This window comes from Pelophylax lessonae (assembly GCF_965119305.1).
Source record: "Pelophylax lessonae genome assembly, chromosome: 2".
Classification (NCBI taxonomy): Eukaryota; Metazoa; Chordata; class Amphibia; order Anura; family Ranidae; genus Pelophylax; species Pelophylax lessonae.
This window is the reverse complement of record NC_138769.1, coordinates 12,326,884-12,398,972: the sequence shown is the minus strand read 5'-3', so window position 1 is coordinate 12,398,972 and position 72,089 is coordinate 12,326,884. Positions and strand designations below refer to the sequence as shown.

The 72,089-nt window shown below is 45.4% G+C and overlaps 1 protein-coding gene across 1 annotated transcript; it reads left to right on the top strand.

The window, feature by feature from the left end:
• Nucleotides 1-26,829: 26,829 nt before the first annotated feature.
• On the top strand, nucleotides 26,830-71,591 carry VTCN1 (V-set domain containing T cell activation inhibitor 1; the record flags this gene model as incomplete). Its single annotated transcript, XM_082246324.1, has 5 exons — nucleotides 26,830-26,861; nucleotides 51,239-51,303; nucleotides 52,568-52,915; nucleotides 57,950-58,228; nucleotides 71,476-71,591. 5 exons carry the CDS (start codon nucleotides 26,830-26,832, stop codon nucleotides 71,589-71,591), a joined length of 840 nt encoding a protein of 279 aa, XP_082102450.1.
• Between the last annotated feature and the right edge of the window lie 498 nt (nucleotides 71,592-72,089).

Genomic DNA, 72,089 nt, shown 5'->3' with positions numbered 1-72,089 from the left:
TACACTGTGGCTGCAAAAAAACAAAAAACAAAAAAAAAGGCACATACATGTGTCAATTCCCCTTCGTGATCGTTACCTTGTCGTGGTGAAGGGGCTTGCGTATCACAATGAAGCGATCACCTCTAGGATTGTGTTGGCACACCCCAGATGATAAGGTCGTTGCTTCATTGTGTACAGACCAAAAGCGATCCGCAGGATAATTTTTCATAAAAAAAAACATTCATTTTCTTTCATTCTTTCTGCGGAGCTGGGTATTTTTTGGCCGCGTTACTGAATGCTCATGAACAATGGCTGTAGGCTCATGCGTCCTTTTGCGGAGATGACAACCCTGGTGGTCAGTCGAACCCAAGGCAACATCATCGACCTCATCCCATATGCGTTTTTTCTGGAGCGTGCCCTGCGAAGAGTACTGGATCAGGCTGTAGATGAGCATGAAGAGGAAGAGTTGTGGTCCTCATCACCACCAGAAGCAGCCTTGTCGTTGTCAATTGCTGGACCTGTGGCAACGCAGAGAGAGGAGTCTGAAGAAGAGAAGTCAGAGGAGGAAGGTGGCTTTGAGGAGGTGGAATACCAGCCACAGCAGGCGTCCCAGGGGGCTTGTTCTCACCTTTCGGGGACCCTTGGTGTTGTATGTGGCTGGGTGGAGGAAGAGACCTTCAATGATGTCAGTGAGGACAAGGAACGGGACATGGCTAGCTTGGTATCCAACCTTGTGCAAATTGGGAGTTTGCGGTTGTGCAAATGGACTGACTGACTGTTAAATGGGGAGTTTGGTCTGTCAGAGTTTGGTCTGTCACTGTGAAGCGGGCAACGGGCGTAACCCTTACACTACTTGACCGATAAAACATCATACCTGATCGTATTCACACACTGGATGTTTTAGTGCTGGTTTACACTGCCGCTACCACTAAAGTAGCGTCGCTTCCAGTGCGACTTTGGCGCGACTTAGCGCGACTTTGGCGCGACCTCATCGCGAGGTGACTTTTTATTTGGCCAATCACAATATCATGTTTTGTTACCGTCACCTAATTTCCTTTTCCTGTTTTTTGTTTTACATATTTCCCCATGTGTGCAGTGTTGTCTGTGTCATAGCTCAACTGATAGGCATGTTTGCCTTGGCATATCATATTTCAGCTTGCCAGAAAGAAAAAAAGACAGCTGGAAAGACACTGCATTAGTTTTCTACTAAAAATCATAAGAAAAATGCTGTTTTTTTTGGGTTGTGGACATACTACAGAGCTGAAACTTGACAGGTACACTTTTTAGACCCCCCAGACACTAAATACAAAAAATGACATGCCTGCCTAAAAAAATGCCCGATAAATGCCTGCAAGAGAAAAAGACAGCCGCAGAGAAGCCGTATTCCTGAAAATATAAGAAAAATGCTGTTTTTTAGGGGTTCTGGACATGCTACAGATCTGAAACTTGACAGGTACACTTTTGTGACCCCCCAGACACTAAATACAAAAAATGACATGCCTGCCTAAAAAAATGCCCGATAAATGCCTGCAAGAGAAAAAGACAGCCGCAGAGAAGCCGTATTCCTGAAAATATAAGAAAAATGCTGTTTTTTAGGGGTTCTGGACATGCTACAGATCTGAAACTTGACAGGTACACTTTTGTGACCCCCCAGACACTAAATACAAAAAATGACATGCCTGCCTAAAAAAATGCCCGATAAATGCCTGCAAGAGAAAAAGACAGCCGCAGAGAAGCCGTATTCCTGAAAATATAAGAAAAATGCTGTTTTTTAGGGGTTCTGGACATGCTACAGAGCTGAAACTTGACAGGTACACTTTTTAGACCCCCCCAGACACTAAATACAAAAAATGACATGCCTGCCTAAAAAAATGCCCGCTAAATGCCTGCAAGAGAAAAAGCCAGCCGCAGAGAAGCCATATTCCTGAAAATATAAGAAAAATGCTGTTTTTTAGGGGTTCTGGACATGCTACAGAGCTGAAACTTCACAGGTACACTTTTTAGACCCCCCAGATGCTAAATCCAAAGAAATTTTTTATTTTTATTTTTTTTTAATTTTTCCAATAATTGGCTCTCTATCAAAAAATTATAATTTTTAAGAACTTTTTTTTGCGTGATCCCTCTCCGGCATGCCACAGTCCAGGTGTTAGTCCCCTTGAAACAACTTTTCCATCACTATTGTGGCCAGAAAGAGTCCCTGTGTGTTTTAAAATTCGCCTGCCTATCGAAGTCTATGGCGGTTCGCCCGGTTCGCCGGTTCGCGAACATTTGCCGATGTTCGCGTTCGCCGTTCGCGAACCGCGAATTTTAGGTTCGCGACATCACTAAACAGAGGTTGTACGGCAATTTTCATCTCGGCATAACAGAGGAAGTACGGCAATTTTCATCCCGGCATAACAGAGGAAGTACGGCAATTTTCATCCCGGCATAACAGAGGTAGTACGGCAATTTTCATCCCGGCATAACAGAGGAAGTATGGCAATTTTCATTCCGGCATAACAGAGGAAGTACGGCAATTTTCATCCCGGCATAACAGAGGTAGTACGGCAATTTTCATCCCGGCATAACAGAGGTAGTACGGCAATTTTCATCCCGGCATAACAGAGGAAGTACGGCAATTTTCATCCCGTCATAACAGAGGAAGTACGGAAATTTTCATCCCGTCATAACAGAGGAAGTACGGCAATTTTCATCCCGGCATAACAGAGGTAGTACGGCAATTTTCATCCCGGCATAACAGAGGAAATACGGCAATTTTCATCCCGGCAGAACAGAGGAAGTACGGCAATTTTCATCCCGGCAGAACAGAGGAAGTACGGCAATTTTCATCCCGGCATAACAGAGGAAGTACGGCAATTTTCATACCGGCAGAACAGAGGAAGTACGGCAATTTTCATCCCGGCATAACAGAGGAAGTACGGCAATTTTCATCCTGTCATAACTGAGGAAGTACGGCAATTTTCATCCCGTCATAACAGAGGAAGTACGGCAATTTTCATCCCGGCATAACAGAGGAAGTACGTCAATTTTCATCCCGGCATAACAGAGGTAGTACGGCAATTTTCATCCCGTCATAACAGAGGAAGTACGGCAATTTTCATCCTGGTTGCCAAATCTGCACAGTGAATGTTTTATACATAGACCCTCAGGTCTCTTCTGAAATAAAAAAAAAAACATTGTTTTCAATTTTATTTATTATTATTATTATTATTATTATTATATTTTTTATTTATTTTATTATTATATTTATTTTGTATTATTATTTATTTTTATATTATTAAATATTTAATCTTATTTGTTTTCAATTTTTGTTCCATATTGAGCATCCCTAAGCTTCATAACAATCCATTATAGTGAGTTACCGTGTGTCTCGCGTGCTAATGTACATTGCATCTAGGCAGCCCATTCATTTAGAATAACCACTTTACCACCGGAGGATTTTGCTGTCTTACGTCCAGGCCACTTTTTGCGAATCGGCACTGTGCGAATTTAACTGACAATTGCACGGTCATGCAACGCCTTACCCAAACAAAATTTACGTCCTTTTATTTCCCCACAAACAGAGCTTTCTTTTGGTGGTATTTGATCACCTCTGCGCTTTTTATTTTTTGCGATATTAATAAAAAAAATTCGACTTTGACAGTTAAAAAATATTCAATATATTCAATTTTTGTCATATATTTAGGCCAAAATGTATTTAGCTACATGTCTTTGACAAAAAAATTCTCAATGAGTGTATTTTTAACCGCTTTAAGACCGGAAGATTTTACCCCCTTTTACCCCCTTCCTGACCAGGCCATATTTTGCGATTCGGCACTGCGTTACTTTAACGGACAATTGTGCGGTCGTGCGACGCTGTACCCAAATTAAATTTATGTCCTTTTTTCCCCCACAAATAGAGCTTTCTTTTGGTGGTATTTGATCACCTGTGCGATATTTACTTTTTGCGCTATATACAAAAAAAGAGCGACAATTTTGAAAAAATAACAATATTTTTCAAATTTTTTTTATATGAAATTCTCCCCCCCCCCCAAAAAAAATGTAAAAATCTAAATTTTTTAACTTTTTTTGCCAATTTGTTTTCTGCTACATATTTTTGGTAAAAAAAAAATCGCAAAAAGCGTATTTTGATTGGTTTGCGCAAAAGTTTTTGCAGCTACTAACTACGGGAAATTTATGTCTTTTTTAACTAGTAATGGCGGCGATCTGCGTTTTTTTTTGTGGGACTGCGACATTGCGGAGGACAGATCGGACCCTTGACTGACATTTTTGACACTTTTGGGGGTACCAGTGACATTTCTACAGTAATCAGTGCTATAAATATGCACTGTTACTGTAAAAATGACACTGGCAGGGAAGGGGTTAATTTTTATTGGTGATCAAGGGGTTAATGTATGCCTGGTGCTTACTAACGTGTGTGGGGGGAGGGGACTGTGTGACACAGGGACAGATCGCAGGTTCAGCTATGATGAATCCTGCAATCTGTCACTGCCTGTCACTTAGGAGATCCGCCCGCTTTGTTTACAGTAGCGGGCGGATCTCCACACTCGATCCCCGACGATCGGGGAAGAGCGGCGGTGATCACCGTTGCTCCCGCCCTGGCCCGACTCCCGCTGTAACTGAACACAGCGGGAGCGAGCCTCCGGCGGCGCGCGCGTGCCGCCCACAAGGGGAGGAGTCCAGCGACGTAGTACTACGTCGCTGGACGATAACGAGCCACTTTGCCGCAGTAGCAGCAATGTGAGCGGACGGAAAGTGGTTAATAATATTATTTAATATTTAATTTAAATTATTATTATTTATTATGTATTATTATTTATTTTTATATCATTAATTTTTTTTTATATTATTAAATATTTAATCTTATTTGTTTTCAATTTTTGACAAAGTTCCATATTTAGGATCCCTAAGCTTCATAAAAATCCATTATAGTGCGTTAACGTGTGTCTCACGTGCTAATGTACATTCCATCTAGGCAGCCCATTCATTTAGATTAAACTGCTCATGTCTAACAATAGAAATAAAAACATAAAAAAACATAAAAGAAAACATAAAAAAACATAAAAAAAAACATAAAAGAAAACATAAAAAAACATAAAAGAAAACATAAAAAAACATAAAAGAAAACATAAAAGAAAACATAAAAAAACATAAAAGAAAACATAAAAAAACATAAAAAAATAAAAGAAAACATAAAAAAAAACAAGAGAAAGGCGCACTGAACTAGTGCAATATCATAAGACATTTATTGTAAAGTAAGTGAAAATGCCATACTTATACTCACAAAGGTATGCTGATGAATATGTACATATAAAAACTCATATTACAGTCAGGAGACCTCCAGGACTGGGATACTTTTCAGTACTGCAGGAGGACTGGAAGGCGTCCGTACTGATGTGGCTGACGCGTTTCAAGGGAGGGGGCCCATTATAAATAAATTAAATTTACCCCGGCGTGTAGATCTGAAGCCAGTCTAGGCTTTGGGTGGAGGATGGTAGAGTTAGAAGAAACTGTGTCAGGTATGTGTCCCTACAGGTAAGGTTCACCTAGAGCAGTGGTCTTCAAACTGTGGCCCTTTTCTTGCCTTCTATCTGGCCCTTGAGGCATTATTTATCACACTGATGCCAATGATTGGGCACCATTTCTCCCAATGACACCAACAATGGGGCACCATTCCTCCCAATGACACCAACAATGGGGCACCATTCCTCTCAATGACACGAACAATGGGGCACCATTCATCCCAATGACACAAAACATTGGAGCACCATTCCTCCCAATGACACCAACAATGGGGCACCATTCCTCTCAATGACACCAACAATGGGGCACCATTCCTCCCAATGACACCAACAATGGGGCACCATTCCTCTCAATGACACCAACAATGGGGCACCATTCCTCTCAATGACATCAACAATGGGGCACCATTCCTCTCAAAGACACCAACAATGGTGCACCATTCCTCCCAATGACACCGACAATGGGGCACCATTCCTCTCAAAGACACCAACAATGGTGCACCATTCCTCCCAATGACACGAACAATGGGGCACCATTCCTCTCAATGACACCAACAATGGGGCACCATTCCTCTCAATTACATCAACAATGGGGCACCATTCCTCTCAATGACACCAACAATGGGGCACTATTTCGGCCACTGACACTAGCAGTGGGGCACAATTCCTCCCAATAACACCAACAATGGGGCACCATTCCTCCCAATGACACGAACAATGGGGCACCATTCCTCTCAATGACACCAACATTGGGGCACCATTCCAGTCAATGACACCAACAATGGGGCACCATTCCTCTCAATGACACCAACAATGGGGCACCATTCCTCTCAATGACACCAACAATGGGGCACCATTCCTCTCAATGACACGAACAATGGGGCACCATTCATCCCAATGACACAAAACATTGGGGCACCATTCCTCCCAATGACACCAACAATGGGGCACTATTTCGGCCACTGACACTAGCAATGGGGCACCATTCCTCCCAACGACACCAACAATGGGGCACCATTCCTCCCAACGACACCAACAATGGGGCACCATTCCTCTCAATGACACGAACAATGGGGCACCATTCCTCCCAATGACACGAACAATGGGGCACCATTCCATTCCACCATTCCTCCCAAAATATTTTTCAAAATTTGTGTATTCAAGAGTGCCTTTAAAGTCCCACCAATAGGGGATTTCTTTTTTTGACACCATTCCTCCCAATGACACCAACAATGGGGCACCATTCCTCTCAATGACACCAACAATGGGGCACTATTTCGGCCACTGACACGAACAATGGGGCACCATTCCTCCCAATGACACCAACAATGGGGCACCATTCCTCTCAATGATCCCAACAATGGGGCACTATTTCGGCCACTGACACTAGCAATGGGGCACTATTTTCCCCCATTAAAACCAATGATGGGCAATTACTTACTCCCATTGACGGCATGACATTTTCTACTCCCACCAGCCACAGTCCCACCAGCCACAGAAATCCATACCTATATGGTGAAATTATCAATCCTAGGGGTCAGGTTTCCCATACACACCTTCTATACTCTATTCTATAGATAGTGACCTGCGTTTTGGTTCCTTTTGTCCCCAAGGTCTTGCCCATGTGTGTTTGGAGGAGAATGTATATGGTCCTGATGAAGCTTACCTCGAAACGCGTTGACCTTTGAAACTTATTTTCATATCCACGTAACTCTGATATGTATTATATTCCTACTGTCTATTTGTCTTACATTCAGAAGTTATGTTCTTCTGTATGCAATCTTGATGAGCTGGACCCCCTTTTTGGTCAGCCTCATCATTTTAGCTTGTTATTGATTTTAATCTGGAACCAATAACTGGTTATTTTATTATTTTGTCTATGGTTACCTTTCTCATGATGTGCCCATAAAGTCCACACATAGGGACAGTTGCCTTCTGCAACTGTTGTTTCCTTTGTGTCAGGTATGTGTCTCCACAGGTAAGGTTCACCTTGAGCAGTGGTCTTCAAACTGTGGCCCTGGGGCCAGATGCGGCCCTTTGCTTGCCTTTATCTGGCCATTGGGCCACTATTTATCACACTGATGCCAATGATGGGGCACCATTCTTCCCAATGACACCAACAATGGGGCGCTATTTAAGCCACTGACGGTAGCAATGGGGTACTATCCCCCCCCATTTAAACCAATGATTACTATTATTACAATGATTACTTACTCCCATTGACGGCATGGCATTTTCTACTCCCACCAGCCACAGTCCGGCCCCCCTAAAACCTGAAGGACAGTAAACTGGTCCTTTGTTTAGAAAGCTTGAAGACCCCTGGCCTAGATCCCAGGACAAACATGTCAAATTCCACCCACCCAAGATGTTTGAGCATTATGTGTCAGCAAAACTCCCCCCCCCCCCAAAAAAAAAATAGAACGCTAATCTGTAAGCTTAGCTCAAATCCTCTCATTCCACATTTTTCCCCAACACAACTCCCCCCCCCCCGAAAAAAAATTCCCCTATCACAAATCTTCTCCTCTCACCCCCAATCCTCCCTCCCAGCACAAATCCCCCCCTCCCCCAATCCCCCATCCTAACACAAATCCCCACCAAATTTCCCCTCCTAGCATAAATGCCCCCCAATCATCCCTCCTAGTAGAGGTAATGGTGTAGCGCTTGTATTAATATAAAAATGAACCCCACAGTCCATATATAGATATACAATCCTTGGATGAAAAACCAGGAGGAGCCTGCGGCACGCCACGCTGGGACACACGAGGGGACGCGGCGGCCATTTTCTTGGTTGGAAACCAGGTCCCGAAGGCGATATTGGAGAGAGATATGCTGTTTGACTTGCTACAAAATGTGAGTTGCCAATTTTTATGCTAGTGCATCAATAAATCCATTCACTACTGTACTTCACTATGGGAGTTGTTCCCTCTTTTTACACATGCACCGTCACCTATGCCTATACCGAGCGGAGTTGATGTGGTCATCACAACCAGCCGGGTACTGTCTGCAAGGGTTCCATTGATGTGTGCTACGAGCCGGATTTGATCTCTGTAGTGGGGATCTATACATTGCGGTAAGGGGGCCATCTTTTCTCTTGGTGGTGGTCTCTATGCACTGATCTATTGGAGTGTGAAGTATTTGGCAATTCTTTTGGGAGCACGTTTTTCTGGAAAGACTTCTGGATTGTATATCTGCATATGGACTGTGGAGTTCATTTTTATATCAATACAAGCGCTGCACCATTACCTCTACTATTTTCCCATGATCTGTATTTTCTAATGTAAGATCAGGTGTTGGCAGCTGTACTCAGACCTTTGAGCTTTTATCTGATGTGAATTGTATATGTATGGTATAATACTTTTTACTGATATAACGTTTTAGCGCAGCAATACCCCCATTTTATATCATCCCTCCTAGTACAAATCCCCCTCCCAAAAAAAAACTATCCTCCTAGCACAACCCCACCCCCCCCCCACCATATTACCTTTTATAGCACAAATCCCCCAACCTAATATAAATCCTCTTCACCCATCTCCCCTCTTAACACCCCCCCCCCCCCTGCGGCTCGCTCTGTGATCAGCAAGTCCATGAGACTCGGCCGCTTACCACATGATAAGCTGTCAGCCAATGACAGCTGATCACGTGATGTAAACAGCAGCCGGTGATCAGCTTTTTTTTATCAGCGTGAGGAGAAAAAAAAGTGGATCGCCGCTGCTGTCAGAGGGACATCGGTCCTCAAGAGGAGAAGAGCATCTGTGCCCACCAGTGCCACCTACAAGTGCAGGTCAGTGCCACCTATCAGTGCCCACCAGTGCCACCTATCACTGGCCCATCATCAGTGCTGCCTATCACCAGCTTATCATCAGTGCTGCCTATCAGTGTCACCTACCAGTGCCTATCATTGCCCATCAGTGCCACCTATTAGTGCCCATGAGTGCCACCTATCTGTGCCACCGATCAGTGCCACCTATTAGTGCCCTTGAGTGCCGCCCATCAGTGCCCATCGGTGCCACTTATCAGTGCCCACCAGTGCTGCCTTATCAGTGCCCATCAGTGCAGCCTTTTAGTGCCCATCAGTGCAGCCTATCAGTGCCTATCAGCATCTGTGCCCACCAGTGCCACCTACAAGTGCAGGTCAGTGCCACCTATCAGTGCCCACCAGTTCCACCTATCACTGCCCTCCAGTGCCACCTATCACTGCCCCATCATCAGTGATGCCTATCAGTGTCACCTACCAGTGCCTATCATTGCCCATCAGTGCCACCTATTAGTGCCCATGAGTGCCACCTATCTGTGCCACTGATCAGTGCCACCTATTAGTGCCCTTCAGTGCCACCTACCACTGCCCTTGAGTGCTGCCCATCAGTGCCCATCAGTGCCACCCATCAGTGCTACCTATCAGTGCCCACCAGTGCTGCCTTATCAGTGCCCATCAGTGCAGCCTTTCAGTGCCTATCAGTGCAGCCTATCAGTGCCTATCAGCATCTGTGCCCAACAGCTCCACCTACCAGTGCAGGTCAGTGCCACCTATCAGTGCCCACCAGTGCCACCTATCAGTGCCAATCAGTGCCACCTACCAGTGCCTATCATTGCCCATCAGTGCCACCTATTAGTGCCCATGAGTGCCACCTATCTGTGCCACCGATCAGTGCCACCTATTAGTGCCCTTCAGTGCCACCTACCACTGCTCTTGAGTGCCGCCCATCAGTGCCCATCGGTGCCACTTATCAGTGCCCACCAGTGCTGCCTTATCAGTGCCCATCAGTGCAGCCTTTCAGTGCCCATCAGTGCAGCCTATCAGTGCCTATCAGCATCTGTGCCCACCAGTGCCACCTATCAGTGCCCACCAGTGCCACCTATCACTGCCCCATCATCAGTGATGCCTATCAGTGTCACCTACCAGTGCCTATCATTTCCCATCAGTGCCACCTATTAGTGCCCATGAGTGCCACCTATCTGTGCCACCGATCAGTGCCACCTATTAGTGCCCTTCAGTGCCACCTACCACTGCCCTTGAGTGCCGCCCATCAGTGCCCATCGGTGCCACCCATCAGTGCTACCTATCAGTGCCCACCAGTGCTGCCTTATCAGTGCCCATCAGTGCAGCCTTTCAATGCCCATCAGTGCAGCCTATCAGTGCATATCAGCATCTGTGCCCACCAGTGCCACCTACCAGTGCCCACCAGGGCCACCTATCAGTGCCAGTTAATGCCACCTATCAGTGCCAATCAGTGCCACCTATCAGTGCCAATCAGTGCCCCATCATAAGTGCTGCCTATCAGTGTCACCTACCAGTGCTCATTATTGCCCATCAGTGCCACCTATTAATGGCCATCAGTGTCACCTGTCTGTGCCACCCATCAGTGCCACCTATAAGTGCCCACCAGTGCAGCCTTATCAGTGCCCATCAGTGCCGCCTCATCAGCGCACATCAATGAAGGAGCAAAATTACCCGTTTGCAAAATTTTATAACAAACTATAAAAACAGTTTTTTTTTTTTTTTAATTTTCGGTCTTTTTTTTTGTTTGTTCAGTAAAAGATAAAAACCTCAGTAGTGATTAAATATCGTCCAAAAGAAATCTTTATTTGTTTTTAAAAAATGATAAAAATGTCATTTGGGTACAGCGTTGCATCCGCGCAATTGTCATTCAAAGTGCGACATCGCTGAAAGCTGAGAACTGGCCTGGGCAGGAGGGGGGTTTAGGTGCCCGGTAGGCAAGTGGTCAAAATAACTGAAATCTAATGAATGAAAGGGGCGGGGCCACGGACAGTAGGGTTGGGCAGGAAAACACTGGCTAATGCTCCAGCCAGCAAAGGAGGCGGGGCTCTGTCTGACTTGCTGCAGCTTCTAATGCACATTGTGGGAAGCTCACAGTGTGCGGTGAAATCAGAGGAAGCCGTTTCAGTCCATGAGAGCAGTCGGAACACCTGGTGGATGGAGGTCAGATTTCGGAACATATCCTATACTTTCCCTTTATTCATTTCCTAGCTCTCTCCCCTCCCCCCATCTGTGACACGATGGGAAGAAAAATTCTCAGAATTCGATGAATCCGGGGATCGGCTCCAATATTGTCAGAGTACACATGTTACTCTTTTCCCTGCCAGGCAGCCACTGACGGAAGCTGTCACCTTCTTCTCCAGCCTGAGCCGACGCCAACGTCTCATCCAGGCAACTTCACATAAACGGCATTCAACCCTTCAGTGCCCGGAGGGTATTTTGTGACCATGATAAGTGTGCTCAGGGCAGTGGCGTAGCGTGGGTTGTCAGCGCCCGGGGCAAGGCAAGCAATATGCGCCCCCTAACCTGTGGACTTTTAGCACTCCCTGAGTCTCTTCCTACAATAGTACTGACCAGCCTTATTCCTATACTGACCACTACACTAACCTACCTGATTCCTACACTGACCACTACACTAACCTACCTGATTCTTACACTGACCACTACACTAACCTACCTGATTCTTACACTGACCACTACACTAACCTACCTGATTCCTACACTGACCTACCTGTCCACTTCACTAACCTACCGGATTCCTATACTGGCAACTGGACTGACCTCTACACTGACTGACCTACCTGATTTCTACACTGTCCACTACACTGACCACTGCACTGACCTACCTGATTCCTAAACTGACCACAACAGGAACCTACCTGATACCTAAACTGACCACTAAACTGACCTACCTGTCCACTACACTACACCGTCCAGGCTGGTCAGTGTAGTGCAGTGGTCAGTGTAGTGTAATGGTCTGTGTAGTGTAGTGTAGTGGTCAGTGTAGTGCAGTGGTCAGTGTAGTGTAATGGTCAGTGTAGTGTAGTGTAGTGTAGTGGTCAGTGTAGTGTAGTGTAGTGGTCAGTGTAGTAGTACACTACACTGAGCACTACACTGTCCACTACACTACACTGCCCACTACACTATACTGTCCACTACACTATACTGTCCACTACACTACACTACACTGACCACTACACTACACTGTCCACTACACTACACTGACCACTACACTACACTGTCCACTACACTATACTGTCCACTACACTAAACTGACCACTACACTACACTACCCACTACACTACACTGTCCACTACACTACCCACTACACTATACTGTCCACTACACTACACTATACTGTCCACTACACTACACTACCTTCTACACTACACTGTCCACTACACTACCCACTGCACTATACTGTCCACTACACTACACTACACTGTCCACTACACTACCCACTGCACTATATTGTCCACTTCTCTACACTACCCACTACACTACACTGTCCACTGCACTATACTGTCCACTACACTACCCACTACACTACACTGTCCACTACACTACACTGTCCACTACACTACCCACTGCACTATACTGTCCACTACACTACCCACTGCACTATACTGTCCACTACACTACCCACTACACTACACTACCCACTACACTATACTGTCCATTACACTACACTACCCACTACACTATACTGTCCACTGCACTGCACTACACTACCCAGTACACTACACTACCCACTGCACTATACTGTCCACTACACTGTCCACTACACTACACTGACCACTACACTACACTACCCACTACACTACACTGTCCACTACACTACACTGTCCACTACACTACCCACTGCACTATACTGTCCTCTACACTACACTACCCACTACACTACACTGTCCACTGCACTACACTACACTACACTGTCCACTACACTACACTACCCACTACACTACACTGTCCACTACACTACACTACCCACTACACTATACTGTCCACTACACTACACTACCCAGTATACTACACTACCCACTACACTATACTGTCCACTACACTACACTGTCCACTACACTACACTGACCACTACACTACACTGACCACTACACTACACTACACTACCCTATACTGTCCACTACACTACACTACCCACTACACTACACTACCCTGTACACTACACTACCCACTACACTACACTATACTGTCCACTACACTACCCACTGCATTACACTGACCATTACATTATACTACCCACTACACTACACTACCCACTACACTACCCTACCCTGTCCACTACACTACCAACTGCACTATACTGTTAGCTACACTACACTGACCACTACATTATACTACCCACTACACTACCCAATACATTATACTACACTATCCACTACACTGTCCAGTACACTGACAACTACACTACACTGTCCTACCTACAGTATTCCTATACTGATCACTACACAGCGTGACCCTAACTGCTCTGTCCTAACTCACCTTAACTCTGACCCTAACTCACTCTGTCTATCTTTCTGGCTGCTGCCTCTGGCTCTGACACACTGCTAGACTGTAAAAGGACGTACCTGAGATCCAGCAGAGGAGGAGGAGAAGATTGTGTGGTGGAAGTTCACAGTCCGGAGGCGGGACTCCCATGCGCGCCACATGATGTGCCACCCGGAGGAGAGGAGAGGAGAAGGAGAGGAGGCTGGAGGTGCCGAGGCGGGACTCCCGTGCGCATCTGCCACCTGATCACAGACAGGCCAGCCCCCCCCCCCCCTGCTGCACGTGACCCTATTCGCCCAATAACAGGGCGCAGTGGAACATGGCTGTCTGGGGACACTGTAATAAAATTAAGAGAACAGGCAGGAGTGACACACGGTCGTGGGATTGCGCCCCCCTAAATATTGCGCCCGGTGCGGCCGGCCCCCCCTGCACCCCCCACGCTACGCCACTGGCTCAGGGGCAGGGCCAGGACAGGGGGGGGGGGGGCAGGAGCGGTGGCTGCACTGGGAACTGTGGTATTATGTGAGGTTTGGGGGCATCCAGGGAAGGGACAAGGGGTGGGCAGGAGGGAAAACTGCCCTGGGCACTGTGGTATCATGTGAGATTTGGGAGCATCCAGGGCCGGGACAAGGGGTGGGCAGGAGGGGTGGCTGCCCTGAGCACTGTGGTATTATGTGAGGTTTGGGGGCATCCAGGGAAGGGACAAGGGGTGGGCAGGAGGGGAGGCTGCCCTGGGCACTGTGGTATTATGTGAGGTTTGGGGGCATCCAGGGAAGGGACAAGGGGTGGGCAGGAGGGAAAACTGCCCTGGGCACTGTGGTATCATGTGAGATTTGGGAGCATCCAGGGCCGGGAGAAGGGGTGGGCAGGAGGGGTGGCTGCCCTGAGCACTGTGGTATGTGAGATTTGGGGGCATCCAGGGCCGAGACAATGGGTGGGCAGGAGGGGAGGCTGCCCTGGGCACTGTGGTATTATGTGAGGTTTGGTTGCATCAAGGGCCAAGACAAGAGGTGGGCAGGAGGGACGGCTGCCCTGGGCACTGTGGTATTATGTGAGGTTTGGGGGCATCCAGGGCAGGGACAAGGGGTGGGCAGGAGGGAAAACTGCCCTGGGCACTGTGGTATCATGTGAGGTTTGGTTGCATCAAGGGCCAGGACAAGGGGTGGGCAGGAGGGACGGCTGCCCTGGGCACTGTGGTATCATGCTAGGCTTTTTGGGCATCCAGGGCCTGGGACATGGGGTGGGCAGGAGGAGCGGCTGCCCTGGGCACTGTGGTATCACAAGGAGATTGGGGGGGAGTTGTGCTAGTAGGGATGATTGAGGGTCATATGTGCTAGGAGGGGAAATTTGGGGGAGGGGGGAATTGTGCAATGATGGGGGATTGGGGAAGGGGGATTTGGAGTGGGGGGGGGAGGGGAGGAGATTTGTGCTTGTAGGGGAACTTTAAGGGATTTGTGCTAGAGAGAGGGTTTTTTTTTTTTTTTTGGGGGGGGGGGGGGGGAGGGTGGTTGTGTTGAGGGCATATGTGGAATGAGAGTATTTGAACTAAGCATGCAGATTAGCGCTCAATTTTTTTTTTTGGGGGGAGGGGATTTTTGCTGACACATGATGCTCATACATCTTGGGGGGGGGGGGGGTTGCAATTTGGCATGTCGGTCCTGGGCTCTAGATGACCTTGCCCTGGCACTGCTCAGAGGTCTTTAAATTCAATTAAAAAGTAAATCACAAAGTGATATTTCAGCCGGTGATCACTGTCAGATGGCAATGATCCATAGCTTAGAGTCCAGGCATTGGCTTCCAGCCCCCTTATGTACTAAAATATCGTTATTTTATTATTATTTATTATTATTGTTATTTATTATTTGTTCTTTTATTTTGCTTCTCCCGTAACCCACTGTGGCTCATCACATGATCAAATGCCTTGGCATGGTCACATGACCTCTGCTGAAGCCAGAGTGCTCCTCCTATTCAATCCTGATCAATGCCCAGGCGATTGATCGGTCACATGATCAGCTTGCATTAGGAACCTGGAACAGAATTTTCTCCAGCCAGGGTGGATATTTTGGGGCTCCCTCTAATATTGAAGCAAGAAGAAAAGAGAGGACAGAGAACAATATTTGATGAGCGGTGCCCTTTAAAAGTTTAAAGGATAACTCCATTGTAATTGAAAAATAAGCTGCTTAAAAGGAGAAGCCAAAGAAGTTATCAAATGCAGCCAAAATTCCTTTCTGTGCAACAGCAAAACAGCTAAAATATAGAGAATACAACCTGAGCTAATATACAGTATCCCTGGATTTATTGGTGTTGGCCTCCTGACACCTTGTGGCCAATTGCTGGAACTACAGGAACCTGAATATAACCTAAATGTTAAAGCGGAGTTCCGGGGTTGAATTTTAGATAGAAATACCCCCGGGACAGTCAGGGCTAGTACATTCCACAATGGATAGCCTCTGAACTGTCTCAGGTTGCACTTACCTTTTAGAAGAAATACTTACCTTTAAAATTTCTTCTCCAGCGCTGCCATCTCAGGTGTGGGCAGCTGAAGCCAGCGCGTCCTCTTCTGCGTCCTCTTCTGCGTCCTCTTCTGCGTCCTCTTTGGTGACGTCGGAGTCCCAGAATGTCCTGCACCGGCCCCGCTCGTCACTTCCGGTGCAGGCGCGGCATTCCGTCAGTGGCATGCCCAGAAGCTGTTTAGCAGGGAATGCCGCGCCTGCACTGGAAGTGACGAGCGGGGCCGGTGCAGGCGCATTGATTCCTGGGAGCGATGATTGTTCAGCTCCTAGGAGTAGTCGCAAGCCGGAAGAGAAGGCGTGGGCCGCCGCCACAGGGGGAGGAAGTGGAAGGTGAGTATATTTTCTTCAATATCAAGGTAAGTGGAAAAAAAAATAAAAAAAAAAAATCGGAAGCATCCATTTCTTTTTCAGGTGACCCTCACCAAGCCGATTTTTTTCGATTTTAAGGCTGGAACTCCGCTTTAAGAAGATAGAGTAAACCTTAATAAAAGAGAAATGGTGAGATTTTCCAATAGTTTGTGTCTCTGCCCCTCCCTCAATGGTGAGATTTTCCAATAGTTTGTGTCTCTGCCCCTCCCACAATGGTGAGATTTCCCTGCAGTAGTTTGTGTCTCTGCCCCTCCCACAATGCTGAGATTTCCTGCAGTAGTTTGTGTCTCTGCCCCTCCCACAATGGTGAGATTTCCCTGCAGTAGTTTGTGTCTCTGCCCCTCCCACAATGGTGAGATTTCCCTGCAGTAGTTTGTGTCTCTGCCCCTCCCACTATGGTGAGATTTCCTGCAGTAGTTTGTGTCTCTGCCCCTCCCACTATGGTGAGATTTCCTGCAGTAGTTTGTGTCTCTGCCCCTCCCACTATGGTGAGATTTCCTGCAGTAGTTTGTGTCTCTGCCCCTCCCACAATGGTGAGATTTCCCTGCTGTAGTTTGTGTCTCTGCCCCTCCCACAATGGTGAGATTTTCCAATAGTTCGTGTCTCTGCCCCTCCCACTATGGTGAGATTTCCTGCAGTAGTTTGTGTCTCTGCCCCTCCCACAATGGTGAGATTTCCTACATTAATTTGTGTCTCTGCCCCTCCCACAATGGGGAGATTTCCTGCAGTAGTTTGTGTCTCTGCCCCTCCCACAATGGTGAGATTTCCTGCAGTAGTTTGTGTCTCTGCCCCTCCCACAATGGTGAGATTTCCTACATTAATTTGTGTCTCTGCCCCTCCCACTATGGTGAGATTTCCCTGCAGTAGTTTGTGTCTCTGCCCCTCCCACAATAGTGAGATTTCCTGCAGTAGTTTGTGTCTCTGCCCCTCCCACTATGGTGAGATTTCCTGCAGTAGTTTGTGTCTCTGCCCCTCCCACAATGGTGAGATTTCCTACATTAATTTGTGTCTCTGCCCCTCCCACAATGGGGAGATTTCCTGCAGTAGTTTGTGTCTCTGCCCCTCCCACAATGGTGAGATTTCCTGCAGTAGTTTGTGTCTCTGCCCCTCCCACAATGGGGAGATTTCCTGCAGTAGTTTGTGTCTCTGCCCCTCCCACAATGGTGAGATTTCCTGCAGTAGTTTGTGTCTCTGCCCCTCCCACAATGGTGAGATTTCCTACATTAATTTGTGTCTCTGCCCCTCCCACTATGGTGAGATTTCCCTGCAGTAGTTTGTGTCTCTGCCCCTCCCACAATGGTGAGATTTCCCTGCAGTAGTTTGTGTCTCTGCCCCTCCCACAATGGTGAGATTTCCCTGCCGTAGTTTGTGTCTCTGCCCCTCCCACACCCATGGTAGTGTCACTTGCCTGAATTCTTTCTGAATCAATCATAAGTTATTAAATGCAGCCAAACTGTATTTCTGTGCAACAGCAACACAGCTAATACATAGAGCAACGATTCTCAACCTGGGGGTCGAACGACCCTTTCACAGGGGGTCACCTAAGACCATTGGAAAACACATATTTCCGATGGTCTTGGGAACCGAGACACCGCTCCTCTATACGGATACGCCCACATACGAGTACCTGGCGTGATGACATCATCGCGCCAACCCCATCACATAAACCCCATACAAATACAGGTGTGCGTGACAGGGCTGGCGCCATAATGTACTCATACAGACCAGTCACACAGGTGTAGAGAGCAGCAGTACTGGAGGTAAAACGACATTTCGTGAATTATAATTACTGGGTAAATGTAAAATCATCAACTACTGCAAAAAAAATAAAAATACCTGTACCATGGGAACTTAATCTGGATGCTGATTGGTCTTGTTATATTCAGCTGTGGTTGATGTGAATACTGCCCCCTTGTGATAGTAACAGGTATGTAAAAAAAACAACACAGAGAATGGTAAATCACAGGAAACTAACGAAATGTATTGACTGAACTAAGCCATGTATCATCTTTTGTATTATTAAAGCTACTGTTATAATAATATAATAATAATCTTATCATATATAATATAATATAATATAATATAATATAATATAATATAATATAATATAATATATATATAATTACATATTGTTTTTGTGATTAATCGCTATGCTTTAATTATGTTCAATTTGTAACAATGAAAATACATCCTGCATATCAGATATTTACATTACGATTCATAACAGTAGCAAAATTACAGTTATGAAGTAGCAACGAAAATAATATTATAGTTGGGGGTCACCACAACATAAAGAACTGTATTAAAGGGTCACGGCTTTAGGAAGGTTGAATGAGAACCACTGATATAGAGGCGAGCATACAATCTGGGCTAATATACAGTATCCCTGGATTTATTGGTTTTGGCCTCCTGACACCTTGTGGCCAATTGCTGGAACTACAGGAACCTGAATATAACCTAAATGTTAAGAAGACAGAGAAAACCTTCATAATAATAGAGAAAGGGTGAGATTTTCCAGTAGTTTGTGTCTCTGCCCGTCCCTCAATGGTGAGATTTTCCAGTAGTTTGTGTTTTTGCCCCTCCCACAATGGTGAGATTTCCCTGCAATAGTTTGTGTCTCTGCCCCTCCCACAATGGTGAGATTTTCTGCAGTAGTTTGTGTCTCTGTCCCTCCCTCAATGGTGAGATTTTCCAGTAGTTTGTGTTTCTGCCCCTCCCACAATTGTGAGATTTCCTGCAGTAGTTTGTGTCTCTGCCCCTCCAACAATAGTGAGATTTTCATGCAGTAGTTTGTGTCTCTGCCCCTCCCACAATGGGGAGATTCCCTGCAGTAGTTTGTGTCTCTTCCCCTCCCACAAAGATGAGATCTCCTGCAGTAGTTTGTGTCTCTGCCACTCCCACATTGGTAAAATTTCCTGCAATATTTTGTGTCTCTACCCCTCCCACAATGATGAGCTTTGCCTGCAGTAGTTTGTGTCTCTGCCTCTCCCACAATGGGGAGATCTTCCTGCAGTAATTTGTGTCTCTGACCCTCCCACAATGGTGAGATTTCCCCTGCAGTAGTTTGTGTCTCTGCCCCTCCCACAATGGTGAGATCTCCTGCAGTAGTTTGTGTCTCTGCCCCTCCCACAATGGTGAGATTTCCTCCAGTAGTTTGTGTCTCTGCCCCTCCCACAATGGTGAGATTTCCTCCAGTAGTTTGTGTCTCTGCCCCTCCCACAATGGTGAGATTTCCTCCAGTAGTTTGTGTCTCTGCCCCTCCCACAATGGTGAGATTTCCCCTGCAGTAGTTTGTGTCTCTGCCCCTCCCACAATGGGAATATCTCCCTGCAGTAGTTTGTGTCTCTGCCCCTCCCACAATGGGAATATCTTCCTGCAGTAGTTTGTGTCTCTGCCCCTCCCACAATGGGAATATCTTCCTGCAGTAGTTTGTGTCTCTGCCCCTCCCACAATGGGAAGATCTCCCTGCAGTAGTTTGTGTCTCTACCCATCCCAAAATGGTGAGATTTCCTGCAGTAATTTGTGTCTCTGCCCCTTCCACAATGGTGAGATTTCCGCCAATAGTTTGTGTCTTTGCCCCTCCCACAAAGGGGAGATCTCCCTGCAGTAGTTTGTGTCTCTGCCCCTCCCACAATGGGAAGATCTCCCTGCAGTAGTTTGTGTCTCTGCCCCTCCCACAATGGTGAGATTTCCTGCAGTAATTTGTGTCTCTGCCCCTCCCACAATGGTGCGATTTCCTCCAATAGTTTGTGTCTCTGCTCCTCCCACATCTGCAGCGTCCCACTCATGACACGTGGGAACTGCAAATGTATTACTTCTTTGTTATTGCTGTATTTTACATGTGCATTGCAACACCTGTTTAATCCCTGTTCATAGGCTGGTCAAGTGTGCTTCATACTTCCCACCACAAGATGGGGATAGCACCACTTTGGGATATCTATCCCAGCTCAGGTTTATCTGTGGTCAGTTGTTCAGTTCAGGAAGTGAGTGTACAGAGGAGAATGTGAAGGTGACAGAAGGTCAGTCCAGAGAAGGGACAAATTGGAACTGCTTAAATCAAAGGGTAAAAGCCACCAAACGGAAGCAAAGACCTTTGAGAATAAAGGCGAAGGATTTCTTAGCCACTGGCAATCTCACCAAATTTCCCTGGATTCAAAAGGTACCAGAAGCCAAATCACTTACAAGTAAGCATTATACTGAACCACAGCCTGAGTAAAGACCTACCAAAACCTATTAACAGTGGATCAGCAGAATTCCTCTATTTACCCAGAGACTGTATTCTATCTGAATGTTTATGCTGCAATCAAAACCAGTCACAGTAAAAGTTGTGAGTTGTATCCTACCACTGTCTACCTCATTCTTCACTATTGCTATCACAACTGGTTGTACCACCATTAACGGTACTGGCGTCACGACAAATACCATCAAGGGACCCAGCCACCACAAGCACTCTAAACACCCCTGTCATCACGGGCACCTCAACCACCATCTTGGCTGGCGTTTCCCTATCACAGAGCGTGCCCCGGAGGATTTCGTGCTGTCTTCCTCTTCACTGTGCGACCAGCCCAGGGAGGCTTTCTGCTAACCGTGAGTAAACCGATGAACTGTATTATTTCTGTCTCTCATCGGCCCACCGTGCACCTCACGTGTCGCCCCTGCGGTTCTGGCTCGTCGCACATCCATGATAGTGTCACTTGCCTGAATTCTTTCTGAATCATTCCTTTATCCTGTGCCATAGAATTTCCCTCCCCCCAGAGGGCGACTCCATTACTTGTCTTTGTAATGATGGTGATGGCTGGGGAAAGCTGGGAAGTCTGGAATGAAGATCTCACCATTGGTGTCACCGAGCAAAACCCTGCATGGGATTGGACTTGTTAGAAAGCACACAGGGTTTGCAGAGTGAACTTCCTATCCGCAGTCTCCACCCGGGTCTTTATCTCCAATGTACTGAAACCAGTGGACTATCCTGACAACCAGGCAACTAGCATTTTCATAAGAATATGTCAGCATTGGCATTCAAGAATTCATTTTTTAACCACTTCCTGCAATAGGACGTACCTGTACGCCCCCTCTGGTTTTGGTGGCTTTATCAGGATAATGTATGCAGCTGCAGCCATGGTCCTGGTATCTTTTTCATACAGTCAGCGATGCTCTATAATGCCAAAGCCATCTCTATGGCTTTAGAAAGGAGCTTGGATGCTCTGAAACGCGTAGCCACTCCCCTTTGCTGCTGGTCCTTTCAGACGACTCGTCACCTCAGGATTTGTGTGCTCTCCGGGGTGGTTTTGTTACTTCGGGAGTCTGGCTTTCTGCCTCCCCAGTGTTCTGTGATCCATCCGGTGACTGCACTGGCTTTCTGCCAGGCAAGTTTCCACCACAACGCTGGTCAGAATCACAGACATATTCTATGAGACGAGCAATTCTTTATGTTTTAAACAAGAGTTGCCATTTGTCAGTCTCTGGGGGCTATCCTTTCTCAAATGTAAAAGTGATCCGAGCGGCTATACAGCCACCCAATCAGTTTTAGAGGAGGAAGAAAAGTTCCCCTTCCCAGGCCCTCCTCTTCCACTGGGGATAGATGGTCAGGTCGGCACACCATAGAGATGAAAGAGGAACTTCCGTTTCCTGATCACCTCTATGATGTATGAAACTGGAAGCAATCAGGATTTAGTCACTTCTGGTTTTGGTTTGTTTTTACGCTGTTTCCGGCTTATACAACATCTGATCAAACTGATCTCTGATGAGAGGCTTTGAGGGCAGTGGAGAAATATGGGGTCTAATAGACCCCAGATCTCTAAATAAAGAAGATCTATCACTGCACATGCAATTTCAAGGGAAGTTATTCTTCCCTTGTGATAGCAATTAAGTTGATTAAAATTTGTTTAAAAATAAAATATTAAAATAAAATAAAAAATTTATAAAAAAGCACTTCCGTCCCCCTGTCTTCCACTGCACTGGTGAAGACCTTCCAATGCACTTGTGAAGGTTTACTCCTGGTCTGGTGGAGGTTTCCCTCCTCCCTGGTGGAGGTCTACTCGTGACCTGGCTGCGGTCTCCTTCTGCCCTGGTGAAGGTCTCCTTCTGCCCAGGTGGAGGTCTCCTTCTGCCCTGGTGGAGGTCTCCTTCTGCCCTGGCTGTGGTGTCCGTCTGCCCTGGTGGAGGTCTCCTTCTGCCCTGGTGGAGGTCTCCTTCTGCCCTGGCTGTGGTCTCCGTCTGCCCTGGTGGAGGGCTCCTTCTGCCCTGGTGGAGGTCTCCTTCTGACCTGGTGGAGGTCTCCTTCTGCCCTGGTGGAGGTCTCCTTCTGACCTGGTGGAGGTCTCTTTCTGGCCTGTTGAAGGTCTCCTTCTGACTTGGTGGAGGTCTCCTTCTGCCCTGGTGGAGGTCTCCTTCTGCCCTGGTGGAGGTCTCCTTCTGCCCTGGTGGAGGTCTCCTTCTGACCTGGTGGAGGTCTCCTTCTGACCTGGTGGAAGTCTTCTTCTGCCCTGGTGGAGGTCTCCTTCTGACTTGGTGGAGGTCTCCTTTCTGTTCTGGCGAAGGTCTCCTTCTGGACTGCAAAACAGCAAGAGAAGGGCGCACCGACCTAGCACATTACCACAATAAATTTTATTTCAGAATAGAAATAACAATCGTTATACTGATGTAGCACCCTCCTAGGTAGGTGCTAGGTAAAAGCATCTTATGCTCCTTCTGCTTATCAGGGGAGCCTGATCTATTAGGTTGCCTGTTACATGTTTCCAGGTGTGATTCACTGGGTCTGAAGGAGTGTCCCCACTGTATCCAATAAGGGAGTTTGTTGGACAGTGGAGGAAACCCAGCCAGTGACACATTGGCTTTTGTGGGAATCCCAGTGGGAGGGCATTGTTGCATTGCATCCTGGGATTGCTCATAAAAGCTGGGGGAACATGTGACAGGGCGTCTCTGGCAGAAAGCAGAGTCCCAGGAGGAGGTGGATGGCTGTCTCTCCTCCTACTGCTGTGTATGAGGAAGGTGGTCTTAGGCAGTTGGCCTAATGAACCAGGTGTGGAGCTGAGCTGCAGAGGATCCAGTGAAGCTGATGGTGGAGCTGCTGGCAAAGTCTCTTGGGAAAAACAGTGTCCGTGAGTACTAAGGGACTTGCCAAAGGGTCTGCCCAGGAAGGGGGACCACTCCAGAAAAGTCAGGGGATCAGGGAGCCAGCTCACACAGAGAGTTACAGTAAAGGGGGTTCCGTGTAGAGAACCCTGAAGAATAGGGACAAACGGGGTATCGGGAAGGGCCCTGAAGAGTGTTCTACAGTACAGTACAGCTTATCTAAATACTTTTTCACTGAATAGTCAAGGTGAAGCAGCGGCCTTGCCGCATTCAGTTATCCAGCAGTCCCAGCAAATTGTGCATAGTTATTCAAGGTTGGAGTATCCCACTCATCCCTTCTCCCATCCAAGTTCTCAAATAAAACTACAAAAAAACAAAACCCCTGGACTGTTTTCTGACTGAGCCAAGCACTTTGAAAATGCTAAACTATGATGTTGTTGCTATGGGTAACCCAGGGGAACCCATAACCAGCAGCTCCCATGGGAGTAGTGCTACACTCACACAAACACATAACATAAAGTATCTCACAAAAGTAAGTACACCCCTCATATTTTTGTAAATATTTTATTCTATCTTTTCATGTGACAACGCTGAAGAAATGACACTTTGCTACAATGTAAAGTAGTGAGTGTACAGCTTGTATAACAGTGTAAATTTGCTGTCCCCTCAAAATAACTCAGCACACAGCCATTAATGTCTACACCGCTGGCAACAAAAGTGAGTACACCCCTAAGTGAAAATGTCCAAATTGGGCCCAAAGTGCCAATATTTTGTGTGGCCACCATTATTTTCCAGCACTGCCTTAACCCTCTTGGGCATGGAGTTCACCAGAGCTTCACAGGTGGCCACTGGAGTCCTCTTCCACTCCTCCATGATGACATCACAGAAATGGTGGATGTTAGAGACCTTGCACTCCTCCACCTTCCATTTGAAGATGTCCCACAGATGCTCAATAGGGTTTAGGTCTGGAGACATGCTTGGCCAGTCCATCACCTTTACCCTCAGCTTCTTTAGCATGGCAGTGGTCATCTTGGAGATGTGTTTGTTGTAATTATCATGTTGGAATGCTGCCCCATGGCCCAGTCTCCGAAGGGAGGGGAATCATGCTCTGCTTCAGTATATCACAGTACATGTTGGCATTCATGGTTCCCTCAATGAACTGTAGCTCCCCAGTGCCGGCAGCACTCATGCAGCCCCAGACCATGACACTCCCACCACCATGCTTGACTGTAGGCAAGATACACTTGTCTTTGTACTCCTCACCTGGTTGCCACCACACACGCTTGACACCATCTGAACCAAATAAGTTTATCTTGGTCTCATCAGACCACAGGACATGGTTCCAGCAATCCATGTCCTTAGTCCTTAGTCCTTCAGCAAACTGTTTGTGGGCTTTCTTGTGCATCATCTCTAGAAGAGGCTTCCTTCTGGGATGACAGCCATGCAGACCAATTTGATGCAGTGTGTGGCGTATGGTCTGAGCACTGACAGGCTGACCCCCCACCCCTTCAACCTCTGCAGCAATGCTGGCAGAACTCATACGTCTATTTCCCAAAGACAACCTCTGGATATGATGCTGAGCACGTGCACTCAACTACTTTGGTCGACCATGGTGAGGCCTGTTCTGAGTGGAACCTGTCCTGTTGAACTGCTGTATGGTCTTGGCCACCATGCTGCAGCTCAGTTTCAGGGTCTTGGCAATCTTCTTATGGCCTAGGCCATCTTTATGTAGAGAAACAATTCTTTTTTTTCAGATCCTCAGAGAGTTCTTTGCCATGAGGTGCCATGTTGAACTTCCAGTGACCAGTATGAGTGAGTAAGAGCAATTACACCATATTTAACACACCTGCTCCCCATTCACACCTGAGACCTTTGTAACACTAACGAGTCACATGACATCGGGAAGGGAAAATGGCTAATTGGGCCCAATTTGCTCTGGTTGAGGTCTCCTTCTGCTCTGGTTGAGGTCTCCTTCTGCTCTGGTTGAGGTTTCCTTCTGCTCTGGTTGAGGTCTCCTTCTGCTCTGGTGGAGGTTTCCTTCTGCTCTGGTGGAGGTTTCCTTCTGCTCTGATTGAGGTCTCCTTCTGCTCTGGTGGAGGTCTCCTTCTGCTCTGGTTGAGGTCTACTTATGCTCTGGTGGAGGTTTCCTTCTGCTCTGGTTGAGGTCTACTTCTGCTCTGGTGGAGGTCTCCTTCTGCTCTGGTGGAGGTTTCCTTCTGCTCTGGTTGAGGTCTACTTCTGCTCTGGTTGAGGTCTCCTTCTGCTCTGGTGGAGGTTTCCTTCTGCTCTGGTGGAGGTTTCCTTCTGCTCTGGTGGAGGTTTCCTTCTGCTCTGGTGGAGGTTTCCTTCTGCTCTGGTTGAGGTCTCTTTCTGCTCTGGTGGAGCTCTCCTCCTGCTCTGGTGGGAGTTTCCTCCTCTTCTGGTGGAGGTCTCCTTCTGCTCTGGTGGAGGTCTCCTTCTGTTCTGGTGAATGTCTCCCACTGCTCTTGGGGGATCTCCTCCTGATCTGTTGGAGATTTTCTCTTGAGTTGGTGGAGGTCTTCCCCTTCCCTGGTGTAGGTCTACTCCTGCCCTGGCAGTGGTCTCTTCTTGCTTTGGCAGAGATCTTCTCCTGCTTTGGTGATGCTTTCTGGCTGTTCCTAGTGTGAGAGCAGACTGTACTCTGGGGCAGATTACAGTCCCTCCCAGCACAAGGACTGGTCTGGGTTTGGCTTCTTCTCACTCTAACATAGCTCTCCTTCAGTGTGCAGACACTCCTTGTGACACATTACTGTGCAGTTCTGGATATAGAGGGACTGAGTTCTGCTGGAGGAAGGAGCACTGAGTGTTATCTCTATACAGAAAATCTCTAGAGGAAGAAGTACTGAGTGTGATTTTCATCCTGACAGTCCCTGGAAGGAGTACTGAGAGTTATCCGCACCCTGACAGTCCCTAAAGGAAGTAGTACTGAGCATTATCTCTAACTTAACAGTCCCTGGAGGAAGGAGTACTGAGTATTATATACATCTGAACAGTCCCTGGAGGAAGGAGTACTGAGCAAACAACTGTAGCCTAATTCTCCTTTTGGATATACAGGGAAGAGGAATCATCCAGCATGGCCGGTATTGGGAAAATAATCTTCAGAATGTGAGTTCACCTCAGTCTGTGTTTATTATATTGTGTTTATATTGTGTATTATATTGTTTATATTGTGTTTATATTGTGTTTATATTGTGTTTACCATGCATATCATTTTGTGTGGATAATCTCCATGCACCCTCTGCTGGCATTAACTGGTTTCATACGCAGGGTCCCTACAAGAACTGACAGTGAGATGTAACTGATGTTGATATTTCCCAGTCTAGTCCAGGGACATTATCCAGGGTCTTCTCTCCCTGTTCTAGGACTGTAACTTACATTGCTTCAGGACTCCTCAAATACCCAGAATGAGACTTCCTGCCCAACTCCCCATAATCACCGCCATGGGGAATGTAGACAATGCAGCGGGGGCAGTTCAACCAGAAATGTCCAATTCCAAATGAAGAACTGACGTCCGTGTGTATTCATTATTGTTTAGATAAACCTCCTTACAATCCCTTCCATCTCTGATGGTGAGATATCTGTGCTGAGTTCCTGGGTCTGTACACCTGCTGTGCCCATTATGAGGGGTTCCCACCATCCCTGTGCTGAGTTCCCAGGTCTGTACACCCGCTGTGCCCATTATGAGGGGTTCCCACCATCCCTGTGCTGAGTTCCCGGGTCTGTACACCTGCTGTGCCCATTACGAGGGGTTCCCACCATCCCTGTGCTGAGTTACCGGGTCTGTACACCCGCTGTGCCCATTATGAGGGGTTCCCACCATCCCTGTGCTGAGTTCCTGGGTCTGTACACCCGCTGTGCCCATTATGAGGGGTTTCCCACCATCCCTGTGCTGAGTTCCTAGGTCTGTACACCTGCTGTGCCCATTATGAGGGGTTCTCACCATCCCTGCGCTGAGTTCCCGGGTCTGTACACCTGCTGTGCCCATTATGAGGGGTTCTCACCATCCCTGCGCTGAGTTCCCGGGTCTGTACACCCGCTGTGCCCATTATGAGGGGTTCCCACCATCCCTGTGCTGAGTTCCCAGGTCTGTACACACAGAACAGAGGTCATTATGTTGTGCCATACGATTATCCCCAAATCCACATTCTATTAATCCATACAGAGTGAAAGTTATAAACATTATTGCTCATCTATTATACATTCAATAACAATGAATAGTTTATAGTGCAAAACTTTTCTATCATTACAGATTTATTGTCATAAATGTTTTTTTAAATAATTTCTTAAAGTTTTTAATAGAGTTACAAAACATTAGTAGAAAAGAAAGAAGACTTACACAAAAGCCAGTACACAGTAATAAGAAAACAATAAAAAATTATTATCCTAATCCTATAAATAAATTCATACCGCAGGCCATCTATTATTGGGGATTTAATGATTTAATTAATTAATTTAAAGATTGGAGCTGACATTATTTACACTGGAACGCCCGCAATCAGTGTCATTAATAATTTTATATACTCTGCCGATCACCGGATACACAGCAGATTAATGTAGTTATTATAATGTCACATTGTGTTTACGCAGCAATTGTTACAACGTAATCTTTTTTTTTGTTTTGTTTATATGCTTTAATGAACTTTAATGTAAAAAAAACAATATATATATATATAACCGAATATTTCAGTAAAATAATAAAGATGATGTTACGTCGAATAAATTGATACCTAAAAGTCACGCTTTAAAATTGTGCATGCTCGTGGTATGGCGACAACGTACGATACTTAAAAAATCTCCATAGGTGACGCTTTCAATTTTTTTTTTACAGGTTACGAGTTTAGGGTTACAGAGGAAATCTATCACTAGAATTTTTGTTCTTGCTTTAACCACTTCTAGACCGGAAGGATTTGCCCGCTTAATGACCAGGCCATTTTTTTGTGATTCGGCACTGCGTTACTTTAACCGCTTGCCGACCGCCGCAAGTACATTTACTGCGGCGGTCAGCCCCGTGCAGGCAAAGTGACGTAGTACTACGTCACTTGCCTGAGAGCCTCTAGGGGGCGAGCGCGCGCCGCCGGAGGCACGCTCCCACCCCCGCTCGTTCCCTAACATGTCCGCGCGTGTGACCGGCGGACCCGATGTCCGCCGGCCACTCGCGATCTCCCCGTGGAGAGGGAGAAAGGCAAGCGGCTGATGTAAACAAAGCCGTCTGTCATTCTCCCTCGTGTAACTGCAGAGATCATACGATCCTGCTATGTAGGATCGTATGTCTCTGTGCTTACATCACTAGCCACGCCCCTTTACAGTTAGAAGCACGCCCCTAGGGACACACTTAACCCCTGCATCACCAGGTTAACCCCTTCCCTGCCAGTGTAATTTTTACAGTAACAGTGCATATGTATAGCACTGATTACTGTAGTAATGTCACTGGTACCCCCAAAAGTGTCAAAAATGTCAGTCAAGGGTCCGATCTGTCCACCGCAATGTCGCAGTCCCGCAAAAAAAATCGCAGATCGCCGCCATTACTCGTCAAAAAAAAAAAAAACCACCAAAAATGACAGAAATCTTTCCCTTAGTTAGTAAACGCAATAACTTTTGCACAAACCAATCAAAATACGCTTATTGTGATTTTTTTTTTTTTACCAAACATATGTAGCAGAAAACAAATTGGCCTAAAATGTTAAAAAATTTTGATTTTTACATTTTTTTTGGGGAATTTCATATAAAAAAATGTGAAAAATATTTCTATTTTTTCAAAATTGTCGCTCTTTTTTTGTTTATAGAGCAAAAAGTAAAAATCGCACAGGTGATCAAATACCACCAAAAGAAAGCTCTGTTTGTGGGAAAAAAAGGACGTCAATTTAATTTGGGTACAGCGTCACACGACCGCGCAATTGTCCGTTAAATTCACACAGTGCCGAATCGCAAAATAGGCCCTGGTCAGGAAGGGGGTAAAATCTTCCAGGGCTTAAGTGGTTAACAGAAAATTGCGTGGTCATGCGACACTGTACCGAAATAAAATGATGTCTTTTTTCCCCCCACAAATAGAGCTTTCTTTTAGTGGTATTTGATCACCTGTGCGATTTTTATTTTTTGCGCTATAAACAAATGAAGAGCGAAAATTCTGAAAAAAAAAATATATATATATTTTTCACTCTCTTCTATATAACATTCCCCCCCAAAAAATTTAAAAAATCAAATTTTTTCATCAATTTGTATTCTGCTACATATTTTTGTTAAAAAAAAAGCGTATTTTGATTGGTATTGCGTCTACAAACTAGGGGAAATATTTATGTAATTTTTATTTATTTATTTAGCGAATTTTAGCAGGACTGCGACATTTCGGCGGACAGATCGGACCCCTGACTGACATTTTTTACACTTTTGAGGGGAATCAGTGACATTACTACAGTAATCAGTGCTAAAAATATGCACTGTTACTGTAATATTCACATTGGCAGGGAAGGGGTTAACCTAGAGGGTGATCAAGGGGTTAAATGTAAACCTAGGGGGTGTTTTCTAACTGTATGGGGCGTGGCTTGTGAAATGATCATAGAGACCTGTGATCCTATATAGAAGGATCACAGGCGCTCTTTGATCATTTCAGAGAGAAGAACGGTCAGCTGTGTTTACAACAGCCGACCGTCCTTCTCTCTCTGCGGGGAGCGATCGTGGGTGGCTGGCGGTAATCGCGGCCGCTGGTCCCGTACATAGGCATCCCCGCTGCCTAGTGGGGGCGGTAGTGCGCGGCTGGCAGCGCGCGCACGCCCCCCAGCACCAAGCGCGCAACTGATGTAGGGCTACGTCGGTTCGCGCAGGAGGGCCAGCCTGCCGCTGTAAATGTGCGGCGGGCAGTCCGGAACCTATTAATGTTCATGGCGCTACCTCACATGTGTGGTGCGAACATCGTTTAGATATGCATGCGTGACCTACGTATTTTTTCACTTTTGCGCACAAGCATGGAGAAAGGGGACGCTTACAATTTTTTTTTTTTGTAAATTTTTTTTTCATTTCTATAATTTCTTTTTTATCAGTTTTATGATAGTTACATAGTTAGTGAGGTTGAAAAAAGACATCAGTCCATCCAGTTCAACCTATGATGTGTGTGTTTGCTGTTAACCGTACATTGTATACCCCTGTATGTTGTACATTGTATACCCCTGTATGTTGTACATTGTATACTCCTCTATGTTGTACATTGTATACCCCTGTATGTTGTACATTGTATACCCCTGTATGTTGTACATTGTATACCCCTGTATGTTGTGGTCTTTAAGGTGCCCATCTAATAGTTTTTTGAAACTATCAATGCTCCCTGCTGATACGACTGCTTGTGGAAGAGAATTCCACATCCTTACTGCTCTTACAGTGAAGAACCCCCTACGTATTTTAAGGTTAAACTGCCTTTCCTCTAGTTTTAGTGAGTGGCCACGTGTCTTATTGTATTCCCTTACTCTGAATAGTTTGTCCCTTATGCTAGGGTCACCAGTACAGTATTTGTATATTGATATCATATCCCCCCTCAATCGTCTCTTCTCCAGAGAGAATAAGTTCAGTGCTTGTAGTCTTTCTTCATAGCTGATGTCCTCCATTCCCCTAATTATTTTTGTTGCCCTTCTCTGGACTCTCTCCAGTTCCAGCACATCCTTCCTGAGGACCGGTGCCCAGAACTGGACAGCATACTCCAGATGTGGCCGGACCAGAGTCTTGTAGAGCGGGAGAATAATCTCTTTATTTCCGGAGTGAATCCCCTTTTTTATACATCCCAGTATTCTGTTGGCTTTGCTTGCAGCGGCTTGGCATTGCATGCCACTGCCAAGCCTGTTGTCTACCAGTACCCCCAAGTCCTTTTCCATCCTAGACTCACCCAGAGGTTCCCCCCCTAGTGAGTAGCTTGCTTTCTGGTTTCTGGCCCCCAAGTGCATTACTTTACATTTTTCAACATTAAATCTCATCTGCCATGTAGTTGCCCACCCCGTTATTTTGTTCAGGTCCGCTTGTAAGGTTTCCACATCCTGTATAGAAGATATTGGCATGCTTAGTTTAGTATCATCCGCAAATACTGAGATTGTACTAGATATCCCCTCCTCTAGATCATTTATGAATAAATTAAACAGGATTGGTCCCAGGACAGAACCCTGGGGGACCCCACTTTCCACACCCGCCCAATCCGAGTACTCCCCATTAATCATCACCCTCTGGACTCTCTATCCAGGTACTCACCTTATGGTCCATACCTACCTTATTTAGTTTGTACAGTAAGCGTTTGTGGGGAACGGTGTCAAAAGCCTTTGCAAAGTCCAGATACACCACATCCACCGGCTTACCTTTATCTAGGTGGCTGCTCACTTCATCATAGAAGGGTAATAGATTGGTTTGGCAAGAACGCTTTTTCATGAATCCATGCTGATTACTACTAATAATACAGTTTTCATTACTAAAGTCTTGTATGTGGTCCCTTAACATCCCCTCCAAAATCTTGCAGACTACTGATGTTAGGCTGACCGGCCTATAGTTACCCCGGATATATCTTGGCCCTTTTTTAAATATTGGTACCACGTTGGCTTTTTTCCAATCAGCTGGCACCATACCCGTCTGTAAACTATCCTTAAAGATCAAGAATAATGGTCTGGCAATCACCTGGCTGAGCTCTTTAAGAACCCTCGGGTGCAAGCCATCCGGTCCCGGTGATTTATTTATGTTAAGTTTCTCTAGTTTAGTTCTAAGTCTATCTTCTGTTAGCCATGGCGGCACTTCCTGAGGTGTGTTGTTTAGTTCGGCCTTACAAGCTGGGTTTGTGTAGCCCTCCAATTCTGTTGTGAAGACTGAAGAGAAGAAATTATTTAACACTTCCGCCTTTTCTCTGTCCTCAGTGGCCATATTTCCTTTGTCATCTTTTATGGGGCCAATGTGTTCTGGCCTCGCTTTCTTACTGTTTATATACTTAAAGAACTTCTTGGGGTTCTTTTTACTCTCCTCCGCAATATGATTAAAATGTATCACAAAAAATGTAACTATCCCTGGTTATAGAAAAAAAGGCATGGTAGGTCCTCTTTATGGAGACATCTGTCTATGTGTCTATAAAACCCCAGATCTCTCTTCTACCCTGGAAAGCATGAGACAAAAAAAAAATGAAACCTCATATTTTCTAAAAAAAAAAATTGGCAGTGTTTACATCTGCCCTAACCGGAAGTGATGTAATGACGTTGCTTCCGGCCTCCTAGACTATAGAAACAACCGGGGACCTTCCGGTTCCAAGCCAGCTCTATGATAACCCGGCACCGCCGCCGGATCAGATTCCATTCCAGGTTCCCTGATCGCAAGAGGCGCTGGTTGGCGGTGGGGACATAAAAGCAATCCAGAGGCTAATTAGGTGCTTGGATTACTATTGGCTGAAAAGAAAATACTGGCGTTACAGCATACTGCAACCATCCAAAGAACAAGAGAAGATGGGAGCCCCATAGGGATTTTTCAGGTATAGGCCAGCCAGATAGAGTATACAAGAGAGTAACAACAGAGTAAAATCAACAATTTTATTAGGAAAAAAGTTTCCAACAATCGTAAAAGGTTAAAAATTCACCAAGAGTGGTATAAAAACATCAGAAGAGTATGATTACAAGTACAGTATGGAACATATGAAATAGTCAGATACTCTCTGATTCTAGAACATGGAATTGATCTTTAGCAGTGAAGGGCCAACCCCGTTCATAGTGTGCAAACATTCCAACATGTTTCAAAATTTACAATAATTTCTTCTTCAGGGGAGAGAGGAAGGTAGAGCAGAATCTATTTTCTACAAATGTAATATAAGTATATGCTAGCAAAGTAAATACAATAAAATACATAAAGATATAATATCCAAGAAGCATAGAAGACTACATATTCACACTGTACATCGGTACAGTGTGAGTATGGCAGACTGACTCTATGCCTCTTGGATGCTACAGTATCTCACAAAAGTAAGTACACCCCTCACATTTTTACCTTCATCAGTTTTTAGGGCTCAGGGTGCCAGCAGAGACCTTCATCAGTTTATAGGGCTAATGGTTTCAGGAGAGATCTTTATCAGTTTGTAGGGCTCAGGGTGTCAGGAGAGACCTCCATTGGTTTATTAGGCTCAGGGTGTCAGGAGAGACCTCCATTGGTTTATAGGGCTAATGGTGTCAGGAGAGACATTTATCACTTTATAAGACTCAGGGTGTCAGGAGAGACCTCCATCAGTTTATAAGGCTCATGGTGTCAGGAGAAACCTCCATCAGTTTATAGGGCTCATGGTGTCAGGAGAGACCTCCATCAGTTTATAGGGCTCATGGTGTCAGGAGAGACCTCCAACAGTTTATAAGGCTCATGGTGTCAGGAGAGACCTCCAACAGTTTATATGGCTCATGGTGTCAGGAGAGACCTCTATCGGTTTATAAGGCTCAGTTTCTAAGCTCCTTCTACAGCATCTCTCAAAAGTCAGTACACCCCTCACATTTTTGTAAATATTTTATTCTATCTTTTCATGTGACAACACTGAAGAAATGACACTTTGCTACAATGTAAAGTAGTGAGTGTACAGCTTGTATAACAGTGTAAATTTGCTGTCCCCTCAAAATAACTCAACACACAGCCATTAATGTCTAAACCGCTGGCAACAAAAGTGAGTACACCCCTAAGTGACAATGTCCAAATTGGGCCCAAAGTGTCAATATTTTGTGTGCCCACCATTATTTTCCAGCACTGCCTCAACCCTCTTGGGCATGGAGTTCACCAGAGCTTCACAGGTTGCCACTGGAGTCCTCTTCCCCTCCTTCATGATGACATCACAGAGCTGGTGGATGTTAGGGACCTTGCACTCCTCCACCTTCTGTTTGAGGATGCCCCACAGATGCTCAATAGGGTTTAGGTCTGGAGACATGCTTGGCCAGTCCATCACCTTTACCCTCAGCTTCTTTAGCAAGTCAGTGGTCATCTTGGAGGTGTTTGGGGTCATTATCATGTTGGAATACTGCCCTGCGGCCCAGTCTCTGAAGGGAGGGGATCATGCTCTGCTTCAGTAGGTCACAGTACATGTTGGCATTCATGGTTCCCTCAATGAACTGTAGCTCCCCAGTGCCGGCAGCACTCATGCAGCCCCAGACCATGACACTCCCACCACCATGCTTGACTGAAGGAAGACACACTTGTCTTTGTACTCCTCACCTGGTTGCTGCCACACACGCTTGACACCATCTGAACCAAATAAGTTTATCTTGTTCCCATCAGACCACAGGAGATGGTTCCAGTAATCCATGTCCTTAGTCTTCTTGTCTTCAGCAAACTGTTTTTAGGCTTTCTTGTGCATCATCTTTAGAGGAGGCTTCTTTCTGGGATGACAGCCATGCAGACCAATTTGATGCAGTGTGTGGGGTATGGTCTGAGCACTGACAGGCTGACCCCCCACCCCTTCAACCTCTGCGGTATGGTCTGAGCACTGACAGGCTGACCCCCCACCCCTTCAACCTCTGCAGCAGTGCTGGCAGCACTCATACGTCTATTTCCCAAAGACAACCTCTGGATATGACGCTGAGCATGTGCACTCAACTTCTTTGGTCGACCATGGCGAGGCCTGTTCTGAGTGGAACCTGTCCTGTTAAACCACTGTATGGTCTTGGCCACCGTGCTGCAGCTCAGTTTCAGGGTCTTGGCGATCTTCTTATAGCCTAGGCCATCTTTATATAGAGCAACAATTCTTTTTTTCAGATCCTCAGAGAGTTCTTTGCCATAAGGTGCCATGTTGAACTTCCAGTAACCAGTATTCCCCATTCACACCTGAGACCTTGTAACACTAATGAGTCAATAACACCGGGGAGGGAAAATGGCTAATTGGGCCCAATTTGGACATGTTTACTTAGGGGTGTACTCACTTTTTTTGCCAGCGGTTTAGACATTAATGGCTGTGTTGAGTTATTTTGAGGGGACAGTATTCCAACATGATAATAACCCCAAACACACCTCCAAGAGGACCACTGCCTTGCTAAAAAAGCTTAGGGTGAAGTTGATGGACTGGCCAAGCATGTCTCCAGACCTAAACCCTATTGAGCATCTGTGGGGCATCCTCAAACGGAAGGTGGAGGAGCGCAAGGTCTCTAACATTCACCAGCTCTGTGATGTCATCATGGAGGAGTGGAAGAGGACTCCAGTGGCAACCTGTGAAGCTCTGGTGAACTCCATGCCCAAGAGGGTTAAGGCAGTGCTGGAAAATAATGGTGGCCACACAAAATATTGACACTTTGGGCCCAATTTGGACATTTTCACTTAGGGGTGTACTCACTTTTGTTCCCAGCGGTTTAGACATTAATGGCTGTGTGTTGAGTTATTTTGAGGGGACAGCAAATTTACACTGTTAGGCTCCATGTACACGGGACGCTGGAAATGGCCGTTTAGGAGCAGTTGGGCGTTTTTTTCAGAAGCCCCTGAACCCATCTACATTTTATCTTATCTGTCCATGTACACCAGGTCGTTTACAGTCATTTGCAGGCAGTTGCGTTCAGGGACTGTTTTTAGAACGCAATTATTTGCGTTCGACCGTGTGTTTCCCGGCGTTTCAAACGCACAAACGCGTCTGAACGCGTCCGAACGCGATGACCCGCGTTTATCGTTCGCGTTTTTCCATTTTAAAGGGAAATCATTTTTTTGACCTCTAGGAACGCTTCTAAACGCAAACGCCGCTAAACGCCTGCTAAACGCGGGTACAAACGCGACCGAATGGACGTTTCAAACGTCCTAAAAATTCCAGCATTCAAAGGGACTTTTAACAACGTCCTGTGTACATGGAGCCTTATACAAGCTGTACACTCACTACTTTACATTGTAGCAAAGTGTCATTTCTTCGGTGTTGTGACATCAAAAGATAGAATAAAATATTTACAAAGATGTGAGGGGTGTACTTACTTTTGTGAGATACTGTAGATATCTATGCATTTTATTGTATGTACTAAATAGATTATGCTCTACCTTCCTCTCTCCCCTGAAGAAGAAATTGTTGTACATTTCGAAACATTTGGAATGTTTGCACACTATGAACGGGGTTGGCCCTTCACTGCTAAAGACCAATTCCATGTTCTAGAATCAGAGAGTATCTGACTATTTCATATGTTCCATACTGTACTTGTAATCATACTCTTCTGATGTTTTTATACCACTTTTGGTGAATTTTTTTTTTTACGATGGAAACATAATTTTGCTAATACAATTGTTGATTTTATACTGTTGTTACTCTCTTGTATACTCTATCTGGCTGGCCTATACCTGAAAAATCCCTATGGGGCTCCTATCTTCTCTTGTTCTTTGGATGGTTGCAGCTGTATACTATGGGGCCATCGGACAGAGGTGCTAACCACTGAGCCACTGCGCTGCTGGATGGTTAGATACACTACAAATTACCGGCTCCATTGCAGATCACATGATACATTACAGATTACCAGCTACACTGCAGATCACTGGATACACTGCAGATCACATGATAAACTGCAGATCATAGGATACATTACAGATCACTGGATACACTGAAGATCACTGGATGCATTGCAGATCACTGGAAAGATTGCAGATCATTAAATACACTGAAGATCACTGGATACATTGCAGATCACTGGATATGCTGCAGATCATTGGATACATTACAGATCACTGGATACACTGAGGATCACTGGATACATTGCAGATCACTGGATACACTGAAGATCACTGGATATGCTGCAGATCATTGGATACATTGCAGATCACTGGATATGCTGCAGATCATTGGATACATTGTAGATCACTGGATACATTGCAGATCATTGGCTACACTGCAGATCATTGGATACACTGCAAATCACTGAATACATTACAGATCCCTGGATACACTAAAGATCACTGGATATATTACAGATCACTGGACAGATTATAGACCACTGCATTCACTGCAGATTACTCTATACATTACAGATCACTGGATACACTGCAGATTACTGGGTACATTACAGATCACTGGATACACTGCAGATCATTGGATACTTTACAGATCACTGGATACATTAGAGATCACTGGATACACTTCAGATCACTGGATACACTCCAGATAACTGGATACATTACAGATTACTGGATACATTACAGATCACTGGATACACTCCAGATCACTGGATGAATTGCAGATCACTGGATGAATTGCAGATCACTGGATACACTGCAGATCACTGGATACTTTACATATCACTGGATACATTACAGATCACTGGATACACTGAAGATCACTGGATACACTGTAGATCACTTGATACATTACAGATCACTGGATACATTGCAGATCACTGGATACATTGCAAATCACTTGATACATTACAGATCACTGGACACACTGCAGATTACTGGGTACACTCCAGATCACTGGATACATTGCAGAAAGCTGGATACATTAGAGATCACTGGATACATTACAGATCACTGGATACATTGCAGATCACTGGATACATTGCAAATCACTGGATACATTACAGATTACTGGATACACTACGGATCACTGGATACATTGGAGATCAATGGATACATTGGAGATCACTGGATACATTATATATCACTGACTACACTGTAGATTGCTGGATACATTGCAGATCACTGGATACACTGCAGATCGCTGGATACACTGCAGATCACTGGATACATTGCAGATCACTGGATACATACTTACTAATTTTCACCCGCTTTGGTCCAGTCACGTGAGAAAGCCAGGTGCAGTGATGCCATCCATAGGCTGCCATGTCCCAGCGCTCTCTCCTCTCCCCTGCAGGCGGCGCTGGCTGACACAGGAGATCACATGACCAGACCTGAGCTGGATGAAGATAGTTAAGTATTTATTTATAAGCTTTCTTACACAGGTTAGTCAGCATATGTGTTCGGAGGGGGAAGGGGACAGCTTTAAAGATAGATAGTTGTATAGCCGGAGTTCCACTTTATGTCTGAGCAATGTCTTCCAGCCAAAAGGCCTGCTGTGACTTGTAGTTCCTCAAGGTGACCCCAGTCTGCCGGGAGAGCTGTGGTTGGTGTTGTGTTTACCTTGGTGACGGGTGCCAGGTGGATCCCTTGTGTACATATAGGTGGAGATTTATGGTTTATATAGGGTGGAAGCTCCACAAAGGTGGGGAGATTTGTAAAGTGTATCTGGCAGCTCTGATAAGGTTTAGCTGGGCAGAAAAATAATCACAAAATGAGAAGGTCGAATGAATTATTTTACCTAAAAGGTGCAACTAACTGCAGAGTCAGTCTGAGATTCCAAGCAGTAAAAGTAATAATAAAGTAGATGTAATTTTTACCTGAATGACATTTCGTTTTCTCTGTTCTCAGTGTATCATAAATCACTAACATTTCTTCTAAACCATCCTTGTTTTAATTTTTTTTATCTTGCTTCCATCTCAGTGCTGCTGATTTCTTGCAGCCTCTTTGCAGCTACGTCCAGTGAGTCTACAATCACCCCAGTACTGGCTGCATGGCATTTCTTAGGATGGGAAAGTCCTGTCTCTGCTGGGAAAATTAATTCAAACTGAGAAGTAGAGCGAGACAGGGAGTGCCTAGCTAAAGATTGTACCAACTAGCACCAAACAGGAGGGGGAACATGCCAAGAGCACAAAAATAGATGGGGTACTGTGCAGCACAAAATTACCATTGTGTGTCAGGAAAGACCTCCATTCGTTTATAAGTCTCAGCAGTGGCGGCCTGTCTATAGGGGACGCAGGGGTGCTGCCCCCCAAAAAAAGAAAAGAAAAAAAAAAAAGATTAAAAAAAGAAATAAAAAGATAAAAATTTTTTTTTTAAAATTTTTAGCCCACTAGGGGCACCGGACTTAGTGGTGGCTATGGGGGGGGGGTTTCCACCCCACATGCGGCGGGCAGAGGCGCCCATTGGCGGCCTTCTGGGGGTCACCGGGGCGCAGAGCAATGCGCCCCGACACTCCCCACTTTTGTGATGTCCTGGCTGTGATTGGTCCAGACTCCAGCCTGGACCACTCATCATTCAGGACATCCTGACCCTGCTGACGTCGTTGGGGGCGGGGGCCGGTGTGTGCGTCAGTCACTCACCGTCACCGCCCGATTCCGTCACCTTCCTGCCGTCAGAGAGGACTCGAGGAGAGGAGCAACATGCCGTGGATGAGACCCCGCCGGTTCCCGCCGCCGTCAGAGAGGGCTCGAGGAGAGGAGCAGCGCGCCGTGGACGAGACCAGGCAGTGTGAGTGTGGAGTGTCACGGTCGAGTCAGCGAGCCAGCCCAGGAGAGCAGGTAAGTGAACAGTGATGGAGGCTGCAGCGCGATGCCATGACATGTGACCTGACCTGTGACATGACCTGTGACAACATGCCTGCGACATGACCTGTGACATGACCTGTGACATGACTGTGACATGACCTGTGACATGCCTGTTACATGCCTGGGACATGACCTGTGACATGACCTGTGACATGCCTGTGACATGACCTGTGACATGCCTGTGCCATGACCTGTGACATGCCTGTGCCATGACCTGTGACATGCCTGTGACATGACCTGTGACGACATGCCTGTGACATGACCTGTGACAACATGCATGTGACATGACCTGTGACATGCCTGTGCCATGACCTGTGACATGCCTGTGACATGACCTGTGACATGACCTGTGACATGCCTGTGACATGACCTGTGACATGACCTGTGACATGCCTGTGACATGCCTGTGACATGACCTGTGACATGACCTGTGACATGACCTGTGACATGCCTGTGCCATGACCTGTGCCATACCTGTGACATGACCTGTGACATGCCTGTGCCATGACCTGTGACACATCTGTACCATGACCTGTGCCATGCCCTTACCATGACCTGTGCCCTGCCTGTGCCATGACCTGTGCCATGCCTGTGCCATGACCTGTGACATCCTGTGCCATGCCCTTACCATGACCTGTGCCATGCCCTTACCATGACCTGTGCCATGCCTGTACCATGACCTGTGCCATGCCCTTACCATGACCTGTGCCATGCCTGTACCATGACCTGTGCCATGCCTGTGCCATGACCTGTGACATGCCTGTACCATGACCTGTGCCATGACCTGTGACATGCCTGTACCATGACCTGTGCCATGCCTGTACCGTGACCTGTGCCATGCCTGTACTATGACCTGTGCCATGCCTGTGGCATTAACTGTGACATGCCTGTACCATGACCTGTGCCATGACCTGTGACATGCCTGTACCATGACCTGTGCCATGACCTGTGACATGCCCTTACCATGACCTGTGCCATGCCCTTACCATGACCTGTGCCATGCCTGTACCATGACCTGTGCCATGCCTGTGTCATGACCTGTGTCATGACCTGTGCCATGACCTGTGACATGCCTGTACCATGACCTGTGCCATGACCTGTGACATGCCCTTACCATGACCTGTGCCATGCCTGTGTCATGACCTGTGCCATGACCTGTGACATGCCTGTACCATGACCTGTGCCATGACCTGTGCCATGCCCTTACCATGACCTGTGACATGCCTATACCATCACCTGTGACATGCATATACCATAACCTGTGCCATGCCCTTACCATGACCTGTGCCATGCCTATACCATCTCCTGTACCATCACCTTTGCCATACCCTTACCATGACCTGTGCCATGCCTATACCATCTCCTGTGCCATGACCTGTGCCATGCCTGTACAATCACCTGTGCCATGCCTATACCATCACCTGTGCCATGCCTATACCATCACCTGTGCCATGCCTATACCATCTCCTGTACCATCACCTTTGCCATACCCTTACCATGACCTGTGCCATGCCTATACCATCTCCTGTACCATGACTTGTGCCATGCCTGTACAATCACCTGTGCCATGCCTATACCATCACCTGTGCCATGCCTATACCATCCCCTGTGCCATGCCTATACCATCACCTGTGCCATGCCTGTACCATCACCTGTGCCCTACCCTTACCATGACCTGTGCCATGCCTATACCATCTCCTGTACCATCACCTGTGCCACGCCTATACCATCACCTGTGCCATGCCTGTACCATGACCTCAATGTCACGCAATTTTTTACTGCGTTTTTTGCCGCGAAGCAATACCTATTACATTTTTCCTTTTGCGCCCCCCCCCCCCCAAAAAATTTTGAGCACCAGCCGCCACTGAGTCTCAGTGTGTCAGTGGAGACCTCTATCAGTTTATAGGGCTCAGGGTTTTAGTGGAGACCTCCATTGGTTTATAAGAGTCAAGGTGTAAGGAGAGACCTCCTTCAGTTTATAGGGCTCAGGGTGTCAGAAAAGACCTTCATCAGTTTATAGGGCTCAGGGTGTCAGGAGAGACCTTTATCAGTTTATAGGGCTCAGGGTGTCAGACGAGACCTCTATTGGTTTATAAGGCTCAGGGTGTCAGACAAGACCTCTATTGGTTTATAAGGCTCAGGGTGTCAGGAGAGACCTCCATCAATTTAGAAGGCTCATGGTGTCAGGAGAGACCTTCATCGTTTATAGGGCTCAGGGTGTCAGGAGAGACCTTCATTGGTTTATAGGGCTCAGGGTGTCAGGAGAGACCTCCATCAGTTTATGAGGCTCAGGGTGTCAGGAGAGACCTTCAATGGATTATGAGGCTCAGGGTGTCAGGAGGGACCTCCATCAATTTATAGTGCTCAGGGTGTCAGAAGGTACTGCCATCAGTTTATAGGGCTAATGGTGTCAGGAGAGACCTCTATCAGTTTATGAGACTCAGAGTGTCAGGAGAGACCTCCATCAATTTATAGAGCTCAGGGTGTCAGGAGAGACCTCCATCTAATTATAGAGCTCAGGGTGTCAGGAGAGACCTCCATCTAATTATAGAGCTCAGAGTGTCAGGAGAGACCTCCATCAATTTATAGAGCTCAGGGTGTCAGGAGAGACCTCCATCAATTTATAGAGCTCAGGGTGTCAGGAGAGACCTCCATCAATTTATAGAGCTCAGGGTGTCAGGAGAGACCTCCATCAGTTTATATGGCTCATGGTGTCAGGAGAGACCTCCAACAGTTTATAAGGCTCATGGTGTCAGGAGAGACCTCCAACAGTTTATAAGGCTCATGGTGTCAGGAGAGACTTTCATCAGTTTATAAGGCTCAGGGTGTCAGGAGAAACCTCCATCAGTTCATAGGGCTCAGGGTGTCAGGAGAGACCTCCATCGGTTTATAAGGCTCAGTTTCTAGGCTCCTCCTACAGTATCTCACAAAAGTGAGTACACCCCTCACATTTTTGTAAATATTTTATTCTATCTTTTCATGTGACAACACTGAAGAAATGACACTTTTCAACAATGTAAAGTAGTGAGTGTACAGCTTGTATAACAGTGTAAATTTGCTGTCCCCTCAAAATAACTCAACACACAGCCATTAATGTCTAAACCGCTGGCAACAAAAGTGAGTACACCCCTAAGTGACAATGTCCAAATTGGGCCCAAAGTGCCAATATTTTGTGTGGCCACCATTATTTTCCAGCACTGCCTTAACCCTCTCTGGCATGGAGTTCACCAGAGCTTCACAGGTGGCCACTGGAGTCCTCTTCCACTCCTGCATGACGACATCACAGAGCTGGTGGATGTTAGAGACCTTCCGCTCCTCCACCTTCTGTTTGAGGATGCCCCACAGATGCTCAATAGGGTTTAGGTCTGGAGACATGCTTGGCCAGTCCATTACCTTTACCCTCAGCTTCTTTAGCAAGGCAGTGGTCGTCTTGGAGGTGTGTTTGGGGTCGTTATCATGTTGCAATACTGCCCTGTGGCCCAGTCTCTGAAGGGAGGGGATCATGCTCTGCTTCAGTATGTCACAGTACATGTTGGCATTCATGCTTCCCTTTAATGAAATGAACAAGTGTGTGTGGTGGCAACCAGGTGAGGAGTACAAAGACAAGTGTGTCTTGCCTACAGTCAAGCATGGTGGTGGGAGTGTCATGGTCTGGGGCTGCATGAGTACTGCTGGCAGCTACAGTTCATTGAGGGAACCATGAATGCCAACATGTACTATGACATACTGAAGCAGAGCATGATCCCCTCCCTTTAGAGACCGGGCCACAGTGCAGTATTCCAACATGATATTGACCCCAAACACATCTCCAAGATGACCACTGCCATGCTAAAGAAGCTGAGGGTAAAGGTGATGGACTGGCCAAGCATGTCTCCAGACCTAAACCCTATTGAGCATCTATGGGGCATCCTCAAACGGAAGGTGGAGGAGTGCAAGGTCTCTAACATCCACCAGATCTGTGATGTCATCATGGAGGAGCGGAAGAGGACTCCAGTGGCAACCTGTGAAGCTCTGGTGAACTCCATGCCAGAGAGGGTTAAGGCAGTGCTGGAAAATAATGGTGGCCACACAAAATATTGGCACTTTGGGCCCAATTTGGACATTGTCACTTAGGGGTGTACTCACTTTTGTTGCCATTGCTTTAGACATTAATGGCTGTGTGTTGAGTTATTTTGAGGGGACAGCAAATTTACACTGTTATACAAGCTGTACACTCACTACTTTACATTGTAGCAAAGTGTCATTTCTTCAGTGTTGTCACATGAAAAGATAGAATAAAATATTTACAAAAATGTGAGGGGTGTACTCACTTTTGTGAGATACTGTATAATCAAAGTATTAGTTTTGGATGGAATGAGCACAATGATACAATATGTATAGCCTTGTTGCCCATCACTCAGCACAGAGCACAGAATAATGTGGTGACCATGGGTACGGGGTTTAGTTGGTCAGCAGTGTATGTGGGTGTCAAGGTCAGATCAGGTTTTTCCTGTCTGGTGTGTGCAGCTTCTGTCACAGATTCTCTTTCTGAAGAATCAATCAGAGAATGTGGAAAAGGCAGCTTCCTCCTGCGCTCTGCACACCCTGTGGCTATCTACACCTGTGCCGCTGACCGCCGCCGCTGCGGTGCTGAGACACCCCGCCCCGGGTTTGTCTCTGCAATCTGGTATTTCCTGAACCTAGAAAGAATCTGGCTCTGCAACAAGAGCAAATGTCACACAATGCATAGGGTGAGGTCCTGCATGTGACTGCCAGCACATGGGATGTTTATCACATCTCCGACCATCCTAGATTCTGATCGGTGTAGACCCTGACTGAGTGACTTCTCATTTGCAATAAATGGCTTTTTAATTATTTTTCTAACAAAATCATGTTTTTACTTATTTTCATCCTTTTCCCCATCTAAGTGCTGCTGATCTCCTCCGGCCTCTTTCAGCCACTTCCTGTCTGCATGCATTTTCTTCAACATCGGGGGCACACCATTGCTGTGGACCGGCTTCCGTGGACCATGTCTGTGTAATGTGTGTTAGTACAGCTGCTTGTGATCTCCACCAGGGGGCGCACAATAAGGTGATGGACCCCAATATTTCCTGGATTCCACTGTCCCACCTGCGAGCCTGTGACCCCATGATGGGTGTCGCTGGGTAGAGGGAAGGGAGGCACATTGGCTGTTTTCCCCAAGCTAGAATGAACATGAAAACAACACAGTGGCAGAACTATTAGGGACACCGTCACCCAGCGTGGTTTCTGGCCACAGGGCTCTGAGCTGGCAGTGCCTCTCCCATACAGCCCAGAGCCTGCACTGACAGTTCCCCCTTCCTCCTCCCTCGCACATATGGAAGAGGAGAGAGACGATCTGCTCCTTCTCCTCCTGCCCTTATCCTCCTGTGTGCACCAAGGGAAGTGTGAAGCACAGTAGCTGAAGAGACCTCAGAGTTCTCTTGAGGAGGCACTGGTAGGTGGCACTAATGGGCAACACTGATAGGTGGTACTGATGGGCACTGACAGTCAGAATTGATGAGTACTGAAGGGAAGAGTGTACAGTGAGGGGGGCAATGTGTACAGTCAGGGGGCAGTGTGTACAGTGAAGGGGGCAGTGTGTACAGTGAAGGGGGCAGTGTGTACAGTTAGGGGGGCAATGTGTACAGTGAAGGGGCAGTGTGTACAGGGAGGGGGTATTGTGTACAGTGAAGAGGGGAGTGTCTATACGGAGGGGGGCAATGTGTACAATGAGGGGGGCAAGTTTGTACAGTGAGGGGGACAGTGTGTACAGTGAGGGGGACAATGTGTACAGTGAGGGGGACAGTGTGTACAGTGAGGGGGAGCAATGTGTACAGTAAAGGGGGCAGTGTGTACAGGGAGGGGGAGCAATGTGTACAGTGAGGGGGACAGTGTGTACAGTGAGGGGGAGCAATGTGTACAGTGAAGGGGACAGTGTGTACAGGGAGGGGGGGCAATGTGTACAATGAGAGAGGCAGTGTGTACAGTGAAGGGGGCAGTGTGTACAGGGAGGGGGGCAGTGTGTACAGTCAGGGGGCAGTGTGTACAGGGAGGGGGGCAGTGTGTACTGTGAAGGGGGCAGTGTGTACAGTGAGGGGGACAATGTGTACAGGGAGGGGGCAGTGTGTACAGTGAGGGGGACAATGTGTACAGGGAGAGGGGGCAGTGTGTACAGTGAGGGGGGCAATGTGTACAGGGAGGGGGCAGTGTGTACAGTGAGGGGGGCAATGTGTACAGGGAAGGGGGCAGTGTGTACAGGGAACAGGGCAATGTATACAGTGAGGGGAGGGCAATGTGAAGGGGGCAGTGTGTACTGGGAGAGGGGCAGTGTGTGCTGGGCAGGGGTAGTGTTTACAGTGAAGTGGCAGTGTGTACAGGGAGGGGGGCAGTGTGTACAGTAAAGGGGGCAGTGTGTACAGTGAGGAAGGCAATGTGTACAGTGAGGGGGCAGTGTGTACAGTGAGGGGGCAGTGTGTACAATGAGGGGCAGTGTGTACAGGGCGGGGGCAGTGTGTACAGTAAAGGGGGCAGTGTGTACAGGGAGAGACACAGTGTGTACAGGGAGGGGGCAGTGTGCACAATGAGGGAGGCAATGTGTACATGGAGGGGGGGGCAGTGTGTACTGTGAGGGAGGCAATGTGTACAGGGAGGGGGGCAATGTGTACAGGGAAGGGGGCAGTGTGTACAGTGAGGCAGGCAATGTATACAGGTAGGGGGCAATGTGTACAGTGAGGGAGGCAATATATACAGGTAGGGGGCAATGTGTACAGTGATGGAGACAATGTATACAGGTAGGGGGGCAGTGTGTACAATGAGGGGGCAATGTGTACAATGAGGGGGCAATGTGTACAGGGAGGCGGGCAATGTGCACAGGGAGGGGGGCAGTGTGTACAATGAGGGGGCAATGTGTACAATGAGGGGGCAATGTGTACAGGGAGGCGGGCAATGTGCACAGGGAGGGGGGCAGTGTGTACAGTGAGGGGGCAATGTGTACAGGGAGGGGGGCAGTGTGTACAATGAGGGGGCAATGTGTACAATGAGGGGGCAATGTGTACAGGGAGGCGGGCAATGTGCACAGGGAGGGGGGCAGTGTGTACTGTGAGGGGGCAATGTGTATAGTGAGGGGGCAGTATGTACAGGGAGGGGGGGGGGGTAGTGTGTACATTTACAGATTACAGCAGGTTCTAGATAGAGCCAGAGCCCATACCATAGGATGCCCAGAGTCCTGTATCCCCAGCCTGGATGCACATAGTCCACAAAGTCTTGCTCCTCTCCTTGTCTGTATCTCTAACCTATCCTATTAACTGTGGCACCATCTTGTGGCCAAAAAACAAAAGTACGTCTTTGCTGCTACCCTACACATGTACTGTACTGTATATATACTGTATGTTCTGTAAATAAGATAGGGACCTTAGATTGTAAGCGCCTTGAGGGCAGGGACTGATGTGAATGTACAATATGTAAAGCATGGCATTCACTGTAGGGCAGGCTCTATATAAATGACAATAATAAATAAATAACTTTCTAAAGCCAAAGCAGAATAAATGTGTTTGTGGTCAGACTATCTCCATCTTAGTGTTTGCCAGGTTTGGGGGGGATCATTTATCTCTGTGCATATATTTAGATTTAGGATTTTAAAGAGAAACTTACCTGGTTCAATGGGTTCTCTTAAAAAAATGTGATTCAGAATCTTCCTGTTCCTTAACCCATTTGCCGCCCTGAACATAGTTAGAGAGTAGCTCCCCTTTTGTTGAGGAATAAACATTCCCCTCTGGGTGATCAGTGTACATTTCAGGGCTTATAATGAAGTTTTTAGCAGATTACTACCTTTTGCTGCTCAAGAAATAGCTGTTTGTTTCACCAGACTGCATGCAGACTCATTCTGATTGGCAGTTTATTCTAATCACCTGGTGCACTCGCAGTGTTCTGATGAAGAAAGCTGCAGGGGCTCCATCCCTTTAAAAGTATTTAACCCTTGAGGAGTAACTCACCAAAACTGACATTCCTATTGGAGGGGATGCCTAAAATCTGACTTGTAAACTTCTAGGAAAATCAGTGGGCCAATCACACAAGCAGGAAATTACATTTCTTGAAGTGTAAACTGACACTTAAGGTGAAAAAATATATCTGATGACAGGTTCACTTTAACATAATTCTCTGCAGTGTCCAGGAACACCTGGAGCTCCCCATGCCATGCAGCTTTCTTCTGCAGTCAGAGATTCAATAAAATGCTCTACTTTTTCACTGCCATTTACTATACCTGGGAACTTGCTGGATCTCCTCCGGCAATGCTGGCTTTTCGTAACCCTACTGGCTAGCTACTGGCTGGGCTTGTTCTGTGGCTTTCCCTGTTGAGAAAGAAAATGTATATGCGTCTGTGCCGCTGCCTAGTGTTGGTAATGTTTACATCTCTCCCCGGCCCTGAATGATTCCACTGGGTGGTGGTGCAGGCATAGAATGACCTTGGACTGTATACATGACTCCACCAGGTGGCGTTGCAGGCGTAGAATGACCTTGGACTGTATACATGCCTCCACCAGGTGGCAGTGCCGGCAAAGAATAACCTCAGACTGTATGAATGACTCCACCAGGTGGCGGTGCAGGAGTAGAATAACCTCAGACTGTATGAATGACTCCACCAGATGGCGGTGCAGGAGTAGAATAACCTCAGACTGTATGAATGACTCCACCAGATGGCGGTGCAGGAGTAGAATAACCTCAGACTGTATGAATGACTCCACCAGATGGCGGTGCAGGAGTAGAATAAGCTCAGACTGTATGAATGACTCCACCAGGTGGTGATGCAGGTGTAGAATAACCTCAGACTGTATGAATGACTCCACCAGGTGGCAATGCAGGAGTAGAATAACCTCAGACTGTATAAATGACTCCACCAGGTGGCGATGCAGGAGTAGAATAACCTCAGACTGAATGAATGACTCCACCAGGTGGCAATGCAGGAGTAGAATAACCTCAGACTGTATGAATGACTCCCCCAGGTGGCGGTGCAGCAGTAGAATAACCTCAGACTGTATGAATGACTCCACCAGGTGGCGGTGCAGGAGTAGAATAACCTCAGACTGTATGAATGACTCCACCAGGTGGCGGTGCAGGAGTAGAATAACCTCAGACTGTATGAATGACTCCCCTAGGTGGCGGTGCAGGAGTAGAATAACCTCAGACTGTATAAATGATTCCACCAGGTGGCGATGCAGGAGTAGAATAACCTCAGACTGAATGAATGACTCCACCAGGTGGCAATGCAGGAGTAGAATAACCTCAGACTGTATGAATGACTCCCCCAGGTGGCGGTGCAGCAGTAGAATAACCTCAGACTGTATGAATGATTCCCCCAGGTGGCGGTGCAGGAGTAGAATAACCTCAGACTGTATGAATGACTCCACCAGGTGGCGGTGCAGGAGTAGAATAACCTCAGACTATGAATGACTCCACCAGATGGTGGTGCAGGAGTAGAATAACCTCAGACTGTGTTGATGACTCCCTATAGGGAGATTTATTCTGCACACATTTACAAATACATGCGTAAACTACAGACCTCATCAGGGCACCCTGTTTTCTGTAGTCCTAACTCTAACTTCTGAAATTCTCCACAATGGAAGCACATGCATTTTAATGGATAGGCAGAGGGCAGGTGAGCCTGGAAGGAGCCCACTTCTTCTTAAAGGTTCACCGTCATCAATCCTTCCTTGCTCATGTAAAAAATGACTTATACTGATAGGGGATGTCCACAAAAATTTGATAGAATATGGTCAGAGTGGACCACCACGGTCTCGGGAGAGGCTGAAATTTACCAGGAGTAGGGGACATGTTTGCATGGGGCTATGGACCTGTGGCCTGTGATTTATTCTTCCTCATGTGCACACACTTGTGTTTGTTGACTGGAATGCTATGCTTCCCCTAAAATGTTTTTATTACCAGCTGTTTTGTTTAGTTACTGTTATATTTTCTTTTATTTTCTGCACAATACTTGGATATATATATATATATATATATATATATATATATATCTATGCAATTGTGCCTTTATTATTGTTAAATGATACCTCAGACCGGATGACATGTACCGTGTTTGATGATTGTTGTTTACTCTTTATTTGAAAACTGATTAAAAACCTTTAAAAGAAAAAAAAAAAAGAAAAAGGAAAAGTTTAACGTCCCTCTGCCTATACATTAAAATGCATGTGTCCTCATTGTGGAGAAGTTATAGTCAGGGACTACAGAAGACAGGGTGCCTTGATGGGGCCTGTAGCTTACGTATGTATTTGCAAACGTAGGCTAAACCCTCTGTTCTTAACGCAAATTGTCAGACAGGCCAATTCGGTTGGTCGCTGACTAGTTGGTATGTTTAAGCTTATAAATCTCTGTATTTGTTTGACATGCGTTGCCCTTCCAGTGCTCTTTGCTGCAAAGACCAGTTATAGGTGGGGACAGAGGCCACTTGTTTGTATGAGTGATTCCCCCAGGTGGCGGTGCAGACGAAGAATACCCTCAGACTGTATGAATGAATCCACCAGGTGGTGACGGAGGCCTAGAATGACCTTGGACTGTATGAATGACTCCATTGGGTGGTGTTGCAGGCATAGAATAACTTTGGACTGTATACATGACTCCACCAGGTGGCGGTGCAGGCATAGAATGACCTTGGACTGTATACATGACTCCACCAGGTGGCGGTGGAGGCGTAAAATGACCTTGGGCTGTATGAATGACTGAGTTGGGTGGCGTTGCAGGCGTAGAGTGACCACAGACTGCATAAATGACTCCACCAGGTGGCGGTGCAAGCAAAGAATGACCTCAGATTGTATGAATGACTCCATTGGGTGGCAGTGCAGGCGTAGAATGATCTTGGATTGCATAAATGACTTCACCAGGTGGCAGTACAAGCGTAGAATGACCTCAGACCTCGGTGCAGGCGTTGAATATTTGTTTGGCTTTACATCGCGTTTGATCTCAGCACTGAATGATTTTTATAATTGAAAGCCTTGCAATTTCTCAGCATCCTCTGGGGCACCATCAGTCGGACTTATAGGACATCACAAAGGGTTGCTGAATTGTGTGACAATGGTTGCGGGGTGTAAGTTTGAATGTTTCAGTGATGTGAGACCCTCGCTCTCATGGACACGCACAGATCACTAATTCTACTCTTTTCATCTGCAGAATGATTGGGATCATTGTCCTCCTGGTGGCAGCCATTGCTCTGATCATTGGTCTCAGTGTAGCAGGTAAGTGATCAGTACATGTACCGGTGACCTTCAGCTGAGCCAAAAACTTGCTCTGCCTCGTTCCATGTATCTTGATGCTTCACTGGCTGCATGCTTGTTCCATGTCAATGACTTACCAAGTCATAGAAAAGGAAATGGGAGGAGGCACCCTCACAGCTTGCACCATCAGAATCAACAACAGCAACCCCTGTATTTCTCTCCTAAAGGGCACATCCAGGCTCCGCGTCGCCTCCTGCTTAATAATATTGAACTGTGACTGTGCTTTACCACCCCTCCCTCTCAGTGCAGGTCCAAGCACCAAAATTTACCGGCTTTATCTGTCTGGGTAACCAGGACCACCAAGAGAGGGGTACAGGGAACACGCCAACACTGGGGCTGGCAGGGTCTAGCTGCTGTAGCCTCCTCATGGACCACAGCTCTGCCTTAGGCTTGGTTCACATGTATCCATGTTAGGGATACACACTAAATCATGTGCATTCCCGACACACACAGAAATGCTCTGCTCTTTAGCAGATGCATGGGGTGCCATTGGCCATTTTTTTCTCTTTAGTAGAGCAGTCCATTAAAATGCATGAGCTTCTGTACACTCTACATGCTGAAACGCGTCGAAACACTCACACGCCCACAGTAATGTGAACCAAGCCTTAGTGCATATGAACTATGAGAGCCCCCCACAGCCTGATATAGAATAGAAGGTGTGGGGGGGGGGGGAAGGGGCTGTCAGGTAGGCTGTACGGGGCCAAATGATTTATAAAGGTTGCTCCCCTGGTGACAGTTGTCACTGAGACAGAAAGGTATGGGAAATCTAAAAATGTACAGTTGTCCTAAATGTTAAATTGAGGACTTGGGGATTGGATGAGAGGAATTTGTGCTGGAAGGGGTTATTTGGAGTTGGGGGGGGGGGGGTGCCCGGAGGGGAAATTTGAGGTGTAGAGGATTTGTGTTAGGAAGGGGGAATTTACTTTTTGAAGGGGGGGGCGGGGTTGTCCTGGGAGCATATGTGGAATGAGAGGATTTGAGCTAAGCATGCAGATTAGCGCTCAATTTTTTTGGAGGGGGAGGGGATTTTTGCTGACACGTAATGCTCATACATCTTGGGTGGGGGGCAATTTGATATGTTCGCCCCCGGATGACCTTGTCCCGGCACTGCATGTATCTTAGGGATTTTTGTATACAGAAGTGTAAGGACACTGATAGGTCCAGTATATATTTTAGCACCCTAACATTACAGAGGTTGAACCCCCTTCTCTGCTCTTCCCTCCAGGTAACAGCTCCACCAATGCTGTATTGACTTCGAACGCGGTTGGACAGATCACCAACAATGTCATTCTGGGCTGCACCTTCACCCCGGACACGAAGCAGTCCAGCGATGTCTTGTGGGAGAAGGTGGGCATGACTGGCAATGTCTACAAATATGTGAGTGGAAAGATCTCCTTGACGGACCAGAACAGCGCCTTCAAGGGTCGGACATCGCTCTTCCCAACCGAGCTGACAAAAGGGAATGCCTCTCTTTTGCTTAGCAATGTTCAGCTGGGTGATGCTGGAACCTACAAGTGCACCATCACTAATTCTCAGGGTACAGGATCGAACACGCTGAACCTCAATGTGGGAGGTGAGACCTTCGGGACATAAATGGGGGAGGGGAGGGAAAGGAGGAGGAAGCTAGGATTACTGGGGGGGGGGGAACAAAAGGAAGAGGTAAAGGAGAAACATGAGACCAACTGGGAAAAAAGGGGAAGACAATCAGGGGAGGTGAGACTATGGGAGCAATATAGGGAAAGAGGGGGAGGCAACTGGGGAGGTTGAAACGACAAGGGAGAAAAAGAAGGGCTATTTAAGAAATTTTTAGTACATATTGTAAAAAGGTGGGATTTTTGAGGCACAACTAATAAAATAGATATACTGTATGCTTGTCTTTTGTAGCCCAACGCGTTTCATGGAAAACTCCACTTTTTTCAGGAGCTGCCAGTCTACTATTGTATCAAAATAGTAGACTGGTGACTCCTCAAGAAGTGGAGTTTTCCATGATGACAAAAAAACAGCATATACAGTATACACTTTATTGTCAAAATTATTGGAACGCCTGCCTTTACACGCACATGAACTTTAAAGGCATCCAAGTCCTAGTCCGTAGGGTTCAATATTGAGTTGGCCCACCCTTTGCAGCTATACCAGCTTCAACTCTTTTGGGAGGGCTGTCCACAAGGTTTAGGAGGGCCTTGCTTTGTGCACTGGTCCAAATCAGTTGGTGGAGGGGGGATGGGATTATTGTTGGGGATGTTTTTCAGGGGTTGGGCTTGGCCCCTTATTTCCAGTAAAGGGAACTCTTAAGTTGTCAGCATACCAAGACAGTTTGGACAATTTCATGCTCCCAACTTTGTGGGAACAGTTTGGGATGGCCCCTTCCTGTTCCAACATGACTGCACACCAGTGTACAAAGCAAGGTCCATAAAGACATGGATGAGCAAGTTTGGGGTGGAGTAACTTGACTGGCCTGCATGGAGTCCTGACCTCAACCCGAAGAAAGACCTCAACCCAAAGAACACCTTTGGGATGAAATAGAGCAGAGGCTGTGCTTCCGGAAGAATGGTCAAACATTCCCATAGACACACTCCTAAACCTTGTGGACAGCCTTCCCAGAAGAGTTGAAGCTGTAATATCTGCAAAGGGTGGGCCAACTCAATATTGAACCCTACTGACTAAGACTGGGATGCCATTAAAGTTCATGTGCGTGTAAAGGCAGGCGTCCCAATACTTTTGGTAATATAGCTTATATACATCACTTTTTAAATAAGTTTTGATAAAACTGATAAATAAGATTCCATCTTTTCACAATACATACTAGAAATTAACCATATAGGGGTGTGGAACTTTATAATCAATTTGGGGTAGTCAGGGGAGGTTAGACCTCATGCGCAAGAAATGGGAGGCAACCCAAGCCACCAGGCAAATAGAGGGGAGGCAACTGGGGCAGAAAGTCCTCCTGAGAAAAAAACCTGTGAGAAAGGAAGCTTCTAGGGCAAAAGGGGGAAGGAAACCAGGGAAGGTGAGACCACCTAGATGAGATCACTGGGAAAAAAGAGGGGAGGTAACAGGGGGAATGAGACCACTAGGGCTAAAGGAGGGGGGGGGGGCAAATGCAACCACCGGGACAAAAAAGAGGGTGTAACTTTGGGAGTTGAGTCTCCACTGGAGCAAAAGGGGGAGGGGGAACCCAGGGAAGTGATACCACTGGGACAAAAGAAAGAAGGGGAGGCCACCATGATAACGGGGGTAGTCAGAAGAGGTGAGACCATTGGGACAAAAAAGGGGGGATACCAGGGTGGATGAGATCATCAGTGAAAAAGGAGGGGGGCAACCGGTAAGATGAGACTATGAGGGAAAAGGAGAGGAAACAACCCAGGAGGTGAGACCCCCAGGGCAAATGAAGGGAGGCAACTGGGGGTGGACAGACCACATGGATAAAAAAGGGGATGTAAATGTGGGAGGTGAGGCCACCAGAGCGAAAGGGGAGGAAACCAAGAAGAGTAAGACCACTGGGTCAAATGAAGGAGGTTGAAACCACCAGGATAAAAGAGGGGGGTAATCAGAAGTGGTGGGGGAATGCAGCAAAAAAGTGGGGGTACCAGGGTGTATAAGACCACTAGGACAATAGAGAGAGGCAACCCAAGAGGTAGGACCCCTAGGGCAAAAGTGGGGGGAGAAGACCACAAGGACAAAAAAGGGGATGTAACTGTTGGAGGTGGGGCCACTTGGGCAAAACGGGTAAGGAAACCAGGCCAAATGGTGGCACAGGTACAAAAGGGGGGGGGGTCAAGGGAGTGAGGATAAAACAGGGGGATGATAGGAACAGGTTAGACTACTGCAGCAAAAAGAGAAAATACCAAGGTGGATGAGACCACCAGGGATATGGGGGGAGGGGGGGATAATAGTAGAAGTGAGATCATGGGGGCAAACCAGAGGAGGCAACCCAGGAGGTGAGACCACCAGGACAAAAAAGGGAATGTAACTGTGTGAGGTGAGGCCACTGGGGCAAAAGGGTGGAGGAAACTGGGATAAGTGTGACCTCCGGAGCAAAAGAGCGGAGGTGATCTCACCAGGATAAAATGGGGGGGTTATCAGAAGAGGTAAAAGCACTGGAGCAAAAAAAAGGAGGTACCAAAGTGGATGCACAAAAGTGAGTACACCCCTCACATTTTTGTAATTATTTTATTCTCTCTTTTTATTATCTTTTCATGTGACAACACTGAGGAAATGACACTTTGCTACAATGTAAAGTAGTGAGTGTACAGCTTGTATAACCGTGTAGATTTGCTGTCCCCTCAAAATAACTCAACACACAGCCATTAATGTCTAAACTGCTGGCAACAAATGTGAGTACACCCCTAAGTGACAATGTCTGAATTGGGCCCAATTAGCCATTTTCCCTCCCCGGTGTCATGTGACTCGTTAGTGTTACAAGGTCTCAGGTGTGAATAGGGAGCAGGTGCGTTAAATTTGGTGTTATCGCTCTCGTTCTCTCATACTGGTCACTGGAAGTTCAACATGGCACCTCATGGCAAAGAACTCTCTGAGGATCTGAAAAACAGAATGGTTGCTCTACATAAAGATGGCCTAGACTATAAGAAGATTACCAAGACCCTGAAACTGAGCTGCAGCACGGTGACCAAGACCATACAGCGGTTTAACAGGACAGGTTCCACTCAGAACAGGCCTCGCCATGGTCGACCAAAGAAGTTAAATGCACGTGCTCAGCGTCATATCCAGAGGTTGTCTTTGGAAAATAGACGTATGAGTGCTGCCAGCATTGCTGCAGAGGTTGAAGGGGTGGGGGGGGGTCAGCCTGTCAGTGCTCAGACCATACGACGCACACTGCATTTAATTGGTTTGCATGGCTGTCGTCCCAGAAGGAAGCCTATTCTAAAGATGATGAAAGAAGAAGAGAAGCAAGAAAGCCAACAAACAGTTTGCTAAGGACAAGCAGACTAAGGACATGGATTACTGGAACCATGTCCTGTGGTCTGATGAGACCAAGATAAACTTATTTGGTTCAGATGGTGTCAAGCGTGTGTGGTGGCAACCAGGTGAGGAGTACAAAGACAAGTGTGTCTTGCCGACAGTCAAGCATGGCGGTGGGAGTGTCATGGTCTGGGGCTGCATGAGTGCTGCCGGCAACTAGGGAGCTACAGTTCATTGAGGGAACCATGAATGCCAACATGTACTGTGACATACTGAAGCAGAGCATGATCCCCTCCCTTTGGAGACTGGGCTGCAGGGCAGTATTCCAACATGATAACGACCCCAAACACATCTCCAAGACGACCACTGCCTTGCTAAAGAAGCTGAGGGTAATGGTGATGGACTGGCCAAGCATGTCTCCAGACCAAAACCCTATTGAGCATCTTTGGGGCATCCTCAAACGGAAGGTGGAGGAGTGCAAGGTCTCTAACATCCACCAGCTCCGTGATTTAGTCATGGAGGAGGGGAAGAGGACTCCAGTGCAGCCTGTGAAGCTCTGGTGAAATGCATGCCAAGAGGGTTAAGGCCCTGCTGCAAAATAATGGTGGCCACACAAAATATTGACACTTTGGGCCCAATTTGGACATGGTCACTTAGGGGGTGTACTCACTTTTGTTGCCAGCGGTTTAGACATTAATGGCTGTGTGTTGAGTTATTTTGAGGTGGCAGCCTGTGAAGCTCTGGTGAACTCCATGCCAAGAGGGTTAAGGCCCTGCTGGAAAATAATGGTGGCTACACAAAATATTTACACTTTTTGTTGACCATGATGAGGCCTGTTCTATGTGGAACCTGTCCTGTTAAACCGCTGTATGGTCTCGGCCACCATGCTGCAGCTCAGTTTCAGGGTTTTGGCAATCTTCTTATACCCTAGGCCATCTTTTTGTAGAGCAACAATTCTTTTTTCAGATCCTCAGAGAGTTCTTTGCCATGAGGTGCCGTTTTGAACTTCCAGTGACCAGTATGAGAGAGTGAGAGCGATAACACCAAATTTACCACACCTGCTCCCCATTCACACCTGAGACCTTGTAACACTAACAAGTCACATGACACTGGGGAGGGAAAATGGCTAATTGGGCCCAATTTGGACATTGTCACTTAGGGGTGTACTCACTTTTGTTGCCAACGGTTTAGACATTAATGGCTGTGTGTTGAGTTGTTTTGTGGGGACAGCAAATTTACACTGTTATACAAGCTGTACACTCACTACTTTACATTGTAGCAAAGTGTCATTTCTCCAGTGTTGTCACATGAAAAGATAGAATAAAATATTTACAAAAATGTGAGGGGTGTACTCACTTTTGTGAGATACTGTGCATTGTTAGAATAGTCATAAACCATAAACTGTTTGAAAAATGTAATGAGATTAATGTCATCAAATGACCAACAAACCAGGAAGTGTGAAGGAAACGGGGTGGACCCATCGCTTTGGCATTCCAAAATGCCGAAATGAATGAGCGGTGGGGAGGGAGTTGGGCCAAGGGTTATGACGTTGAGTTGACAATGTACAGTATATTTGGTTAGTATTTAACTTTAGAAGATATTCATGTTGACTATGTCCCTGACCACAAAAGATCGGTCAGTAGGTTCTCCTATCTGCAAATTTAATGTGTGTTCCTCCTGCTTACAGCATTCAGCGCTATCACAGTGACCAACACCACCCCGACCACCCTGCGATGTGATTCTCCCACATGGTACCCAAAACCAGATGTCACCTGGTGGAACACCACGTCTGCAGACCCCGCGTCCCAAGCAAACCTCACCAACTCATCAATTCCCACCTTCGTCCAGGGGCTCGGTGTAATGATGGAGGTGATATCGGTCTTCAGCGATGCCGTAGCAGGCACGCAGTACACCTGCATCATACAGAATGGTTTGGCCAAGGCTCAGGGCACTGCCAAGTTCACAGGTGGGCATCCTCACCCTCCATCATTGTGAGAGGTGATGTGTAAAGCAAACCTCTACTGAGAGGCTATGGAGGCTACCATTGCCGAGTCTTGCTTACTAGACATGTGTGGTTCGTTTCATTCCGAATCCTAATCAAAATTTTGGTTATTTGGAGTACTGAATTAAAACGAATCAGAAATTAGGAAAATAAATTTCGTCTGAAATTTGAATCGAATTTGAAATATAAACATTTTGCCCCACTATTGCTGATTTCCTTCAAAGACCATGTGTATTAGTGTTAGAATATAAAAGAATAGAAAAAATAGAATAGATTTGAATAGAATAAAATTGAAAAGAAAAATAAGAATAGAATAGTATAAAACGGAATAGAATAGAAAAGAATAAAGTAAAACATAACAGAATATAAAATAAAAACAAAATAATAGAATAAAATAGAAACAAAAGAAAAAAAAAAGCATAGTAGAAAATAAAAGTAAAGAGTAGGAAAGAATAAAATAAAACTGAACAGAATAGAATAAAATAGAATAGAAAATAGAAAAGAAAAATAAGAATAGAACAGGATAAAATGGAATAGAATAGAAAAGAATAAAGTAAAACAGAACAGAATAGAAAATAAAAATAAAATAATAGAATAAAATAGAAAAAAAAAAAGCATAGTAGAAAATAAAAGTAAAGAGTAGGAAAGAATAAAATAAAACTGAACAGAATAGAATAAAATAGAATAGAAAATAAAAGACTATAATAAAATAGAATAGAAAAGAATAGAATAAAGTAGAAAAAAATTGAATAAAAAAAAATAGAATAGTATAGAATATAAAAATATAGAAAAGCATAGGAATGTAAAAATAATTGAATAGATTAGAATACAATTAATAGAATTTAGCCATTTTCCAAAATTTGAATTTCAAAAAGGATAGAATAAAACAATAGCATAGAATACAATAAAAAAGAATGAAGTAAAACAAAACAGAATAGAAAATAAAAGAATAGAATAAAATAAAATAGAAAATAATAGAATAGAAAATAATAGAATAGTAGAAAATAAAAGAATAGAATAGGTAAGAATAAAATAAAACTGAACAGAATAAAACAAAATAAAATATAAAATAAAGGAATATAATAAAATAGAATAGAAAGGAATAGAATAAAATAGAAAAAAAATGAATAGAAAAAAATAGAATAGTATAGAATATAAAAATATAGAATTGCATAGGAATAGAAAAAAATGTGAATAGATTAGAATACAAATAATAGACTATAGCCATCTTCCAAAATTTGAATTTCAAAATGGATAGAATAAAACAATAGAATAGAATAAAATAAAATACAACCAAAAATAATAGAATAGAAAATAATAGAATAGTAGAAAATAAAAGAATAGAATAGGTAAGAATAAAATAAAACTGAACAGAATAGAATAAAATAAAATATAAAATAAAAGAATAGAATAAAATAGAATAGAATAAAATAGAAAAAAATGTGAATAGAAAAATAGAATAGTATAGAGTATAAAAATATAGAATAGCATAGGAATAGAAAAAAATTGAATAGATTAGAATACAATTAATAGACTATAGCCATCTTCCAAAATTTGAATTTCCAAAAGGATAGAATAAAACAATAGAATAGAATAAAATAAAAAAGAATAAAGTAAAACAAAACAGAATAGAAAATAAAAGAATAGAATAAAATAAAACTGAAAATAATAGCATAGAAAATAATAGAATAGTAGAAAATAAAAGAATAGAATAGGTAAGAATAAAATAAAACTGAACAGAATAGAATAAAATAAAATAAAAGAATATACTAAAATATAATAGAAAATAGAAAATAGAATAGAAAAGAATAGAATAAAATAGAAAAAAAATTGAATAAAAAAAATTGAATATAAGAATATAAAAAAAATGAACAGATTAGAATAGAATTAATAGAATATAGCCATCTTCCAGAACTTAAAATTTAAAAAGAATAGAATAAAACAATAGAATAGAATAGAATAAAAATAATAAAGTAAAACAAAACAGAATAAAAAATATAAGAATAGAATAAAATAAAACAAAAGAATAGAATAGAAAATAATAGAATAGTAGAAAATAAAAAAATAGAATAGGAAAGAATAAAATAAAACTGAACAGATTAGAATAAAATAGAAAAGAAAATAAAAGAATATAATAAAATAGAATAGAAAAGAATAGAATAAAATAGAAAAAAATGTAATAGAAAAAAACTGAATAGTTTAGAATATAAAATAATAGAATAGCACAGGAATAGAAGAAAACTGAATAGATTAGAATACAAATAATAGAATAAAGCCATCTTCCAAAATTAGAATTTAAAAAAATAATAGAATAAAACAATAGAATATAATAAAATAAAAAAAGAATACAGTAAAACAAAACAGAATATAATATAAAAGAATAGAATAAAATAAAACAGAAAATAATAGAATAGAAAATAACAGAATGGTAGAACATAAAAGAATAGAATAGGAAAGAATAAAATAAAACTGAACAGATTAGAGTAAAATAGAATAGAAAATAAAAGAATATAATAAAATAAAATAGAAAAGAATAGAATAAAATAAAACAGAAAAGAATAGAAAATAAAAGAATAGAATAGGAAAGAATATAGTAAAACTCAAAATGTGACAGCACAGCACCGCTGCACTAGGCCCACAGGCGTGATGACGTCACTGGTAGCTCTGTCTAATGTGTTTCGTCATAACAGACGTCATCAGGGGACCGTATACTGCACCTACTCTGAGATCAGTGACTCAGAAAAGCAAAACTTGAGAAAGCTGGAATGCTGAGGTTTAATTATTTATATCCATATTCTTTTTATCATCCAATAATATGGTGGCGGTGTAACTGTGAAAAAATCTGAATAATGGGCTGGCAGCTTCATAGGAACTGATGGGGATGGATGAGACTGAAAATGAGGCATCACACCGTAATATTTTAGTCCGGATGCAAGTTCATTTCAAAGATTGATTACCTAAGCCAACATGTTTCAGGGTCTCCACTCCCTTCATCAGGGCTAAAAGGTAACACAAAGGACACTATTATACAGGCAGTATAAACACGCGGCTGAGTCGCTGATTTACTGCCCTCGACCAACCAACTGAATTCTAACATTATAATTTGAAGGGGCTGAACCCGTGAATCTTTGCCTTTTAACCCAGGCTGCAGAGTTTGACAGGTGGCACCGTCCTACAAAGAAAAAAAGAGTACAAGAATTATGAAAAAAAAAAAAAAAAAAACATAAAAAACTAGGGTGTCAGGAGGCGGCAGTAGTCCCTGCTATACCACCCTCTACAAAGCACTCCATCGTGGATCACTTTTCAGACGGCGGTAAGCCTACCGTGTGTGTAATGCCCAAAAGATATATATAATATATATATATATATACAGTGGGTACGAAAAGTATTCAGACCCCCTTAAATTTTTCACTCTTTGTTATATTGCAGCCATTTGCTAAAATCATTTAAGTTCATTCTTCTTCCTCATGAATGTACACATAGCACCCCATACTGACAGAAAAACACAGAATTGTTGACATTGTTGCAGATTTATTAAAAAAGAAAAACTGAAATATCACATGGTCCTAAGTATTCAGACCCTTTGCTGTGACACTCATATATTTAACTCAGGTGCTTTCCATTTCTTCTGATCATCCTTGAGATGGTTCTACACCTTCATTTGAGTCCAGCTGTGTTTGATTATACTGATTGGACTTGATTAGGAAAGCCACACACCTGTCTATATAAGACCTTCCAGATCACAATGCATGTCAGAGCAAATGAGAATCATGAGGTCAAAGGAACTGCCTGAAGAGCTCAGAGACAGAATTGTGGCAAGGCACAGATCTGGCCAAGGTTACAAAAAGATTTCTGCTGCACTTAAGGTTCCTAAGAGCACAGTGGCCTCCATAATCCTCAAATGGAAGACGTTTGGGACGACCAGAACCCTTCCTAGAGCTGGCCGTCCGGTCAAACTGAGCTATCGGGGGAGAAGAGCCTTGGTGAGAGAGGTAAAGAAGAACCCAAAGATCACTGTGGCTGAGCTCCAGAGATGCAGTCAGGAGATGGGAGAAAGTTGTAGAAAGTCAACCATCACTGCAGCCCTCCACCAGTCGGGGCTTTATGGCAGAGTGGCCCGACGGAAGCCTCTCCTCAGTGTAAGACACATGAAAGCCCGCATGGAGTTTGCTAAAAAACACCTGAAGGACTCCAAGATGGTGAGAAATAAGATTCTCTGGTCTGATGAGACCAAAATAGAACTTTTTGGCCTTAATTCTAAGCGGTATGTGTGGAGAAAACCAGGCACTGCTCATCACCTGTCCAATACAGTCCCAACAGTGAAGCATGGTGGTGGCAGCATCATGCTGTGGGGGTGTTTTTCAGCTGCAGGGACAGGACGACTGGTTGCAATCGAGGGAAAGATGAATGCGGCCAAGTACAGGGATATCCTGGACAAAAACCTTCTCCAGAGTGCTCTGGACCTCAGACTGGGCCGAAGGTTTACCTTCCAACAAGACAATGACCCTAAGCACACAGCTAAAATAACGAAGGAGTGGCTTCACAACAACTCTGTGACTGTTCTTGAATGGCCCAGCCAGAGCCCTGACTTAAACCCAATTGAGCATCTCTGGAGAGACCTAAAAATGGCTGTCCACCAACATTTACCATCCAACCTGACAGAACTGGAGAGGATCTGCAAGGAGGAATGGCAGAGGATCCCCAAATCCAGGTGTGAAAGACTTGTTGCATCTTTCCCAAAAAGACTCCTGGCTGTATTAGATCAAAAGGGGGCTTCTACTAAATACTGAGCAAAGGGTCTGAATACTTAGGACCATGTGATATTTCAGTTTTTCTTTTTTAATAAATCTGCAACAATGTCAACAATTCTGTGTTTTTCTGTCAGTATGGGGTGCTATGTGTACATTCATGAGGAAGAAGAATGAACTTAAATGATTTTAGCAAATGGCTGCAATATAACAAAGAGTGAAAAATTTAAGGGGGTCTGAATACTTTCCGTACCCACTGTATATATATATATATATATATATATATATATATATATATATATAAATAAATATATAAATAAAATAATATTTTATTCACATCAATGTGATTCCAAAAATGAAATACCAGCAAGGGCATAAAAAAAAAAAGAAAAAAAAAAAGAAAAGGATTTTATATTGATATAGCAAAATGATAATAATTGTACACATAATAAAATGAATAACCATGGGGGGGCGTGGCCGGGATGTGAAGCGGAGCGGTCGCACTGTGCTTGAGCTCCAGTCCTCAGTGATTTTTATCTTCTTCCAGCCTCTCTTTTTCCAGCTCCGGCACCCCACTTACCTGCACCCTGGGTTCCAGAAGACGGGGGACATCCACGCGGCTTCCTCCGCTGTCTCCGGGGAAGCTCCGCTCCGGTAAGAACTCCGGTGCTTCGGGTCCTGTCTCCAGCGCGGCCATCTTGCCCACGAGGTCCTCCATCTCCAGGATGGCAGCTGGCTCTCAGCAGGCTCCTAGCTCAGGGGCGAGCAAGGATCCGTCCCCATCCGACATTCTGGAGGCCATTAAAGCCTGCAAAGACACACTTACAGTCAAGATGGACTACATGGCGACGGATATCAGCTTGATCCGCCACGACTTAGATAAATTTCGGTCCAGAATGTCGGAGGCGGAGGACCGTATCTCCCAGTTAGAGGATTCGACCCAGGCGGACTCCAGGGATCTTCATGCCCTCCAACTGCAGGTCCGGGCATTGCAGGATCGGTCGGAGGACACCGAAAATCGGCTGCGGAGGAATAACATCCGGATCCTGGGCCTACCAGAGCGGGCGGAGGGCTCCCGCCCTGCGGAGTTCGCTGAGCAGTTTCTCACCTCCTTGCTGGATTTGGGGGATATGCCTCCGACGTTCGTGGTGGAACGTGCACATCGGGTTCCCCCGGCGCCCCCGATCCCGGGAGCCCCCCCCCGCCCGTTTCTGCTCCGACTTCTGAATTACCGGGACCGAGACCGCATCCTCTCCGCTGCCAGGACGAAGCCGGATCTCCGCTTTGAAAATGCCAAGGTCATGTTGTTTCCCGACTATTCCCCGGAGGTCCAGCGAAGACGGCGTATGTTTACAGACATCCGCAGGTGGCTGCGGGAGAAGGGGATCAAGTTTAGCCTGCTTTACCCTAGCCGATTGGGGGTGATAGATGGAGATCGCACGCGCTTCTTTGAGGATCCGGAGGCGGCGGCTGCCTGGCTTGACGTCCGTTAACCTCCCTGCTTGCTCTCCCCCGGGAGTCCTGTACCCGGTCGCGGTGCTCCTGATCCCCTGGATGCCTACACCTGCAGGTTTGACCACCTTTCTCCTTTTTGTTACCCGGGCTTGTGACTGTCCCCCCCCCCTCCCTTTTGATCCTTCCCCAGGTCCCGGATTGAGACTGGTCGTCGATTGCTCCTACATCCGCAAATCTCCTTGAACTGGCACGGTCCCCCCCCCCCTTCCCACTTCCTTCCCCCTGTTGGTCGGTGCCGGCCGTTTCTTTTTTGCCCTATAGCACGGGATCCTGTCTTGCTACGGATCGGAGCCCTGCCCAGGACTGACGTCGGGAAGACTCACCGAGAGTGCCGCTTCCCTCCTGGGATCTTTTTGAACTGACGTTGTTGGGGGTCCCCTTGGTGGACTGTCGCAGACTGACCCCCCTCAGAACTCTGGCCGGGCCTCTGCTCCCGCTCCTGCTCCCACGAGGGGCTTGGCTGGTTGATGGCTGAGCCTGCTCGCACCGTTTTCTCTTGTTCAGGGTTCAGACTGTCCCCTGTCCCCCCCACTGTTAGGAGGGGGCTGGGGTACAGTAGGGTAAAGATGCTATGTTGGGGTGTTTTGTTCTCCCCCCTGGAGAACTGTTTGTTTTTGTTTTTTTTTTATTTTTTTTTTTCTTTTCTGTTTTGTATGTGTTTATCTGGTACATGGTCTGCTAGGCCTTGCTGCTCCCTGGGTGCCTATCCTGACTGGGTTCCCTCGGGGGTGCTCACATTCCACGTGTTACATGATGGCGCCTTCTAGGTTATCCACTTTCTCTGTGATTTCGTGGAATGTTAGGGGCCTTAATTCCAAATTCAAGAGGGCTCTCCTATTTCAATACCTGCAACGTTATAGCCCCTCCATTCTGATTCTGCAGGAGACTCATCTGGTGGGCAGCAAGCTTCTCTCACTAAAAAGGCCTTGGGTACAAAAGTCCTTTCATGCCTCTTACTCTACGTATGCCAGAGGGGTCACCATTCTGATTCGGAAATCCTTGCCCTGCGAGGTGGAGGCGGTACATACCGACCCCTCTGGTAGGTATGTGGTATTGGTGCTCACGATGTGGAGACAGAGGTATGTGGTGGCGGGTATCTATGTGCCCCCGCCGTTTAAAGCTGAGGTCCTCTACACCGTCCTGGAGAGAGTGTCCAAATACTGTCCGGCCAAGGTGCTTCTCCTGGGGGATTTCAATGCCATCCTCTCCCCGGACCTGGATAGACCTGTGCCACCCAAGACCTTCTCCGGGGACCTTCTCCGTTGGGCTGAGGCCGCGGGGCTTCAGGAGGTTTGGCGTTGGAAGTACCCTCAGGAGCGAGCCTACTCCTGTTTTTCGGCCACTTACAAAACGGCGTCCAGGATTGACTATGGTTTCGCCAATCCGTCGATGTTGCTGGATGTGGAGGGGGTCTCTTACCTCCCCAGCGGCTTGTCGGACCATAGTCCCCTGCGGGTCGTCCTGCGGACGGGGTGTGATCGTGACGGCTCCATGTGGCGTCTCGGCGCCCACTGGGTCGAGCACCCTGATATTGTGACTCAGACCCCGTCCGTGATTCGTGAGTATTGGGACATCAATGCGGATACGGCCTCTCCCGGGATGGTGTGGGATGCCTTCAAAGCAGTAACAAGAGGTCATTACATGTCGACCATCAAAGCTGTCAAGGTGCGCCAGGCGCTTACGGTGACGACCCTGGAGTCGGCGGCTGAGGAGGCCTCCGACCGTTACGTTCGGGACCCCTCGGCAGTCAACTTTGAGGGGTTGCAGGCAGCCAAACGGGACCTGCATCTCCACTTGGCTGAGGTCGCCAGGCTGTCCATGTATCGTGCTAAACAGAAGTTCTTTGAGCACGGGGACCGAAATGGGAGGCTGCTGGCCACCATGTCTCATCATGATACCCCCCTCACATTGGTGCCTGAACTTGCCTCCCCTACGGGGGAGGCGATCACCTCTCCGACGGGGATACTGGAGGCGTTCCGGACTTTCTACTCACGGTTATATGATACTACCCTCTCGGCTGACCTCGGCCCGGAGGTCCTGCAGGGGCTCCTGGACCCCGTGGCTCTGGGCTGGCTGTCTGACTCGGAGCGTGTGGGTCTGGTTCGGCCGGTCACGGCGGAGGAGGTGGAGGTGGTGATTAGGTCCATTCCCAGGGGCAAAGCCCCAGGCCCTGACGGGTTACCTATTGAATTTTATGGGACTCACGTGGGGGTTCTGGCCCCTCTCTTGGCAGCCTTATACAATGACTGTCTGGAGATGGGCTCTTTGCCACCCTCTATGGCAGAAGCCCATGTCATCTTAATTCACAAAGCCCCTAAAGATCCTAAATTATGTGCTTCCTACCGACCGATCGCCTTACTTAATTGCGATCTAAAGATCCTCACTAAAATCCTAGCCTCCAGGCTTCGGCCTATCCTCCCCTCTGTGATTGACCAGGACCAGACTGGGTTTATGGCCCGTAGGTCTACGGACATTAATCTGCGCAGGTTGTTTACGAATCTACAGACGCAGCATCTGAACGCTGGCACGAGGGTGGTGGCATCTCTAGATATAGAGAAGGCATTCGACTCGGTGGAATGGCCCTTTCTGTGGGAAGTGCTGAGGAGAATGGGATTCCCCCTTTTGTTCATCCGGTGGCTACAAATTATATACCGTTCCCCCAGAGCGGCGATCCGTCTTGGGGGCCGGTTGTCTGCCCCCTTTTCACTGTACAGGGGCACGCGGCAGGGCTGCCCGCTCTCTCCGGCCTTGTTCGCCATCGCCATGGAACCTGTGGCTGAGGCACTTCGGACCTCTCCGGAGGTTCGGGGGTTGCGTGTGGCGTGGCTGGAGGAGAGGGTGGCTCTGTACGCAGATGACCTTCTGTTGTTCCTGCAGGACGCTGGTCCCTCCCTCCGGGGGGCCCTGGACATCCTGGATGGTTTTTCCAGGGTCACGGGCCTGCGGGTGAACTGGACCAAGTCTCAGCTGCTGGCGATCGATGGGGCTGCACGTGCTGCCGCCCTGTCGGATCTCGAGCTTCAGTGGGTTGATAGTTTTGTGTATTTGGGGGTGCGGGTTTCCAAAGATCCCACGGCCTTTATCTCACTGAATCTTGACCCTGTTGTGCGGGATATCAGGGCTAAAATGAAGGCATGGGAGAACCTTCCTCTGTCCCTGCTGGGGCGGGTGAACCTGGTGAAAATGAAAATCCTCCCCAAACTGACGTATCTCTTCCGCCACTCACCACAGTGGATCCCCAAAGCTTTTTTTGCTAATCTCAATAAGCTCTTCTCCTCCTTCTTGTGGGGCTCCCGCCCTCCCAGGTACAAATTCTCCACGCCTATGAGACCTCAGTCTCAGGGGGGTCTCGCCTTCCCAGATTGCCACAAATATTTTTTGGCCTCCCAACTGGTCACTGCGGTGTGGTGGTTGTCTCCTGACGCCTCCAACTCCGCGGTGGTGACGGAGGCTGCGGTGCTGGGGTCAGTGGAGGCGTTGACACACTTGCTTTTCAGGGGTCTCCGGGCTCCATATCCTTTGACTTCCTCCATGCGGACGACGATTAGAGCCTGGCGCCAGGGCCTGGCCCTGGAGGCCTACCCCGACACCGCAGTCTCCCCCAATGCACCACTGTGGATCAATCCTACCTTACCTCACCTCTACTCTCTGCCGGATCCGGCCGCCTGGACCAAGTTTGGTATTAAAAGGGTCTCGGACCTATCCTTAGACCTTTCCCTTCCCACATTCTCCCGCCTCCTTGAATCTCACGGGTTGCCCTCATCCCACTTGTTTCGCTACCTGCAGTTGTCCCATGCCTTCAGGGCCCAGTTTCCGCAGGGGGGGGGGGGCGGTGCAGTCGGACTTGGAGCGGGTTCTCCGGTTTGACTGTTCTGACCGAGCGGCTTCCGTTCTGCATGCTCACCTCCTTCGGGTGTTCTCTCCGGAGCTCACGGGCCTCCGGGAGCGGTGGACCCGGGATGTTCCGGAGTTGGATGCGGAGGACTGGCAGCAGATGTGGGACTCCCCGTTCAAGATCTTGATCTCACTCAGGGACCGTATGGTACAATATAAGATTGCACATCGGGCGTATCTTACCCCTCATCGCCTGCATAAGATTCATGGCTCTAACTCCCCGGAGTGCTGGCGCTGTGGCAGCACCCCTGGGGACTTTATTCACATCTTTTGGACATGCCCGGCCCTGGCGGACTATTGGTCGCGGGTGTTCGCAACGGCCAGAGGAATATTGCAGATATCGATCAACCCCACTCCGCGGTTGGCCCTCCTGGGCCTGCTGGATGATCTGCTACCCCGGGTGGCGGACCGCACTCTCCTGGGTCTCATACTATTCTACGCCAGGAAAAATGTTGTTCTTCACTGGAGACAGCGGTCCCCCCCCCCCGCTCCGGCGGTGGAGGGCGCTGGTGGATTCAGTTATACCATTGTATAAGGATACGTATACTCACAGAGGTTGCCCCAAGAAGCATGATAGGGTCTGGGCCAAGTGGCTGGCGGACTCCGCAATCCCGATCCTGGCTGACTGCCTGGGTGGGGATGCCCCGGCCGATGGCTAGTTGCCAGGGGGACACGGCGGGGTCCCCTCGTTTGGAGCATGGTGGGTCCCCTGTATTGGTGTATAATTTGTTGTACCTTAACGTGTATTTATTACGTTATGACTGCTGTTTCGGTGATTGCTTGCCCCTGCGTGGGCGCCCCCCTCTGAATGTATTTCTGTTTCCAGCGCATGCCGTGTGTGGCGAGGCTGGTTGGTGGACCTATTGTACCAGTGTTTGTCTATGTGTTGTTAACTTGTTTAAAACAATAAAAAGATTTTCAAAAAAAAAAAAAAAAAATGAATAACCATAAAATTGAGGATAATATTAAAAGCTTTATTATTGATATTAGCAAAAAATTATTAAGGATAAAAATATTACCAATAGATGTATATACATAAAATGTAATTCATAGAGGCATATTATTATACAGTATATAAAATAAAGGTATAATAAATTGGTCATCTAGAATGCAAAATCCAAAATTAATAAAATATTGGTAACCTAAATAATTGTCATATAATTAAATATTTTGATAAGGTAATGGAGATAATGTATGATGTCATCATTATTACATTATATTGTTTTTTTGTTTTTTTTTTCACAATAAACATTTGGTAACATAACATAAAAGATAATTCCAGTTCTTATATTAGATAAACCAAAAATAAACATAACTCCTTGCAATCAACTTGTTAATTAATTATGCCATGGGATCATGGAGTAGAAATTCTTATGAGTCCAGTAATGTTGTAGAACGTCTATATCTAGGGACTGGGACTACCAGAGGTTATGGTGAATATGGAAAGGAATTGAAAAGGTATATATTGGTAAAGAAGGAAGAAAAGAGAGAGAGAGAGAGAGAGAATTAAAAAAAAAGGGGGGAAAAATTTGGACTTAGGACTTAATAAATTGTATTATATTCTATTATTACTGTATAATTTCTATTCTATTATTATTATAATATTATATTTTATTATGATTATTATTATATGATATGATATTATAATATATTATAATGTTATTATATTATATTATTATATATTCTGTTATTATAATAATACAGATTATATTATTATTGTTTTATAATATATTATAATATAGTGCATTATTATATATTCTATTCCTATATTATAATACATATAATATTATATAGTATATTAATATTATTAGTATTTTAGATTATATTAAAATATAGTATAATATTATATATTCTATTCTATTATAATATATATTATTATTATTATTATTATTATTATTATTTTAGATTATATTATAATATATTGTTCTATATGCTCTATTCTATTCTTTTATTATAATATATATTTTATTTTTATTATTATTATCAATTTAGATTATATTTTCCAATATAGTAAATTATTATATATTCTATTCTATTATTATATTATATATTATTATTATTATTATTATTCTTTTAGATTATATTATAATATATCATTATATATTCTTTTCTTTTATTATAATATATGTTTTATTATTATAATTATTATTTTAGAATATATTATAATATAGTACATTATTTAATATTCTATTCCAATATTATAATACATATAATATTATATAGTATATTAATATTAATATTATTTGTATTTTAGATTATATTAAAAATATTGTATAATATTATATATTCTATTCTATTATTATAATATATATTATTCATGATTATTATTATTATTATTATTTTCGATTATATTATAATATATTATTATATATGCTATATTCTATTCTTTTATTATAATATATATGTTATTATTATTATCATTTTATATTATAATATAGTAAATTATTCTAATATCTAATATAGTAAATTATTATATATTATATACTATTATTATAATATTATATTATTATTATTATTATTATTATTATTATTATTATTATTATTCTTTTAGATTATATTATTATATATTCTATATTCTATTCTTTTATTATAATATATATTTTATTATTATTATTATTATTATTATTATCATTTTAGATTATATTCTAATATAGTAAATTATTATATATTCTATTCTATTATTATAATAATATATATTATATCATTATTATTATTATTATTATTTTAGATTAAATTATAATATATTTTTATATATTTTTTATTTTATTATAATATATATTTTATTATTATTATTATTTTAGATTATATTATAATATAGTATATTATTATACATTCTATTCTTTTATTATAATATATATTAATATTTTAGATTCTATTCTATTTTATTCTATTCTATGATTATATTTTATATCCTTGGATGTCAGTTCTTTGAATCATGGAGGTTCAGCATGATATGTGAGCATTACCTAGGGCGTTGTGCATGCAAATCAACCCTGCCTGAGCAGATTAAACTTCAGCTTTACAATGGTAAAATTTAATCTTTTCTTCCTACAGTTACAGGACTGAAGACGGAAAGTCGCCTGGATGTGACTGGCTCCGCCGCCATTTTATCCCCATCTGTTTTTCTGTTGTGTCTTCTCGCTGTGCTCGCCCATCCAGCTGCTCTTTGACCTCTGATTTCCCCGGTTGGTATATCTTAGGTATAGCCCTTGGTTGGTATACATATTAGAAGGGCGTGTGGGGGGGTTGAGGGCGGTGGGCACCGAGCCATCAGTGTGACTTTCCAGTTTATGACCACTTGGAAAAAAGAAATTGGGTGCAGAGTGATAAGAGGAATCACAAGACACTCATAGCCTATTTTTATTTATTTTTTTTTTAGTTTTCTAATGCAAAAACAATCATGTCATACAAGGAGTGAAACCTTCACCAGAAGGGGGCGCCCTCACCGTTCAGTGCTCTGTGCATATATAGTGGGGGAAAAAATTATTTGATCCCCTGCAAATTTTGTAAGTTTGCCCACTTACAAAGAAATGAAGGGTCCATAATTTTTATCATACAGTATCTCACAAAAGTAAGTACACCCCTCACATTTTTGTAAATATTTTATTCTATCTTTTCATGTGACAACACTGAAGAAATGACACTTTGCTACAATGTAAAGTAGTGAG